Here is a 72,089-nt window from a genome sequence, read left to right as displayed (position 1 = left end):
ACAAGACAAGTGTCTTCATTGATTTGTCTGACATTCGTCTTCTTTGATTCATCTGGATGAATGGTATTAAGAGAGATGATTTTTAAGTTGTTGGAGAGAGAGGGATATCGTCAAGAGGGAAAGAGTGTTAGAAATGTCAATCGTTCATCGAAAAATTGTTTTTGAAAAATTAAAACTCTATAGGAAAAATATAACTTTTTAAAGTTTAATCTTGAGAGGAAATTATTAGTTTTTAGAGGAGAAAATAAGTTTTTTTTAATATTATTAGTTAAATGATAATTTTATTTTTAAAATTAATCGATTTTAATAATTTTAATAGCTTATTAAATTTTTAAAATTTTATAAGTAAAAGTTTGAAAATAGATTAGTGGAATTAAGTCTTTTAGCTTATTTTATACAAAGGATTTCCTCGTTCATAAAGCTAAGTAATAGTTTTATTCTTATTAAACTTAAATGCATGATAGAGAGACATTTTAATATTAAATTATATTTCATAAAAATATATTATTTTTGTGTTTCCTTATGGCCAACCTAGAAATATGTATATAATATATAGTATGTTATACATATAATAAAAGAAATGAGAGCAGAAGAATTTATGATCGAAGAAATATGAGCAGCAGAAGAGTGGATGGACAAATTGGGAAACGTGTATATAAGTTTTTAAGTGAATGTTTGTCGTTTGTACAAAATGAGGGGTATTTATAGGGTGTAAGAGAGATAATTCAAGGCAAGCAATTAATGCTTTGTCTATACTGTCTTAATTGGTTCAACAAGCAATAAAAACTCACGTATTTTTTCACTCCATTAGATGAAGTTTGAATTATTTTATTTTATTTTTAACAATATTTTTTATTAATTATATCAGATTTGATATAGTTTTTTTTTTATAATCTTTTCTTCTAAAACATGTTTTATGTTTGATAAGTTATGATTCGAAAATTTAAAAACTTATTCAGAAGTAAATCAATTTTTAGTGTAATATAAATCAAAATAAAAAAATGAATATAAGTGTGAAGAATGGATGCAAGTGCGTGTGGGTGAATGCGAGTGTATGCGGGTGTGTGTAGATGTGCAAAAAATGCAAGTGCACTAAGAATACATGCACAATGTAAAAGTATTATAATATATTGCACACTCATAAAGCACTGTACACACTTGCATGTATCTGCATGCATTGCACACACCTGCAAGCACCACACATACCCATACGTATCCACACACACTCGCTTGCATTCACACTTGTTCTTGTTCATCTTTTCGTTTCAATCTGTATTACACTAAAAATTGATCTGTTTCTGAATAAGTTTTTGAATCTTTGGATCACTACTTACCAAACATACAATATGATCTAGAAGAAAAAGTTGCCAAAAAAAACTATACCGAATTTGACATAACTAGCAGAGAGAGGTATTATAGGAAACAAAATTAAATTCGCTTAGAAAAGTAAAATCACTCAAAGTTTGCCTAAAAAGTTTCTTCGTGTCTATTTTAATTAATATTATGTTTAGTTGAGAGATTTAAATATTATTTTAATAACCTATATTTTATTATTTACATTTCTTTATTTGGTTTGTACAGTAATAAAAGATTTCAATAATCTTTCATTACCAATGGTGATATGAGAGGTAATATAGGAGATAATCTGATTACCACCTTAACCTTATATATTAAAAATTTAATATGGTAATCTTAATTATTATACTATTTTATCTTTACTTATTAAATTTTTAGTATAAAATTACCCTCAATTTTTAATTAAAATAATAAATAATATAAAAAATATTTTTTATACTTATTAATTTTTCATATAATAAATAAAATAATATATTAGTATTTTTTTATTACTTCTAATTAAACACAATAATTATTTATATATACCAAATTTATTAAACATAATAATAAATTTATACTCAGTAATCTTCAAGGTAATTTATCTTCAAGGTAATATTTCAATTTTAATAATAAAACATTCATCAAACCAAACACCCTCTAAATGCATTCTCATGATCATTAAATACATTCCCATGGTCATTAATTGCATTTTCATGGTAGAAAGCCATTGGCTACATAACACTCCTTTTTTAAGTTTTACCACTCATAGATAATTATATTAATTTTGCTAAAGAAAAATCTAATGAGATAAAAACCAAAATAAAGGAATGTAATTATTTAATGTTCTGTAAAGTAGGGTTAGATATGTTTAAACTACCTCACTAAAAGCCTTATCAGAAAAACTCAATAGGACAAAACTCAGTGAAGGAAAAAAGAGTACAGTAAACATTTTATCCAATATATAACACACTTCAAAATTTGCTCTCCCTGATGGATGTTCTCCTTCTTTGCAGTAGGATTAATTTAGTTGTTTGTTGAGTCGCTGCATACCGATGTTATATACTAACTTTTCAAATATTGATGTTGGTAATGTCTTGGTGAACAAATCAGTAAGATTGTCACTAGATCGTATTTGTTTAACATCAATCTTTTGGCTCTATTGAAGTTTATTAGTGTAAAAGAATTTTGGTGAAATATATTTGGTTTTGTCTCTTTTAATATATCTACCTCTAATATGGGCAATATATATTGTATTGTCTTCATATAATATGGAAGAAGTCTCTATTGTGAAAGGAAGACTACATGTATTTCAAATATAATGGATGACAAAGCGTAACTATATATATTCTCGACTTGCTTAATGGATAACTAGAATCTCTGAATTATTCGAGGATATTGCAACTCAGGTTTGTTTAGTAGAGCGTCATAATATTACTGTGTCATTATAAGTGAAAGCATATCCTGTCTACGAGCAGGCCTTATAAGGGTTAGAAAGATAACATACATTCACATATCCAACCAAACCTAGATTTTTAAAGGATTTGATAGAATAGAATAATTTTAAATCTCTAGTTCCACATAAGTAAAGAAGTATATGCTTAATTTTATTTCAATGGCAATGAGTTGGCTTAGAGCTAAATCGGAGCCAATAAATTCACTATGAAAGATATATCTAGTTTAATGCATTACACCAAATATAATTAGACATCAATGTCACTAAACATGGAACTTCAAGATTGAGTATCTTTTTAGCCTCTTATTTGGGACGAAATAAGTCTTTTTTCAAATCAAGAGACCAAACGACCATTGGGTTTCTCAAAAGGTAAGCCTTATCTATATCAAAGCGTTTTAAGAATTTTTCAATTTATACTAACTGATGGATAAGTATTTCATTTAAATTATGCTCAATTTGTAAGGCGAGACAATATTTTGTTTTTCCTATATTCTTTATCTCAAATTTTTTTTTCAGATATTAAACAGTTTTTGAAAACTCTTTAAGAGTTTTAATTAAATTCATATATTAACATATATTGCTAAAATGACAAATTTGATTCTGAGCTTTTGATAAAGACACATGGGCATATAGAATAATTTGTATAACTCTATTTTTTTTCAAATATTTACATAGGTGATTATACCACATTTTTTCATATTGTTTTAACCAGTATAATAATATTTATAACTTGATTGAGTACATGTCTATTGGATTAACCCTTTTCGCTTCAAACAATTTAAATCTTATAAAAAGTTTCATATAAATTTTAGTATCTAGGTTTTCATACAAATAAGTAATAACTGCATCCATTAGATGCATATCTAGTCCTTCAAAAACTCTTAAACTAATAAAATATATTAATGTAATTATATCCATTACAGGTACATATGTTTTATCAAAGTATATCCCTGACCTTTGGGAAAAACATTAGACATAAGTCTTATTTTGTATCTAGCAATCTCATTTTTTCCTCACAAATACCGATTTATATCCAATGCATTGTACGTCCTTACATGTTATAACGACAAGCCCAAACACTTGACATTTTGCAAGTGAAACTAATTTTGCTTGAATTTTTTCTTCCCATTTAAGCCAATCACACCTTTATCTACACTCGTTCATAGTATATGGTTCAAAATTATCATCATTTATAATTTCAATGATTATTGCAAATAAAAATACATCATCAATATTAACCATTTCATGGTTTCACATCTCTCGTATATAAACATAATTTATAAATATTTCGGTATTCTCATTTTTTCTATTCTTCAAGGGTTTATGCCACTTCAAGGGCTCGAGTCTCTTCAAAGATCATAACTTCTTCTGAAGGAATATTAAAGAGTAGATTTTTCAATCATTTTAGGATATCATGATGTTTGATTCTTTGTTTTTAGTTTTTTATAAACAGTATCCTTTGATCTAACATGTTTATCACACTTTTAGTGTGCAATAGATTAATTAGTCACAACTCGAATAAACTATTTATTAGTCACATTAATTTTTATTGGGGCATTGGTAGTTGGTACATGTGATCTTGTCACTTTTCTTGTATCTACAAATGCATCAGATATTTGATTAGTAATAATTTGTATACACACTATCTTATGCATTTCAGTTTCACTTTAAGATATACAAGGATCTAGATGAGACATGGTAGGTAAATATCAAGTAAGTTTGTGTCTAACTTCATGAGACTTTTTCTTTTTCCTTAAAGGTGGGAATGTTATCTCATCAAAGTGACAATCTACAAATCATATAGTAAAAATATCACATGTTAATGGTTTCAAATACCTAATAATATATGGTGAATTATATCCAACATAAATTCTCAAATGATAGTGAGTTCCCTTTTTATGCATTGAGAAGATGCAATAAGAATATATACAACGCAACCAAGTATCTTCAAATGAGATATGTCAGATCAGTAATCAAGAATTAATTGCGGGGGATATTGATGATAAGAAAAAAGTCACAAACAAATTTATATTGTAGCATGTATTATCCTTACATAGAAGTTGATAATTGAGTTCTTAGTAATAAAGTACATATAATTATTTGAAGCCATTTGATAAGAGACTCAGTTAATCCATTTTGAATGTGGACATACGAGATTGGATGTTTAACATCAATCCCCATATACATACAGTAATAATCAAATGTTTTAAATGTAAATTTACCAGTATTATCTAGTCGTATTGACTTGATCGAATAATCTAAAAAATGTACTTTCAACTTAATAATTTGAGTTAATAGTTCACCAAAGACAACATTTCGAACTGTCAATAAACAAAAATGGAACCATTGTGCAAGTACATTAATTAAAACCATAAAGGTGGATGAATAAATCCACATATATCTCCTTCAATAATTTGTAGGAATAATAAGGGTTCAACTCAACTTTGGATAAAGATAGTCGGATTACTAATTTGTTTTGTGAATAAGCGGTGCAAGATTTTTCACCAGACAAGAAATTTTTGTGATTCTTTAAAAATTGTGTGCGTTGTTGCACTATACATTAAACACATATTTCTATCATCAGCGTATGAAATTAATGCTTCAATTTTGAAGCCCATATCCTTTCATTTAAAAATTAGGTTAGTCATAATATACACAAAATAGTGAAAGAAAGGAGATTATGATAATAAAACGTAAAAAAATATTCATGACTTCAAAATAAGGATATATGATAGATTTTAATTATGAAAATCTTGGACATTCACGCCATCAGTCAAGTGACTTATATTCTTGCTCTTGAAAGAAGTTTTGAAACATTAAGATTCATTAGATCGACAAGATCTAAATCATCAGCAAATTCAATTATATTTTTATGAATGCTTAACATAGATTTACCTAATGTTTGTGCGTACGACAGGTATGAACCAATGACATTTACAACCACACTTATTGTTTTGTATTATACTTTGTATTATTCTTTATTTCGCTTAAGCTTAGTCCACTTTTAGTAGTATAACTGAGATGTTCTATTATAATCATCTTTTGATTGAAATTTATTTCATTCATAACTTTACTCACACCTATAATAATTATCACTGGTAGTCGCATTAAATTCAGGAAACGATGCAGTGCCAATAAGGCAAATTTGATGGTTTTTCATCAACGAGCAAACATATTATTAATTCAAAATTTCTTTTCTTGATATTACTATTACAGGAGCATATTTTAGAGATGAAATGTGATGAATATTTTCTCTCAAATATTTTTAAACCTTAGTCAAGGAAAGATTTTGAATGTAACAGAGTTGTACTAAAAAACATAACCATTGGAAGTATTATTGAATCTGATGTTTAAATTTATCTATTAAATTTCTTCATGAATTTAGTGGATTTATCATTACATTCACATACTCAGTTTGCAATCTTTCACGCATGTGATACCAGTCAAATAATGGCTTGGATTTGTCCTTCTGGGACATTTTATTTATTTACTTTTTCAAGGCTCATAAATTCTAGAGAGATAATCGTGTAAAAAAACAATTTAATTATATCCATCCAATTTTGATAACTTCATATTCAAATATTATTTTATATTCACAAAACTTCTAGTTTCGTAAAGAAAATATTGAAATTAATTTTTGAAATTCAAGTTCACGATTTATACAAACTTCATGTTACAAATAAGATATAATTATTATAAAACAAATAAATATTGTGATAAAATTTGAGACTTCGAGCCTATATATATAAATATATATTTTCACGATTTTGCAAACTTTAGATTGTAAATTGAATATAATTACTATAATACAAATAAATATTATAATGATATTTAAGACTTCGGGTTCATATTTATAATTTTACAAATTTTCAATTGTAAATAAAATATAATTATAATTTGCATTTTCAAATATGAGATAATTATAAAAATTGACATAATTATAATTTACTTTCTACAAAAAAAATATATATAATACAAAAATTTAAATAAAATAATACTTGAAATATTTATAATTTATAATTTATAAATAAAATAATATTATAATTAAAATATTTATATTTATATTATATAAATAAAACAATGGTATAATTTAAATATTAAATTAATCATACTAATACTATATTATAAATATAATTAAAAAAAGACAAACAAAAGAAATTATGACAGAAGAAATACAAGAAGAAAAAGAGTTCAGAAACAAATTGGAAAACGTGTTTATAAGTTTTAATTGAATGTCTTTCGATTGTACAAAATGCGGGGTATCTATAGTGCATGAAAGAGAATTAATGCTTTGTCTATCACATCTTACTTGGCTCCACAAATAATAAGAACTCACGTATTTTTCCACTCTATCTTTAAATGCATTGTCATGATGATTAAATGTATTCCCATAGTCATTGAATATTTCATTTCATATACAAATAGGTGCCTCATTGTAGCTTTTTTTTTTTTTTTTTGAAAATTTCTAGAGATAAAACTAATTTTCCAATGTAGACTGTATAAGAGGTCTAGGTGCCTACCTCAGAGCCAAATAATAATAATTATTAATATTATTTCTTTTAGGCCAAAGCCGAAGGTTTGATTTGATGTATATTTATATTTTATAAATAAAATAATTTAAATATTTTATACCTATTAATTTTTAAAATTTTAAAGTTTTATTTATAGTCTAATTTTTGTTAAAATTTTGAGTTAGAGGTAAGAGTAAAATCATTATTTTTATAATATTATTAAAAAAATATATAATTTATTATATTTTTCCTTAGATTTTAAAAATTAATATCTTCACCCTTTCTCAAATTTTTTTTAAATTTTAAAAAGTTATATTTTCTCCCCATTTAGGGTTTTCATATTTTTCCTGTTTCAACTACCTCTTATAACTTTTAAAAACTTTAGTTTCACCTCTTCTTGAACTTCAATTTCTAACGTCCTCTTCATCTATGTCAACGTCCTCCTTTGCCTGAGTCAATGTCAACCTTGACCCATAAACCATTGCCATCATTTTTATATATGAACGAAAATTTAGATGTCAAAATTAGAAAATGCCTCAACAAGAAGTAGAGGGTGATGGAAGTCTTTATGAAAGAAGATTTGGATGCTGGTATCAGAAAATTCCTCGACAAGAACTTGAGGAAGACGCGTCTTAATGAATGAAGATCTAAACAACTTTCATCAAATGCTTTATGGACAAAGATCTTTGTCACTGATCTAGATAAAGATCTTCGCGTGTTTGTCACCAACTTCGTCTAGATCGGTTTAGACTAATGCAAATCTGGACACATGATTAATAGGTGGCTGAAGAGGTTTAGAGTGGCTAGAGAGGTGAAGATCAGTGATCAAAGAGATGAAAATAAAACCCTAGGTTCAAGGGTAATTGTGATTTTTTAAAATTGAAAAACTTTAGTTAAAGTTGAAATTGTTAGTTTTAAAAACTTATAAGAGAAATTAATGAATTATATATGTTTTAATATTATTATTAAAATAATAATTTTACCCGTAATTTTAATTGAAAATTTTAACAGAAACTGGGTCATAGGTGAGACTTTAAGTTTTTAAAAGTTGGTAGTATAAGTTTGATAGTACATCAAACCTTGGGTGGGAATAAGTCTTTTGGCCTTTCTTTTAAAAGCAATTCGGTGACAAGACTTGGATCATGACATGACTTACTAATTAATTAGAGCGTCTATAACTTTTATATAAAATTAAGGGCGCGTGTAAGCTTTTGAATTTTATATAATGCATGTTACCGTAATAGATTAATTACAAATGTATGCTTTTATGGCATTTCGATAATTTATTAGGCTTTCGGGGATTAATTTATATTATGCTTTAAATATGAACCCCAGGTTGGTAGCTGACATTTACCCCTTTTATTACGAGAATGGGGCAGAAATGTCATTCAACTATGTCGAAGCCATTGATCCCAAGGGCAAATTCGGCATAGAGGAGAAAACAAAATCTGTCGAGATATTTATTGTATTTTATAGTCTTGACATATCAACTCACACAAATATTTATGATGCTTCTGTTGCAAACAAATTCAAATATTGAACCATCAAACAGAGAGCGTGACGCCAACCGCCTCCTCTATTGGATAACATCAAATCGAGGCCTACAATAAGTGGGAAAGACAGATCGCGCGTTATTTGAGATCTTAAAAAGGGCGTGAGTATAGGATAAAAGCAGACAAATTTGGTCTAAGAATGTTCAGCAGGTCACGTGAGATGACATGGGAGCTACCACTCTTGCCAGCGAAGATTTGATCCAGGGTTAGATTTTAAATCTGGTTAATAATATTTAAGTATCTCAGATCTATTTGTGAAATTAATCTTAATTAAAAAAATTAATTAGGAGCTGTTGAATTTATAATAACGGAAGAAATTTTCAAATACTTTACATTGACTTCAGAGATGGTACGAAAGTTGATTGTATAGGGTTTGGCCTGCAAGTTTGGCTAGATTCAGATCGCCGAAAGGCACCCAAGGTTTAATTTATTTTCAAAATCTCATTCTTAATTTTAAAAACTCAAACACTCAATAATTTGCCGTTAAAATTAACAAAATTTTTAAAATTTAATTGTACAGTTTTTATTTAATCAGTAATATTTTTTCTATTAGTTTTAAAAATTTACAACTTTTTACTAAACCAAAGTTTTAAAAAGTTATATTTTCCTTTTTACAATTTATTTTTCTTCCCCTTAGTTTTTGACCATTGGAACCCTCCCCTTCCTCCAACTATCCCCCAGTCTCTCTCCTTTTTGGCATTCTCTCTCTTCTGATGCAGATCGAACGAAGATAGCGTTCTTCAGCCATGAAGACGACCATCTCAGATGCCAACCATCTTTTTTTTTTCCGACAAAGAAGTACAAATCTCTCAAACGCCTTAGGGTCTCTCAAGATGGCCACGAAAAACGTCTTCGTCTTAAGAGATTCAATCGATTCAATCTATCTGTGTCGAGAGGGAGAAAACATTGGAAGAAGAAAGACTAGTGACCAGTTGAAGGTAGTCGGAGATGATTTTGATGACTAAAAAATGTGGGCAAGAAAAATAAACCTAGGGGAAATATAACTTCTTAAAACTTGGGTTTGTGAGTAAATTATTAGTTTTTAAAATTATGCCAGTGGAAATAAGGAAAATTTTTTTATTTTACATGTTAAATGATAATTATACCATTAAATTTAATAAATTTTACTAGCTTTAATAATTAATAAATGAGTATTTAAGTTTCTAAAACTTAATCAATACAAACTTGAGAATATACTAAACCTTCTGTGGGAGTAAGTCTTTTTGCCATTTCTGAAATTAGAACTAGAAGTATCTAAATTTATCTTCATCCTGTTGCATTTAATGAAATTGACATTCTCCTGTTTTTTTTCCCTTTGTTTCTTTATGGAAATTGATCTTTCTTGTTTTGATAATTGAAATAACCATTTTTAAAGACACTCATTTTTAACCTTTGATTTTTACATAATACTTGAATCTACCTTTGTTAAATAGTTAAAACTATTTTTTGAGCTGACTTCTTTTTTAATTACTAACAAAAAATGAACAAAATGGACCCATTAAATTGACAAGACTATTGGATCATTTGGGCTACCATAGGCCCTTTTCCACATATTTCTATACCATCTTTTACATGGACAATGATTTTTTTTCAGGGGATGTTAATTCAAATACCCAAATTTTATGTGCCATAAAAAAATACCTGCATTTTGTGGAGTTAAAAAATTACCCAAAACTCTAAGGAATTAAACAAAAATGCCCAAATATCTAAAATAATATAAAAAATACTCTTCATTTATTCTATATAGACCAAATATCTAATATAATACCAAAAATAACCTTGATTTATTTTATATAAACTATACCCTACAATGCATTCACATGCGCAATCTACTCATTATTGGACATTATTATTTTGATATGATGGAAGAAGACTACAATGCATTTATGTCTATTGTTTATTTGTTTTTGTCAGTTGTTTTGAGTAAAGGGTATTTCAATAATTTTCTTTTTTGCAAAATTTGTTGTATTATTAAATTTTACTTCTAACAATGCGCTTATGATCAATAATAGTAATATTTTCCTCTAAAGGATAATATTTCTAGAGAGGGCATTATAAACTTGTTACAGTGCGAATCTTAACATAACACGACCTGTAGACATAGTAGATTGTGTCAAAGTTGGCTCAACTAGACTCAGCACGACCCACCACCTCTTTTAGGTAGAATAATTCATTATTCTATTATGACCAGTTCACTGATTCAATAGTTTAGTCTATTAACATGACCCAAAATATGAGCTTTTATAGTACAACAATATAAGTATCCAGGGGTTGTTTGGTTTGTTGTAAATGAAGATTATCTTAGTAATTTATCTTTTATTAGTTATATTACCTTGTTTAGTTTGTCATTAACAAAAATTACGATAATCTTCTATTATTAATGGTGATCTGATAAGTAATATAAGTGATAATCTTATTATCATATTCACCTTAGGTATTAAAATATTATTAATATAATCTTGATTTTATTATAATTATATTATTATTTATTATATTTTTAGGATAAAAATAAGCTCATTTTTAATTAATATAGCAAGTAATATAAAAAATATTTAACAATAATTATACTTAAGGGTATTTAAGTAAAATAATATACTAGTATTCTTTTATTACTTATAACCAAATATAATAATTATTTATACCTACTAAATTTTATCAAATTTTATTAAATATAGTAATAATTTATATTTAGTAATCTCTTAAATAATTTATCTTTAAGATAATATTTTAATTTTAATTATAAAATATTACTCAAATCAAACATACCTTTAGGTGATTTATAGCTTTTGATTAATGATATCTGAAAGTCTCGTAAATCATCCAAAGTTTTAAATTTAAGTAATTCTTATATTGGAGATGAATATTAAGATATTTTACTTTTATACGTCTGTTGCCATCTTATTAAATAAAATCTATAAATCACGTAAATACTTACCTGTTGCAAATTTGGCCATCCCTATATGAGCTTCATTATCCAAATTTGGCTATCCCAATGTATTTACGCATGCAAAATGACCTAAACTTTGTATCTCTAAGCCATTTTTTTCCCCATCCCTGTACACTTGTGCATGCAATTACACCATAACCAAATTTGATGCACCAAAAGTGAAATCAAAGTGGTGGGTCTTGGGGTTTTGCATGAAAATAGATGGTAGATGAGAAATATTGACTAGAAAATGCGAAACATGCTAGGCATGGAGCTCAAATTTAGACCCTACCCATGTGCTTGTGTTTAAGATTGTGAACATTTTCATGAATTGACATTACATAAAGCATTCTCCTTAAGGAGGAAAAAAAAAAAACACTGCATCCCAACTGATTTCCGAACCCCATTATTGCTTTTAAGACCATCAAAAGATTAAAATTATATAAAAAAGAAAAACAAATTGAAGACAAGGTCTTCAAGGTGCTAGCAAAGGCCTTAGAAGAGGCATCAGACGATAATTACCTTTTTTTAAAAATCAAATAATATTATTCTTCCCTTGGGGTTCAGAGTAGCCAAGGCCATATTAATAAAAATGAAGAATGTGGATTGACCTAAATAGTAGAAAGCAATGGTTAGGAAAGGATAGCAAGACAGATTGGGATTCCCTTCCATTCCATGGGCCACACAACCAATGAGCTAAAACTCTACTGATTAGGGACCCTTTTCAGTTTAATCCCATTTAACCATTTTTAATTTTTTTCTTACAGTATTTTGTATGAATCTTTAATGACAAATATGAAGAAACATCTCTACATAGAGATGATTTGGGTACACTGTGATGTAATTATCATCTCATTGGTATATAACTTGTTTGGATAATAGAGTCTCCAATTCAAGTTACTGAGATTATAGCTTGTTTGACAATATTACTTAGCCACCTTTATTCTTTTATTTCCATATATAATAGAACACTTTTCATGTTATTTTATTGTGGAGCCTGCCTAGTCCTACCCAAAAGCCGACATTAATCCAGCCCGTTTTGACTTTCAATGCAATTGAAGGAAAAAAAAAAAAAAAGAAAGAAATCCCTGACATTGAAAACCTTTGATGACTTGAGGTTTTTTTTTTTTTTTTTTCAATTATTTGTTTTGACCCTTTTACATTCAATCACTACGAAGCAACCTCAAATGTAAGCAATATACGTATAAATTCATAATTTCAAGTGTTTGCAGTTCTTATTGACTAAATTTAATTATTTAGATTATGAGCAATAGAAATTCAACACTACATGTCAAACATTAGGAATGTAAGGATATTAGTTATTAATAAAATTATGTGAACACACTTTTTATATATAATCTCAGTATATAGATAATATATCATTATATAGTTAGATAATTTTAAATTAAAGATAAAATAATATATGATCACATGATGATATATCATCTGTATGCATAAATTATATACAAAAAAATGTATATACATAATATTACTTTTAATTTATTTGTAACGAAAAAATGACTTCCAAAATATTTATAGATTATTATTTTTTACCAAATAAATAGACAAATGGGTAAGAAAAATATATATTAATTTCAGTGAATAAAATTATTAGTAAAAAGTTGGGACGAATAAAAAAGAGTGAAGAGGACGTGCTTTGTTTGAGTCTCATCTCATGTTCCAACTCCAGCCTCCTTGCAAAAGGCATAACTCCTTCTGCATCTCCACTATTCATTTATTTGGAATACTTCAACCTAATCCTGCGGCTAATGTTTTGAAGTCCTATTTATATATTTTGATAATAAAAATGCATTTTTATTATAGTGTTACTAAGTCAAAACTCTTTTTCAAATCAAATTTTTATAAATACAACATTCATAATGATAATTAGCACTAATAGATAATTATTGTAGTCTACAACTTGAAAAAAAAGTCACAACCATAATACTATCTTTTCTAAAAACTACAAATAAAAAAAAAAAGAGGCGAAATCCACAATAACTTTCATAATCTATTTAACATTAAATAATAGATTATATTTATTTTTGAATCACTTCCCTCAATTTTGATAGTTATAATTAAAATGTAATTACTCTCCTATTTCATCGAATCACGACAACATTTATCAAACCAATAAATTTCATACTTTATAAGATAGTTGTGTATGTAACCATGTTCTCCACTTATACGAATTCCTTACAATAGAGAGATTAAGAGAGAACACTTTTAACATTCAATGACCGATTTACTATTACAACTTCATAATATTGTTTATTATTTTTACTACCTATATAATAACAGTTATATGGACATAGTTTTTTTGTATTTTCAATTGAATCATGTTAAGAATCAACTTTTTATTTTTGTGTCTTTTCTTATTTGTATATGAAATATTAGGTTCGAATTCACTCATGATGGGTTGACTTAATCTAGTTTGTTTAACTGCCAAAGGACAGTTGGTGTGGAAGTTAATGATAGTTAGACTTTTATTTAAAGTCTAAAACTACCTCCCTTTCAAAAAGTGATTAATGTAATTTTTATAGAAGGAGAGTTTCTTCTTCTTCTCCCCACACAGAACAAAGTGCACATAAACTTATATCTCCCAAGGATTACAATACTCGGACAATGAGGTTGTGAAAATGACTCACGTCAAACCCTCGGAATGTAATCGAACAAACCACATGAACAAAAATTGAATCCGGGTATGCGTCTTTGTTTACACTGTTTATAAAATTGAATTTGGCATGAATTAAATGTTTCCAACATTGATATCAGAGATAGGTTGTATATATATCATTTTTTGTGTGAATTAAATTCTATATTTTGTCACTAACATAATATGAATTTTTGATTTGTGATTGAAATTTTGTTTAAATTTATATTTTGGGCACAAATTAAATTCGACCATTATTGCATGAAATTGGTGATTGGAAATGTGTTAAATAGTTGCCTGGAATTGTATTACATGCATTGAATTAAAAATAGCCTAAAAACGATGCTGGAATTGATGAATTTAGAGCCAAAAATCATAACCCATGATGTGACTTTCATGCCACCGTTTCATATGATTTTGATGACATTGGAGCTGGAAGTTGCTATGAGAAGACTCGTTGTTAAAGGAGCTTCAAAAGCCCTATATTCTTGTCGCCGAATAATGGCCAGAAGACAACTAATTGAACCCATTGAGATCTAAGGTTCATGGTGTGATTCAACTTGCAATCGAATTGGGAAAACTCGATTGCTCGATCTGTTTGATCAACGGGTCAACTAGGTTGAAACCAAACTAATCAATGCCCACCCAGGTTAGTTGATTGATCAATGATCAAAGTTTGACCAATCATCAGTCAATATCGATCCTTCAATGTGTGTAAGCGCATGAAGGAGAGTGAGAGACCTTTCTCAACACATGGCAATGCGTTTGGCTCACTCTCGACACATGAAAGCGTGTGCATGCACTGTTTCAGTGCGTACAAGTGTGTGCGACATTGACTTGAAGCGTGAAGGTGCATATGATTGTGTTTTAGTGCGTGAGACACTGTTTTTGATGTGTTTGGGTGCGTGACGCCTATTTTTCAAAATGTGACAGTTGTGTGATGCTCAGATCTACTCGTGGAATATAATCTATGGGTCTTATGGAGCGTAAAGCATGTAATACATTATTCCGACTCCTAAGCACACCAATACATGCAAGCTTGTTGACTAGAGACCATCATATTAAGTAGATGATGTGATCATTTGATAATCTATTGGTGCATGTTGAGACTATATATATATACAATAAAAATTTAGACTAAATGACGTGATCTCTTAATTGGAAAAGAGATGGTATATAGTCTAGCCATATTCATGCATGACCATTAGTCCCATAATCAATGATCTTGTTCAAGGCAAGAATATGAAATTTTTGGGATTGAGTGGATACAATACAATTTGCTAAAGAGCAACACAAAGTAATGTACGTGAGAAAATCCACCGCTTTGTCGTTATTCTCAAATTAACGAAATGCGAGGTCTTTGGCCTATCATAAATGACATTAAAAACTTATCATGGATATAGTGCCTCTATGATTAATACGGGCTAATGAAATGGTCATAATCATAATAAATGATTTATTTGTCGTATCATATATTTTATATATGTTAAATGTGAAAATTTTGAGATTGACAACATTTAGTAAAATTCTCATCTAACATTAATATTGATGCAATTAAATTGAATTTTAAAATGTCAAGTATTTTAGTTATAGAAGATGATTGGAAACATAGTGAACTTTCAATTTTGTACCTTATGTGGGATATTTTAACTTTTAACGTGTAACTACGACAATTGATATATATTTGATTGCATTAATTGAGTTGTATCTGACATATATCTCTATGATCTAATTAATTATAACATCCTAGGACATGATGACCGATTTGAATAAAAATGATACTGAATAGGGATAATTACAATGTATGACATTTAATAATGCACAATATCCTAGAGAACAAAAGACTTTGGAGGTTGTAAATTAGGTTATGATAGAGTCACAACAGACTAAGGGATAAAAACCCAAAAGGTGTCTTACACAAACATGATATGGATGCACATCATATATGTAAGAAGTAAGACTCATTTAGTGTGATATTTTAACCTATTCCATGAATAACGATATAGTATACGAGTACTAGTAATACTTAATTGCATATGTTATAAGTATGGTTTTGATAGAAAAGTTTGGGGGAACTGCAACCCTGAATGAAGACAGTTGATTGTTAATTTTATAAAATGCCAAATATGAGTATAGAACTGAAGTCAGCCACACGTAACCTAACAAATGACCAATAGGTTCATATAGTAAAACGATCTCTTTTCGAAAATAAGAGTCTATAAAGGTGGATATGACCCATACTAAGAATGTAAGGACTTTTGTTGATAGTTTTTGCCACATAGAACTAGAGGACAAACACTCTTGAGACAGTTAGACCAGATACTCATGCATACATTGTAGAGTTAAGTTCCAAAAGTAGTTTATGGTTTTAAAAGTAAATGCTCTGAGTTCAAGTAAAGGAAAGAGGTTGCATAATGCTCAAAGAATAAGAGCAAAGATTTAAAACTAGAGAGTGATGAACACACTGGAAGAAGAGACATAAACAAGATGATTTTGTTATAATTAAATCAATGAGAGTTATTTTGCCCATGAATGCATGGAGTTGAAGATAATATTGTCACATTTTATATAAAGTGATGAAACTTTAGTTTCTAGTACTATGATATTAATTGAGTATTATCCTACATGGATTATGGATTTAGAAGACACCGACCAAGTAGTTTATGACAAAGAAGTTTTAATTGATTTTTGTCAAATTCTGAAGAACATGAGTTTGATTTATGTAGGTAACAACACAAGGGTTAATGTAAGAGAAATATACACGAACAAATAAGTTTTGCAATGTGGTCAAATCCTATACTTGCATGAAATTCAATATGCTCCAAATATTCAATGAATCTTGGTCATAGTACTTGTTCTTCTTAAACTAGAATATAATGTGAATTTCTTTGGATGCTTTATCAAAATATAATAGAATTAATTTCTATGGATTTGGTTTGTTGGTTAAATGGTTATATGGTTATATGGTGTTTGTCACCCTTTATTATGATAATGTTAGTTTTCATTATTTGCTTCTCTTATATGTATGGATGTGAATGCAAATATATGACATGCTAAATTAGGACAAGTTGGCCAAGATGGATTGAATAGATTGGCCTATAAAAGTTTATTAGGAACTTTTTTTATAAATAGAACCGTTTAGCGGGAAAAACTGCTAGAAAACCATTTAACAAAATTGTAAGAGTTTGACCTTTTTTGCAATTTATATATTTAGGTATATATGTTCCTTTGAATGTAAAATTTGAGAAGGTATATCATATTTCATTACTTATGTTGAGAACTATGTTTGATTCAATCTTGTCTACTTGATCTCTCATGAATCAAAAGTAGTAGACTATTTTAGAAACTATATATAATTGATGTTGAAAATCAATTAGATAAAATTGATAAAATTTTTTAAGAACTGACCAAAATCTTGAATATTTGTCTAAAAGTTCAAGGAATTGGGTAATGAAAAAATAATATGACAATTGATAATTCCAAGGACTTCGCAACAAAATAATGTAGTGGAGAAGAGTAATTGAACTATATTAGAATTATTTAACATCACTTTGTGATGATGTAATATTAATTGCTACCTATCTACTTAACCGAGTGCCTACTAAATCAGTTGCTTTCACTCCCTATAAGTTATGGGTAGGTAGACAACCTAAATTAAAAGATTACAACTTTAGTGGTTCGTAGTGTTTATCCATAACTTTTCCTATAAGTTTGAAAAATTAAGATTGAGCAGAAAGGAATGTATCTTTATCAGATACGTTGAATACTTTAAAGGTTATATGTTCATTAGGGAGGATTTTACTGGAAGATGATTGAAACTATATTAAGAGATGTTACATTCATAAATAATATTTTTCCTAATAGGGATGATATTGAAAAAGAATTTTTCATCTGTATGAGATGTGAGAAGAATGAGGATATATATATCTTAACAACCTTTAATTGAGTCCTAAGAGATAATATTTATATTTATTCCAACCAGTGGAAGTAAATGCAATTGAACTCCAACCTGTTTTAGATGGTGGGAGCAATGACGCTTAATTGCTTGGTTCATCCATCTTAACTTAGTAAGAGCAATGAAATTATGCTTTAATCTATTTTCAAATAGTGGGAGCATTGATTCTCAATTGAGTAGAAATAGACATCCAAAGACATTTTAAATTGAAAATAAGGTTTTTATAACCACTCCCAAGAAGTTAAAAAACCTAAAATTTGAGAAGAAGTTGACTCATCTCTTGATAAGGAACAATGGTAAGATGCATTGGAAGAAGAAGAGAAATACATTAAAACAACCAAGTCTAGAGTTTGGTTGACTCACCACCGTGTTGGAAACCCATTGTTCCCAATGGGTTTGACTCAATCATAAGACGAATGATTCAATAAATAAATATAATTTTGTCTTATGGTGAATAACTATATCCAATGAATAAGTATAGATTGTGAAAAAAAATGTTTTCGCCATTTGTAAAATTTACTTCAGCCTATTTTATTCTAGATGTAGTAACATATTTAAATTAGAATTGAATAAGATGAATATCAAGACAACTTTCCTTAGTGGAGAACTTGACAAAGAAATCTGCATGAAAAGAGATATAAATCTTGTTGTTATAGGTCTGAAACGTAAAATGTGCAAGCTTAAAAAATGTTATATAACTTAAAACTGTCATCCAAACAGTGGTACTTGATATTTCATAAGACTTTAAATCTCATGATTTTAAGATGATTAATTAAGACTATTATGCCTATGTGACAAAGTCTGATGACAAATTTGTAATTCTATCTCTGTGTAATAATATGAGATAACTAAAAATGATTTTGAAGTAAGTGATGATCATCAAAGGATGGTTGTCCATGCTTTTGACCTAAAGGATGTGAATAAGTAGATTACATATTGGGAATTAAAATCCAGAGGGATTGTTCAAAGAAGCTTTTGACTTTGTCATATGAGCACAATATTCAAAAGATTTTAGAATGAATCAATATAGTAAACTTCAAACTCATTGACATTGTTCTTGTTGACAGACTGGTTAGTTGATATAAGTTAATACTGAAAAGAGCACTGAAAGGTTATCTATAGAATATTGATATATTTAAAAGACTCAATGAATTATTGCTTATCTAATTAAAGATCGAATTTACGTTTAATTAGCTATTGAGATGCCAGTTGGGGAGGTAATTTAGACCAACACAAATCAATTTATGACTATGTTTTCTTACTCTAAAAGGCTCATATTTTGGAGTGATAAGAAACAAACATGTATAGTCTTATCCATAATGGAGGTAAAGTATATAGCTTATTTAGTGATTGTGCAAAAAACTGTTTAGTTAAAGAAGATTCTTTATGAATATGGGAAAATAGGACAATATTGTCAGAGTAATAGTTATTCATTGAAATAATCAATAAGGGATAACTTTCATAAAAGATCTCGAGTTTTATAGCATAACAAAATATATCGACATTAGACAGAATGTTTTAAGAGACATCATTTTCAAAAAAAAAATGATCGTAATTCTATGCATTGTATGATCACTGATCCTTTGCCAAGATTGTTCCAAGAAATGTATATTTTGCACCTGTTAAATCTCTTGAATTGTGTAGATTGTGATTGATAAGTTGTTGATGACACAAGATTAAAAACCATGAATTTATATTCATTTTATTTCGAACTTGCATCTTAAAATTTTTGGGTTTTTCACTGTATACATGTCATTTTTAGCTCAACAAGATTATAATATCATAAAAGTTAGAGATTGACTCACTCAAACAAACAATTGACTTTGGCGCTGAGAGAGCGAGCAAAGATGAGATATTGTTTTTGAGAAATGTGGTGTTTATAGAGCATGCCAATGAGAGACAAATTTCTCGAAAAAAGATTTGTTGAGGTTAAAATATCACTTTGATGATCAATCAAGATGAGGTTATCAATAAATATATTTGAAAATGACCAATTTAGATTTTTCACGTCCAAATAACTTGTGAATGTTAGATATGAGTTTTTAATATGGATAAATATCTGCATGTGTAAAGATGATTAAAAACTCATGTTAGATATTGAATACAACGATTGAACTAAGATCTGTACAGGGTTGGTAATGATATTTGAGAAAATACACACTGTAACACATGATTAATATCATGTGTGAATAAGTAAGACAACTAGTTGAAATAGTGAAACATGACTAGAAAATCAACATCCCTAAACATCCCTACTCCCTCACTATATGCGTCTTTATGAGGATGTTCTCATATTGGTACCTTTTGACTTTTTGTTGTTGTTTGATGTTTATTCTTAGTATTACTATCTTAGCTTGACATTCATGATCATACATGGTTCGGTTTATGAAACATGACTAGAAAATCAACTAAGTTTAAATTGAACATTTTAAGTAGAAGATGAAGATTTATATATTACATGTGTCCATTGGCCTATCGATTATATCATTCATATGAAAGAATGGACTTGATAATGGATATATAGAAAAATAACACAATGATAATGAAAGATTAAAAGGAGCTAGTGTTATCGAGTAAGTCCGAGGTGTTGCTAGTCTAACGTTTTATTATGTTTTATTTGGGTTGAAGTGATTATGTTATTCCTTACAAATACATAGTATTTAGCTCCTAAGTGCAGGTTGTTAGCGAGGTCGCATGACACATTTATGAGTATGAAACATATTGTAGTATGAGATTATGTGGATAAATATTTGGTTCAGATTTTTTATCATGTGTGAGTGGAAGGTATTGAATCCGAATCTACCCATAATGGGTTAACTTGATCCAATTTGTCTAACTACCAAAGAGCAGTTGGTGTGAAAGTTCTTGACAGTTGGACTCTTATTTAAAATCCAAAACTGCCTCCCTTTCAAAAAGTGGTTAATGTAATTTTTATAGAAGGAGAGTTTCTTCTTCTTCTCCTCACATAGAACCAAGTGCACAAAAACTTATGTTTCCCAAAGATTGCAATACTCGGGTAAATAGAATCGTGGAAATGACTCACGTTAGACCTTCAAAGCATAATTGAATGAGTCGTATGAACAAAAATCGAATTTGGGTATGTGTTTTTGTTTACAGTATTTACAAAATTGAATTTGACATGAATTAAATATTTTCAACGTGAAATTCCAATGAAGTTAAATAAATTTTTTGTTGGTGCAAGCTTCCACACTAACAAATGGCAATAATATTAATAAATTTCATAATAAACAACCATAGATTGGAAGATTTTTAAAATTAATTATTTCAAATGTTAAACAATTTTAATGATAATATTATAATATATTATCTTTGATCATGTCAAATACCCTTATTTAATAATAAAGATGAAATTAGAAAACTAACTTTTTTTATTGAACAGGTGAAAAATGCAAGGATGTTTTTACCTTTATAATTTTATAAAGTTTGAATATTTTCCCAATCACCCAAAATTTATTCCGAGTTTACAATGCTAAAATATGACCTCATTCTTAGATTACCGAAAAAATCTACCCTATTATTTTATTGCCCAAAGACTCCACTTCACTTTTACATTTTTACCCCATCATGACATTTTGCAAAAATGCCATGTCATATATAAATATATATCAATTTTTTTATTATACATAAATAATCTAAAATATAAAATATTTAAAATATCTTTATATTTTGTATTTATTCAGACAAAACTTATTTAGTCAAACATAACTTATCTAGTTAAGATATAAAATTTATTTATTCACTCAACCAAAGTTGAGATATGAGATGAAATAAAGTGAAAATATGAAATTTTTCGACGGCTTTGACGATAGAAAGGTTGGACGTATGGTTGGCCAACTGGTCAAGTATCTAACCAATGTATTTATTTTAAAAAAATTGATAGTTAATTACCTAACAAAATAATTTATTTTTAAAAATTGGTTAGATCGATGGGTTGATTGGCCTAAATTGGTGGGTTAGATGCTTGGGTGGTCGGCCAACCGATCTGACCAATCTATCCAAACAATCCCAAATCTTAAAATTTTATTATTTTAATGACAAAGTCAAATAAAAAAATAATTATATTTGTATAAGGAAAAAAAGATAATTATATATATATTTATGACAAAAAAATGACTATTTTAATTAACATCTATGTCATGATGCAATTGTAAGAATTTTTATGATTCACATGACATTAAGATGTTATTTTATCAAGTATAATAGTATTTATTTGATAAAATAAATTAATATAAGATTTTCAATACCGAAATTCTATCAACTAATATAAAGATGTGACTTTTATGATAAAAAGATATGATTCTTCCTAATGAAAAGAGGTGATTCTTTATGATGAAAAGAAACAACTCTTTGCTAATGAAAATATGTGACTTTTGATGGAAAGTCACCATTAATTCTATAAATAGGAGTTGGTCATCTCTCTACCCCTAACACACATTTAGTTTTCACAACACTTACATTACAACACACTAATAGACAACTTATATATAAAATTATATTAAGTTGTTTTTATCCATCATTAAGTCAAGGGGTTAAGTGAGAGAAATTAACATTCTCTATACTTCTTCATGAATTCTCTTTATGATTGACACGTTATAAAATATGATGAAATCAAGGTATGTTTTTTATCTTCATTTAATGTAAAAAAATGAAGTTTAAGATTTATGGGTATAATAATTGTTTCTGCTTTAAGATAATTATTAATAACTTACAACAATTTCTTATTTATTTATTGAAAAATAATGGTACTGATCACAAATTAAAAAAAAGTCAACAAATATATTGATTTTTTAGGGGGAGGACTAGTTTAATATATTTATACTATTTGATTTTAAATATATCGTAAGGATTTAAAAAAGCTTATATGGGATTTTCTTGTCAATAATAATATATAAAATTACATTTTATTATATAAATTTCATAAAGTATGTTAATTTAATATCAAAATATAAATAAAAATTTTATTTTTTCATATTTTATGTATTTTTTGAAAATTCATTAGTAAAATGTTCTTTTAAACCAAAATCTTGACATATAACTAGTAAGAATAAAATAATATAGGAGAGAAATGCACACCAAAATTTTCATACCAAATAATAATAATATATTATAAATTTCTATAAAAAGAAAAGAATTCGTATAGCAATTCAAAAAATTTATTCAAAATACATCTTTTGTTATAATTCAACACATAAATTTTTTTAAAACTTTAATTAAATAAAAAATAAATAATATTATAAATACCTATTTTAAATATATAAATAAATTATTTATTTTTAATTTAAAATTACTCAATTATATAATAATACACATAAAATATAAATTCATTTATATACTTAAAGTAAATTTACGTAATTTTATTATAAGAAAATAAGTGAATTTCAGTAATATAATTGATTCATCATATATTGAACATGATATGGATATGATCAAACCAAATTTAATAAAATTATGCATAAAGAGAATATAAGGAAGTCTATATTTAATGTGTATTTTAATATAATTAAGTGATTTAAAATTAAATATAAAATAACACTAATCATGTGATAAGATATATATTATATATATATATATGTATGTGTTTATACTTAAAACGAATAAATATAATATCACTAAATTAAATTATAGAATGGCCTGAATCAATACATGGATCAACCGGACCGGCTCACTTGCCGTGATTCTGACCCTTTTACTATAATCACCTGACACCTTTAACGGAGTTGCAGTGATCTGAAAAATTAAGTTAAAAAAAAAAAAATTTAAGCTGTTGAGGCTGAGGCTGGGGCTGTGAGGAGCATTGTCTTTTCTCTCTTTTATTTTCTTTCTTCCTTTGAAAAAAAAAAAGCCTGTCTTAGTTTTTGCTTGTGTACTTCTTCTCCTTAAACAATCTCTCAGCATGTACCTGTTTTAACTTCTCACAATTCCTAGTTTTCCTCACATTCTTTACTGGACACGCATTATTGTGTCTTGTCTTTGTACTGCCCATTTGTAAGTATACAGTTTTCTTTTTCTACTTTTTTTAATTACTCATTTTGGTTGCATTCTGGTTTTTCTTTTTATCTGGCTTTTTAGTTTTCACCAAGTTGGTAATGTTTTATGGCGAAAGTTTCATTCTTTTCGGCGACAAGTTTATATAGGCATTGTTTGTGCTTTTGAGTTCTGGCTTGTTCTTGTTTTACGTGCATGCAGTGGAAGAGTAACAAAGTAGCATGAATGCTTCGGTTAGTTTCGTAAAAAATTGGGTTGATTGATGAAGATTTTCCGTTTAAACATTGAATCCACGTGTCATTACATATAGTTTTCAGTAGAGCATGTCCATCAAATGCATTAGTTGGGTTAATGTTTTTATGAGGTCAGGTCAGTTTGGCTATAATTGATTGGGTTTCTAGGTAAAAGTTGGTCTTTTTTGACTTTAATCAAGTCAATGTTGGTTTGGTTAGTTTGATGGATCGGGTTATTGAGTATTCTTAACCCAGTTTTGAGCTGTTTCTCTAAAACCTAATTGGATTTTTTTTAAACATCAACATTAATGATTCCAGGATTCCATTCAATGATTGGTGGCTCCGACCAATCGGGAGGGGCATGAGCACATGTATCATGTCGTTAGTGGGTTAGGCAATGCCATCACCACAGATTAATGTCACAAAGTCATGACAAAAGCAGTGGTGCAAGTTGTGACAAGTCACACAACCAATGATAGCTTTTCGAGGCTCAATGGAGTCTAGAAGTTTTTTCTGTCGATCAGGAAGAGGAGTGAGCCGGCTCATGCTGACAGTGACTTAGGTGCCTCAAAATTTGCCACAAATTGTGAAAGCCTCCAGCGACGACAATTAAAGGCTTAATTGAGTCGAAAAACTTGGTTAATTACATAATAGATTTTGTGTAGATTGAGATTAAACCTTAAGACTACAAGATTAGGGATTTTCGAACTTTGATTTTAACGTTTAATGAATTAATTAAGAACCTTAAATTAAAATTGAACCAAACCTGATTTTGAAGAATCTTAATTTTGAAATTTTTAATCCCAGTTCTTAGTCCTTAAATTTTAGATTCTATTATCTAATGCGCCTTACTTTAATATCACGTGTAAGATAAAATTTACTTGAATAAATTAAATCAGTATGATCCACAGGATTTCGCATAAGTTATAAAATACTGAATTAAAAATTTGTAGTATCATAAGAATACCTGATTGAGTCATGTCTTTTGAATATGTAGAGTAGCTGAAATTTACATGTATTGAAATGACTGGTCTTGCTACCTTCCTAAGAGATAACTTTTAATGGATAAGACTATTTTGTTAGAGTTTTGATGAGGAAACTTTCCAATATATAATGGGTTATTGGACGTTCATTAAAGGTCCAATAAACCTTGAAGCCCACACTAATGCTGTTTATGTAGATCACAATCTTTAAAGTGTATTGGGCTTAACTTATTCATCCGTAATTGTAATTGGATTATACAATTTCCTTTTGTTTGTGTTAGGTACCTAGGCAGAATCCAGCAACAACTTTCAAGAATAATGAAGATTTTAGTAAATGTATTGCAATTCTAGGAAAATTTAAACAAATTTTTTGCAATAAAGTTTCACTTCTAATATTGTATATCTTTTGCTATTGAACTATTCTTCCATTCTCCACGACTCATTCAAACATTTCCAAGTTTAATCTATAAATTAATAATAAGTACATATCAACAAAAGGCTTCATTCATTCATCATATTCCAAAAGTTACATTTTTTCAAGTTCATACCACTATAGAAGCTAATTACAAAAGTTAAAATTCAACAACTGCACAGTAATTTCCATAACAGATAAAACTATTGTACACCAAAACAACATAGCTCACAACAACAGTTCCTAGGCTCTTCGAGAGGCCTTTTCTCTCTCATCTAACTTGCTATATTTTCTTCTGAGATTCATTCTAACTCTTCAGTTTGCATTTCCTCCTTTTTGTTGGTCTCAACTACCAAACCTCTCACCCAAGTGTCTTATTGCTTCATTGTGGTTGGTTGCACTGATTCTTGTAAACTTGCCACTTGTTTGAGTTTCAAGCTGCCTGATGTACTCATTTCCTTGTCTCCCTTTTTGCTTTTCATTTAGGCCTTTCTCTTGTAGGGAATATAAACCCGAGACCTAATATTACCCTTCCTATCGAGAGACACTTTGTCCTCAAGGTGTAAGCACCGGTTGCCTTGCCCTACTGCTTGCCACCCAAAATTAGAACTTCTTAGAGTTGAGCCCTTGTTTTGATTTTTTATCACACTTGACCTCTCAAAATCCACTCTATTCAGTTCCAATGGGTCATTAGATTTGGTTAAAATCTTTGTTTGAGAGACCTCCAACCATACAAAAATCAACACCATTAAGATGTTGATTCTAAATAATTGAGTTGGAATCAATAAACTTTTTCGGCTGTGCCACAGGGTAACAACCGCAGAGGGCAAAAATGAGGAGCAAGGAGAACATGCTACAATAGCTGCTGCAACTTTCGTAAAAGTTGTTGTAGTTGCTATCATTTCTTGTGCCCCTTTTCTAAGCTGAATACAGTCACCCTCAATGACAAATAACTTTAGGTGATGGCCACAAAGTCATCAAGCTCTTTGTATTGTTTCTTATAATCATGCTAGTGTAAAGGTGTAAGCATTTTGCTAAACCTATCTAGTAGCGTTGAATTGATTTGAATTTTACCACTAACTAGGATTGTGCGTACTATGTATGCCAATAAAAATCTTTCATCAAAGAGACTAGAGTCTGAAGTCTTTCTTGCCATTAGTGTATTTGTATGTGTATTTGAGACCAATGCTTCAGGCATAGTTGCACCATTGCCATTCATGATTATGGTTTCACCAAGATCGATCGATTGATTGTATTATCAGATAGAGGTGCACTTGTTGTAGAACTTTGTTGTTCTACCTTTACAACTTCCTCCTGTAGTCTATTACCAGTTAAATTCACATTATGTTGCACCTTGGAACTGTTTTATTCAATGCTCTTTAGTCTTAAGACATCACAAAATTGGGAAGAAACTTGTGACAAGTTCTGGTAAGTTTGATGAGCAACAAGGTAGCTTCTATTCATTGACTTAAAAACCTGTGCTTTAGCAGTTGATGATGAAGCAGTTGGTATGCCAGGCACACGATCAGTTTGAGTGGATGCATTGCTAAATGAAGCAAAAGAAAAAGCATTATCTGAATTTGAATTTGGGTGAGGCCCATCACTAGAATTCATTGTGCCACCTCCATTTGCATCTAGTTGGCTCTCATTGTTCTCACCAAATTGAGGTACATCCTTGGAAATTTTTTGTGGTACACGTGACTCATTCGTGAAAGTTCCATTCCTTTCTCTTGCCTATAGCATCCTAAAATATTCACATAATGGAGCAATATCATCAAGAATAGTACGAGCTAGATAATTGTTTGACCATGCGTGTCTAAAAAAATGGTGTTTCAAAAGCTTATTTGATGTTGGTTTTTTTTAAATCCTTTACTAAGCAAGCAATTACCATCTCTTTAAAAGACTTTGAGAACCTTTTATCTCTTTCATAATCAAGACATGGAGATGCATTTTTTAAGGTCATCAGCAAAACTTTCATTGGTGGATACTTTGAAAAGGGAGCATGGCCATGAGCAAGTTCGAAAGTGGTTATTCCAAATGACTAGATATTTGCTTTAAAGTCATATCCATGCAATTGCTGCATCACTTGAGGAGCCATCCGACATGGAGTTCTAACAAAAGTAGTTCTAGTAAGAGAGATTTTGATTGGGCTAGGTAGGAATATGTGAGTTTGGGTAAGAGTTTTATTTGTAATTGGGTGGTTGGATTGTGCAAGTGGGCTAATTTTAGTTTTGGTTTAATGAAAAGATGAGTTTGGACTGGGGTAAAAGTGGGCTCATATTTGGTGTGAGCCAATTGGGTTTCAAGTTTGGTCTTGGGCTTGGATTTTTATTAGGTATGATTGGCTAAGTATTGTGGTTTGAATTTATTGGTATAAAGGTTTTTGGGCTGAAATATATAATATATAAGTTTAGTTGAATTTGGGTTGGATTGGGTGTTTAAGAATTGGGTTATAATGGATTTGGTTTTAATTGTAATGGGTTTGGGTTGTGGACTCTTGGGTTATCCCAATTTGGTTTTGGATCAGGCTTAGTAGTTGGATTTGATTTTGAGTTGAATAAAAAATGTTTTGGGTTGGAATCAATTAGTGTGGTGTGATTGGGTATTGGGCTAGGTTTAATAGTGATAGATTTAGGTTTAATGAGTTGCTTTTGGGCTGGGTAAACGGGTTATTGGGTCAGGTAGGGTTATAAACCCTTCTTCCTTTTTCTTTTCCAATCGTAACTTTTTCTTCCTTTCTTTGTTTCCTAGTTTTTGAGTGCCTAATAATTGGTTACATCTCTGTGGATTTCTCATTTTCTTCCTCTTTTTGCTTTTTGTTTTCTTCGACTTTTATTGTCTGCTCTATCCTTATCGCCAGTGGTAGTTGATTCCCATATGAACTAATGGATTCTGATAATTGAAACTTGCCAAAACCCAGCATTTTTTCTTTTTGACGACCTATTTACATCGATGGGTCTTCAGATAACATCAGACTTCCTTTTATAATACCTAAATGTTGCCAATGACTTGCAAGTATACGAGTCAATCAAGTAATATAGAAAGATGTTGGTCCCACAGAGATTGGTTGTCGAATACTAGCTTGTTTTGTAGTTTAAATTAGCTAGAGAAATAGAAATGTTATGGATTGGGTTTGAATTAAAGATAATAAAATAAAGCAACTAACTAAATTAAAATTAACAAAGGAAAATAATTATATAGCAAATTAGAGGTGAAATACCAATTATAGAGAAGCCTAGGGTTTATGATTTTACTATCAATTACTCAAAAATCAGTAACGAATCCAATTAAAATCAATGATAAGATGAATTGTTGATGGTTGATTATCCTATTTTACCCAATTCCTCTCTCAATGTTAATTAGACGTGTTAAGATTAAAAGCTTATCTACTTTCGTGGTATGTTGTTAATCAAAACCCATTAATTTCTATGACAATCAATTTACCCATAAAAAGTTTATATTTATCTCTAAATAAAACCCTAGGGTTAGCAAAAACATGAATTAAATAGGTATGTATTTCTCAATATCACACTCCAATCTACAAACAAGCATGGTATTGGGCCCTAACACCAAGCAAGAAGTTAAAATCACAATTGCTAAATCAAATATTCATCATCATTAATTAAAAATCAAAACCCATTGCATAATCCTTGAGAATTTATAGATTCATCATAAACCCTAGCAAAGGAAATTAGCTATTCATGGTTGTAAAGTTCAAACTACAAGATAAAGTTGGAGAGAAAGACATTTTGAATCAATAAAAGAAGATAATAAGAGAGATAAGAAAAACTCTAAGGTCTTCCAATCTCGATTCTCTTAGGTCTTCTATTTTTAAGCTTGGATCTTCCCTCTTCTACTTGTTTCTTAAAGCTTTCTCTCTCTAAAAATCCTTTGAGCTGCTGTATATTTGGTTCCCCCCTTTGGAGAAGACGTAATTTTCTTTTTATACCTGTCACTTAACCCTATTTTCTGTTTTCTTTTCTTTTTTTTTTTATTTACGCCCAGTAATTATGGGCATCAATTATGACCATAAGACTGCCCATAATTACTCTCTGCCTCTTGATGTAAACCCTTATCATTTGCTTCTTTAAGCTTCCATTTCCACTCTAAAAGGGGCTTGAATGACTCCAAATCATCTACAAATATAATTCAAAGAACAAAATAAGATCAAGCCATCAAGATTAAATAAAACTTAAAGAATTTGACAAAATGGGCCAAAATTCACTTTAAAACTATACTATTATAACCCTATTTGTGTGTATTTCATACACACATCAAACTCCCCCAAACTTAAGAACTTGCTTGTCCTCAAGCAAAAAGGAACAAAAGTGAAACAAAAGTGAAACAAAAGGGAAAATTGAAAGGATCAATAGGGTTTTGGTAATTGAATTCTTAAAGTGACCTTAATGCAATCGAAAGCCAAAACTTGCTCTTCAAAAGCCCTAAGTGCAAGAGACACTCTATCTCGGATCCAAAGAAAACAAGAGTCACAAAAATCAAACTGAAAATGTATGCAGTAATCAGTTTCACCAAAACTGTTGCACTTCAGATAAGCATATACGTACTTAGCAATCTTTATGGTCTCTAAATAAAGTCAACCAAGTCCTATAGGCAAAATCAAACAACCTATCTCTACTAATGAAGTTGCAATGCATTTCAAAAGGATCAATAGGTCTTTATTTAGGTTGTAACGTGGCTAGGGGTATGGGTTCAAGAATAAAGGGATAAGTGAGTTAACAAATGAACATGAGTATACTATTAATGGGGAAGTAAAGATCTACATGATTACAAAATAAAGAATAGAGAAGAAATGTGAATATAAATTGCACTAATAATATGTGAAGAGATTTTTTTTTCTATTTTCTTTTCCTCTCTTTTTTTTTTCTCATATGTTTTTTTTTCTTTTTTTTTTCAGATATCTTTTTTTTTTTGTTTTTACTATGTGTATGAATATATATAATTCTCTCAAAATCCCTCAAACTTATTTCTTTGTACATGGGGCATATAGAATGATAATGCCATGACTTTCTCATTTTTCTTCATTCTTCCTTTTCAATTGATCTAAAAATCACATGCAAATCCACTCATCTCATTAATAATATAACTCATGTAAAGGGTATGTTTAATATATTTATTAGCTATGTGGGTGATTAAGGGTTAAAACAAAGAAAATGCAAAAGGTTGTAAATAAAACACAAATAAAAATGGCTCGATGGGCTAACAAGAGATTAAATATTTATAAAGGTTAGCTAAGAGAATAAGGCAATTTAGGGTGTACAAAGAATCAAAGAAATGCCTATATCATATCCCTTATCAATGCATACAACTTTTATTTCGCCTCGAAAGATTGAGTGACAAGTTCTAGAACTCGTGAGAGACTAGAAAATATGTCTAAGCACGAATAAGCCCTCTCTAAGTAAGCAAAACAATTTCGAAAAAAAATGACCACATGCACAACAAACTCTGAACAACAAATGCAACAATCGTAACTCTATCACCAATCATGAATGTCTCAACACTCTTTGCCTTTTACGAATAAAAAGTGGGTTCGATTGCCAAAGGTGCTCTAATCATTCATATCACCTGAAAACATTTTCACAAATGTGTCTTTTAAGGAACTAAAAGTGAATTTGCAAAATTTAGTCCAAAATCAAAGAAGGGATAAACAAATGTGGGCTTAATTTAAAACTGAAAATAAAAACCGCATAAAAAATATAAAATAAACCTAATCTAAGAATTGAAAATAAAATTGCAAAATTAACATTAAAGACTCCCCCCCACACTTAAGACAAACATTATCCTCAATGTTTATTCAACATGTAATAAAGAAAACATAACTAAACATGGATAAGAGAAGAAGAAAAAGATGAAAACTCCCTAGCTCAGTATAAGCTCATGTGATGAAATTGGATGAAAATGCAAACATTGTCCCTTTTAACTTGAAAATACTCTTCATGTCCATACTTGTACTCCAATTGCTAGACATTCCAAAATCAACCTGAAATAAACAAAAAGAACAATTTTAAACTAAATGTGGGGAAAATTATTTATCAACAAACTAAAAGAAAATTCTTTAAGAGAAGAAAAACTTGGGTTGCCTTCCAAGAGCGCTAATTTATGGTCTTTAGCTTGACCAATTGTGAGACTTAAGTTGGGGGATTGGACAGTGGTTGAGACACCTCCACCTTCACTTGGTCACCAACAAAATATGGCTTCAACCTCTGCCCATTGACCTTAAATGTTCCAGAATTTTCACTCCACACCTTAATAGCCCTATGAGGAAATACCTTTAAGATTTTAAAAGGACCGGACCACCTTTACTTAAGTTTTCCTGGAAAAAGCCTTAGTCTTGAGTTGAAAAACAACACTTGATCACCTTCTTTGAAGTCTTTCTTTAAAATATGCTTATCATGCCACCTTTTGGTTCTTTCTTTGTATATTTTGGCATTCTCATAGGCGTCCAATCTAAACTCTTCTAACTCATTTAATTGGAGGAGACGTTTTTCACCGGCTATCTTTAAATCAAAGTTCAGAAACTTAGTAGCCCAATAAGCTCGATGCTCTAACTCCACTGGAAGATGACAAGACTTATCGTAGACAAGGCGAAAAGGGGATGTACCAATGGGAGTTTTAAAGGCTGTGCGGTATGCCCAAAGCACATCATCCAATCTCAAACTCCAATCTTTCCTTAAAGCACTTACGGTTTTCTCAAGTATGTTCTTGATCTCCTTATTAGAAATCTCAACTTGCCCGCTAGTTTGAGGGTGGTATGGTGTTGCAACTTTATGGGTAACTCCGTATTTCTTTAATAATTGCCCAAATAGGTGATTACAAAAGTGAGAATCACCATCACTAATAATAGCTCATGGAGTCCCAAATCTTGTGAAGATATATTTCTTTAAGAACCTCACCACAACCCTAGCATCATTAGATGGACTTGCTAGTGCCTCAACCCATTTAGAAACATAATCTACAACAACTAAGATATATTTATTCCTATAAGACATAGGAAATGGCCCCATGAAGTCAATGCTCCACACATCAAAAATTTCAATCTCAAGTATACTGTTCAAAGGCATTTCATTCCTCCTTGAAATGTTTCCAGTTCTTTGGCACCTATCACATGTTAAAACAAATTTCCTCGCATCTTGAAAAATAGTTGGCCAATAGAACCCACATTGGAGCACCTTAGCTGCTGTCTTAGTGGCACTAAAATGACCTCCACATTCAAGAGAATGACAATGGGTTAGAACACTTTCCATCTCATCTTATGGTAAGCATCGTTGCACAATCCTATCAAAACATCTTTTGTAAAGCAGTGACTCTTCCCAATAGTAGTTTTTCACCTCCCACAAGAACTTTTTCTTTTGTTGGTGATTCATCTCTGGTGGTAATACACCATACACAAGATAATTCACATAATCTGCATACCATGGTACAACCCAATGAGATATCTCTAAAAGTTGTTCGTTTGGAAAAGAGTCATCAATAAGTAGACTTTTGTCAAAACCTCTATACTTATCTTGCTCCAAATGGGACAAATGATCAGCAACAACATTTTCTATTCTCTTTTTATCCTTGATCTCTAAGTCAAACTCTTGAAGAAGCAATATCTATCTAATCAACCTCGGTTTTGAATCTTTTTTATTTAGGAGATATTTAATGGCTGAATGATCTGTATAGACTATGACCTTAGACCCCACTAAATAAGACCTGAACTTATCAAAAGCAAACACAACTACAAGAAGTTCTTTCTCAGTGGTGGCATAATTAACTTGTGCTTCATTCAAAGTGTGACTAGCGTAGTAAATTGCATAAACCTTTTTGTCTTTCCTTTGCCCCAAAACTGCCCCTACCACGAAGTCACTAGCATCACACATTACTTCAAAAGGTAAACTCCAATCTGGTGGTTGCATAATGGGGGCTGAAATCAATGCGTCTTTTAACCTGAAAAAAGAATCAAGACAATGTTGGTCAAAGTTAAAAGGAACATCTTTAGCAAGTAAATTAGACAAAGGTCTAGCAATTTTTGAAAAATCCTTAATGAAACGCTTATAGAATCCAGCATGGCCAAGAAAACTCCAAACTCCTTTTACTGATATTGGTGGAGGCATCTTCTCAATTACTTCTACTTTTGCTTTGTCTACTTCAATCCCTCTTTGTGAGACTCTATGCCCAAGAACTATCCCTTCTTTCACCATAAAATGGCATTTCTCCCAATTAAGCACTAAATTGACTTCTTCGCACCTCTGTAAAACCTTAGATAAGTTAAGCAAACAATCATCAAAGGATGTTCCATACACAGAAAAATCATCCATAAACACTTCCATAATTCACTCAACAAAATCAGAAAATATAGACATCATACATCTTTAAAAGGTAGCAGGTACATTGCAAAAACCAAAAGGCATACGCCTATAGGCAAATGTGTCATAAGGGCATGCGAATGTGGTCTTTTCTTGGTCTTCCAGGTGAATGGGGATTTGAAAGAATCCCGAATACCCATCTAGATAGCAAAAGTAAGAATAGTTTGCTAGTCTCTCCAAAACTTGATCAATGAAAGGAAGGGGAAAGTGATCTTTACGGGTGGCACTATTAAGCTTTCTATAATCAATACACATCCTCCACCCTGTGACTATCCTAGTTGGTATTAAATCATTATTCTCATTCTTGACAACAGTCATACCCCCTTTCTTTGGTACCACATGTACTGGACTTACCTATGAGCTATTAGAAATGGGATAAATAATCCCTGCATCCAACAATTTAATGACTTCATTTCTCACTACCTCTTTCATGATAAGATTCAATTTTCTTTGATGTTCAATGGTAGGTTTGAAATCATCAAGCATATGGATGCGATGCATGCAAATGGTAGGGCTTATTCCCTTGATATCATAAATGTTATAACCAATGATTTTTCTATATGCTCTAAGTTCCCTAAGCAACTTATCTTCTTGGTCATCATTTAATTCAACATTTATAATCACAGGATAAGTAGAATTAGGGCGAAGAAAAGCATACCTCAAATTAGCAGGAAGTGGTTTAAGATCTATCTTAGTTGCATCTTCCGCTTTAAGAGAAAGAAGAGAACGGTTACCTGTCTCGAGTTCTTCATACTTGAAATTCAAAATGGGAGTAGCCTTAGGATTTGCTTCCATAAGCTGAGCATAAGCTGCAATTTCCATATTTTCATCTTTGATTAAAGTTCCGTGAATAATGCATGACTCGAGTGGATCCTCAGGGTATTTCTTGATAAAGACTTCTTTCACGCAATCATCAATAATGTCAACCCTACAACAAGAATTCACAATATTAGGTTGCTTTGACATTCGAAAAACATTGAACTCTACTTTCTCTTCTGTAATCTCAAAAGTGAGTTTTCCATTTTTAACATCAATGATTGCTCCTGCTGTGGCTAAGAATGGTCTTCCCAGAATAAGAGGAACTTGAATATCCTCTTCTATTTCCAAAACCATAAAGTCTATAGGGATATAAAATTTTCCAACTTTAATTAGCACATTTTCCATTATCGCTGAAGGATACTTTATGGATCTATCTGCCAATTGCAAGGTCACTGTTGTAGGTTTTAATTCTCCGAGCTCCAATCTCCTGCAAATAGATAAAGACAATAGACTTATACTTGCACCAAGATCACATAAAGCTTTTTCAAAAGATTCTTTACCAACTACACAAGGAATAGAAAAACTCCCTGGATCCTTAAGCTTTGGTGGCAACTTATTTTGTAAAATGGCACTGCATTCCTCTGAAAGAGCCACCATTTCAAATTCTTCAAGTTTCCTTTTATTTGAGAGGATATCTTTGAAAACTTAGCATACGCCGACATTTGAGTTATAGCCTCCATAAGAGGAACATTGAGATGTATCTGCTTGAAAACATCCAAAAACTTTCCAAACTGTTGATCAAGCTTTGCCTTTTGGAACCTTTGAGGAAAAGGCAAAGGTGTTGAATATGTTTTTGATGGAACTTGCTTTTCAGGGGCTTCTTGGATATTTCCCTCAACCTTTTTCTCTAATGTATCTTCTTCACTAGACTTTTCAACGTCCTTTTACTCATCAAGCTCATTTTCAACCTTGCTTATAGGTTCACCTAATTGTTTACCACTCCTGGTGACAATTGCCTTACAATGCTCCCTTGGATTTTGAGGTTGGCTAGGTAGCTTTTCCATTTCCCTAGAATTGGAAGTACTTGCTTGTTGCCCCAATTGTACTTCAAGCATCTTATTATGTGTGGCCAATTGATCCACCTTAGCAGTAAGTTGTCTAATTGCTTCATCTTGAGCATTGGCCTTTTGTTTTTGGGCAAGAATGAAATTCGCTATCATCAATTCTAGATTTGATTTTTGCTCTTGAGGAGGCTGAGGATGATGTAAAGGTTGGGGGTTAGTGTTTCTAGCTTGGAACCTTGGAGGTGGCTGCCTAAAATTCTGGTTTGGGTTTGAAGTATTGGCTTGGTTTGACCATGCAAAGTTTGGGTGGTTCCTCCAACCTGGGTTATATGTATTTGAGTAAGGATTACCCTGTCTCCTTTGGTTGTAATTGAGAAAATTAACTTGCTCATTTGTAGGCTCATGTGCATAGTGGGTACCCATTTGGTATTCAAAGTTTGCATGATCCCCTCCACAATTCTCACAACTAGAAGTTCTTACAACCTTCATATCTAATCTCTCAAATTTCTTTGTCAATGCATCCAACTTAGCATTCACCATAGTAATTCCATCCACTTTATGTACTTCCAAATGTCTTCTTTGACTAGCTCTATCATTAGGCCATCAACAACTGTTGGAAGCCATTTCTTCAATCAAGTGCAAAGCCACGTTGGATGTTTTACCCATTAATGACCCATTAGTAGCTGCATCCAAAATACTCTTCAAAGAGTGAGAAAGACCATTATAGAAAGTTTGAACAACTAGCCAGTCAGACAGACCATGATGGGGGCATTGTCTCTGTAGATCTTTGAACCTTTCCCAAGCTTCATATAAAAACTCATCATCCTTTTGGTAAAAAGTTGCAATCTCATTTTTCAATTTAACCGTTTTACCAGGAGGAAAATATTTTGCAAGGAAAGCTTCAGAAAGTGCTTGCCAAGTAGTGAATGTACCAAGTGCCTTAGAATCCAACCAAGATGTTGCCCTATCCTTCAAAGAAAATGGAAATAGCCTCAATTTGATTGCATCTTCAGAAACCCCATTTATTTTGAAGGTGTCACATATTTGAGAGAAACGTGACAAGTGGACATGTGGATCTTCATTTTCTAACCCTCCAAATTGGTTTTGTTACACCATCTGAACAATAGAAGGTTTAATCTCAAAATTGTTAGCACCCACAGTGGGCCTCACTACACTAGAATAACCATCATGTGCAGTAGGTACAACATAATCACGAAGAGCTTGCTGATTGTTGATGTTCTCTTCCATGGCAACTTTTTGTCTTACTCGTCTTTCTCTTCTACGTCTTCTAAAGGTTCTCTCAATTTCTGGGTCAAAATCCAATAATTCTGGATTTTGAGATCTGGTCATAACCCAATAGAGTACCTACAAAGAAAGAACAAAGACAACTAGAAATCAAATGGAACAAAAATAAAATAAAACAAAATAAAACTCTAGTCTAGCCAAACTACAAATTATACTAATATCAACAAAGCACCAATCCCCGACAACGGTGCCAAAAACTTGTTGCCAATGGCTCACAAGTATACGAATCAATCAAGTAATATAGAAAGATGTCGGTCCCACAGAGATTGGTTGTCGAATACTAGCTTGTTTTGTAGTTTAAATTAGCTAGAGAAATAGAAATGTTATGGATTGGGTTTGAATTAAAGATAATAAAATAAAGCAACTAACTAAATTGAAATTAACAAAGGAAAATAATTATTTAGCAAATTAAAGGTGAAATACCAATTATAGAGAAGCCTAGGGTTTATGATTTCACTATCAATTACTCAAAAATCAGTAACGAATCCAATTAAAATCAATGATAAGATGAATTGTTAATGGTTGATTATCCTATTTTACCCAATTCCTCTCTCAAGGTTAATTAGACATGTTAAGATTAAAAGCTTACCTACTTTCGTGGTATGTTGTTAATCAAAACCCATTAATTTCTATGACAATCAATTTACCCACAAAAAGTTTATATTTATCTCTAAATAAAACCCTAGGTTTAGCAAAGGCATGAACTAAATGGGTATGTATTTCTCAATATCACACTCAAATCTACAAGCAAGCATGGTATTGGGCCCTAACACTAAGCAAGAAGTTAAAATCACAATTGCTAAATCAAATATTCATCATCATTAATTAAAAATCAAAACCCATTACATAATCCTTGAGAATTTATAGATTCATCATAAACCCTAGCAAAGGAAATTAGCTATTCATGGTTGTAAAGTTCAAACTACAAGATAAAGTTGGAGAGAGAGACATTTTGAATCAATAAAAGAAGATAATAAGAGAGATAAGAAAAACTCTAAGGTCTTCCAATCTTGATTCTCTTGGGTCTTCTATTTTTAAGCTTGGATCTTCCCTCTTCTACTTGTTTCTTGAAGCTTTCTCTCTCTAAAAATCCTTTGAGCTGCTGTATATTTAGTTCCCCCTTTTGGAGAAGACGTAATTTTCTTTTTATACCTGTCACTTAACCCTATTTTTTGTTTTGTTTTCTTTTTTTTTAATTTACGCCGAATAATTATGGGCACCAATTATGACCATAAGACTGCCCATAATTACTCTCTGCCTCTTGATGTAAACCCTTCTCATTTGCTTCTTTAAGCTTCCATTTCCACTCTAAAAGGGGCTTGAATGACTCCAAATCATCTACAAATATAATTCAAAGAACAAAATAAGATCAAGCCATCAAGATTAAATAAAACTTAAAGAATTTGACAAAATAGACCAAAATTCACTTTAAAACTATACTATTATAACCCTATTTGTATGTATTTCATACACATATCACTAAATCACCAAAGTCAATTTTTTTTCTCTCTGAATGTCCATCGAATGCAATTAGGATGCTTTCATCATCTGGATCATCCTCTTCCACCACTAGAACGACCCATGATTTATATTTACAGTCATGGTTCGACTCTTCGTTACTATCACAACGAGGACAAATTCCATTTGTCGTCAGTTCTTGGATTTCCTATTGGGTTAGTCGTTGGACCATCCACCAATGCCCATTGTCTTTGATGAAGTCGACTTTCTCCATCCCTGGAATCGGTGCTCTGATACCAATTGTTAGATACCTAGGCAGAATTCGGCAATAGCTCCCCAGAATAATGAAGATTTCAGTAAATGTATTGCAATCCCAGGACAATGTAAACAAAATTTCTGCAATAAAGTTTTACTTCTAATATTGTATATCTTCTGTTATTGCACTATTCTTCCATTCTCTATGACTCATTCAAATATTTCCATGTTTAATCTATAAATTAACAATAAGTACATATCAACAAAATGCTTCATTCATTTATCATATTCCAAAAGTTATATCTTTTCAAGTTCATACCATTGTAGAAGCTAATTACAGAAGTTCAAATTCAACAACTGCACAATAATTTCCAAAACAGATAAAACTATTGTACGCCAAAACAACATAGCTCACAACAACAGTTCCTAGGCTCTTTGAGAGACCCTTTCTCTCCCATCTAACCTGCTCTATTTTCTTCTGAAATTCACTTTGACTCTTCAATCTGCGTTTCCTCCTTTTTGTTGCTCTCAACTACCAAACCTGTTAGGGTGAAGGTGTCTATAAAAAAGAAGACTAAGAGAAGGAGAGTGACATGTGGCCGACAAGCTGGAAGAGAAGAAGACAACCAAACAGGTTTGAAGAGTCTCTCAAGTAAAAAACAATAGAGGTCAGAAACAAGGGAATTGTATCTGATCATGGGAAATTCAAGTGATGAGGTGGCAAATCCTGAGTGGCAGAAAAGAGGCAAAGGAGTGGGAGAATAGATATAAACTTGCAGAAGGGAAATATAGAAGAGAGCAGTTTTTGAGGAAAAAGTAATAGGTAGGAAGAGTACAACCTCTTGAAGAGTTGTAGTGGTTTAGCAGTTGGTTTGGTCAAGCTCTTGTAGAAGTGTGTTTTAGAATGTGCAGTTACTGTTTTGTGTCATTTTCTGGAAATCAATATTGTAACATTGAATTAGAGAAATGCTTCTGTAATTGTAACCAAATTTGCTGAATGAAATGAATATATTAATTTTGAAGTTTTTTTATATTGAGTGATTTACATTGCACTGTTACATTGGTAACTATTCTGACTACATTGTACGACATATTGGTTCTGAGAGAGCTATTGTTCTGGAGCTGGTATCTGGTAGGAGTCTGCTTTTCTCTGGGTAGAAACCTCTCACTCTTCAGGTCTGTATCAACCTCTCACACAAGTGTCTTGTTGCTTTACTGTGGTTGGTTGCACTGATTCTTGTAAACTTGCTATCTGTTTGAGTTTCAAGCTGCCAGGTGTACTCATTTCCTTGTCTCCCTTTTTGCTGTTCATTTGGGCCTTCCTCTTGCGTGGAATATAAACCCAAGACCTAACAGTTTGTTTGCATCATTTAAGAAATTTTGATTTATTTTTCTAGTTCAATGAAGAGCAGAATGTGATTTTCATTAAGAATTTTAATTAGAACAATTATCTGGTAGTTTAGTTCACTTAAGAAATAATAGGGTGAGATTTAATGCATCCTTAGATTTCAGTTTTTTTTGTTTCTCTTAAAACCTTAGCTTTTTTGTAGAATCTTGGAGGTCCAGTGAATAATGTTATCTTTTGTGTTTAATTGTGCTGCTTAGAAAATTTGATCTGAAACAATGACAAAGATAAGTCCTGAAATCAAAGAAAATATGTTGACAACATCTGTTATGCCAGTTTCAACTGATGTGAGTTTTACTTCTAATTGGTTCCCAAAATATAAATTAGGCCCAGATAATCAGATTTTGGAAGAGCGAAAGGAGGATAGTAAGGGTTTGTCTTTGAAGGAAGTTGTTGAACAAGAGACTGCACAGTTGACTGAACAGCACAACTGACTGTCAGTTCTTGACCTTGCTAGTAAATTTGACGAGAACTTGACCGCTGCTGCCAAATTGGCTGATGAGGTTCTCTTCTTTTGGCATTGTATTTCCCTTTTCTCCACACATACACTTAACTATTATTTCCTTCTGCATGTTGCAAAGCCTTGTCCTAGTCAGTTAAGATTGGCAAACTATATGGCACATCTTCCATACAGTTTATATGTGACAGGCCTTTGGTGCACTTATAAAGAAAGTATATCTTTTAATAATGCTCTGTCAATGTTCATTGCTTTTGTCCATTAAACTGTCTCACCATTGATTCAATGATGATCAACTTCTGATGAAAATAGATGATCGATTGAATTGTACTCATTTACTTGGATTTAGGCAAAGCTTAGAGATGTGGCTTCTTTGGAGAGACATGTTCTCTTGAAAAAGCTTAGAGATGCATTAGAAGCTTTGAGAGGTCGTATGGTTGGGTGAAACAAGGATGATATGGAGAAAGCTATCTCTATGGTCAGTTGATATATTGTTCTTAATTCTCTGATTAAGTCTTTCTGTTTCAACCTTAACGTTCCAAACCTACAGATGTTTTAAGTCTTTATGTGTTAGAGGCATGAGCTTTCAAATTGAATAAATTTAATTTCTATTTGGAAGACTGTTATTTACTACAATTATTGTGCTTTCATAAAATTTATTAGTGTTCTTGCTATGAGTATCTTCCCTGTGTTCTTTCTTCTTGTGGTTGCTAGATTTGTATTTGTTTGGATTTTAGTCATTTTTTTCATCTATCAGATTTCACTGGGTTTTCTCTTTTGTATATGTGGAGGACGCATTTTTGATAAATATATAGGCAAAACACTTGCTTAACAAAATAGTTAAAAAGAAATAAAAATGCAGACCACCATTGTAGTTTTAAATCTTAAAGTGAGATTTGACCATCAGTGATTACAAGTTACAAATTGAAAAATGATGCACATAGCCCCGCTGATGAATTTCGTTGTCTAAAGATTTTGGTATAATTTATGACTCTCTATTTGTAAAGTATTCCTTGTGTTTGTCTACTATTATCTTTCCAGTATGATAACTGCTTCCATTTGAAATATTTTATTGCAGGTGGAGGCTCTGGCAGTTAAGTTGACCCAAAAGGAAGGAAAACTAATTCAAGAGAAATTTGATGTGAAAAAACTAGCAAACTTTCTGTCAGGACTAATCTATACATATCACGCAGGAAGAAACACACTAAAGAGAAAAAACCAAAAGGTGACAGCAGATGGGGACAGGTGTCACCCCAGCAGACTCCAAGGCCTTCAGAACCAACAAAGCACAGCAGGTCACAGACAACAGCTGCAGAAACGGTTAAAAGAATATAAAAGAGAATGAACATGAGAGAGAAGGGACAGAAGAAAAATATTAGAAGAGTGGAGGGGAATTGAGGAGGGAACATACCTCTTGAAGGCTCTGTAGGCTATTTACTTATTGTTAAGTTTATTTTATGTAATTTGGTTTTTCCAAAGAAGTATTAAGGATTTATTTCTGTAATCAGAAGAGATTGCGTATCTTTATTTGGGAATGTTGACAGACTTTCATATTTTCATTGAACTAAACATACAACCTTCATTATTACACATTTGAGGATAATGGTTCTCCCCTGAATCTTTCTTCTCTATTCTGATTTCTTCTTTTTATTATTTTGTCTTGAGTCTTGAGTTCCGGAGATAGTGCTCACCTCTTACGGACCTTTAGTCTGTGAGACTACTATTGTGAACATCTACCCTCGGAAGTTGAAGGAGGGCTCGTTACTGTTATTAAGCTCCCTTCAGGTACCTAACAAACTTGGTATCAGAACAAATGACTAGGATGAAGGCCAGAGTAGATGGATTGGAAGAAGAATTGACGTCCGTGAAAGGAAGGTTAGAAGGGCTTGATAAAACAGTAGAGAGCGTGAGCGGAAATGCGGAGGAAATTAAAAGGAGAATGCAGGGGGTGGAAACAATAATGGAGACAATGAAAGAATACCTAAGAGAAGTGAGAGAACACTTGGTAAAGAAGGACAATGAACCACCTGACAGAGGCAAGGCACCCATGGAGGCTCCGCCAACTCCTATGCATACATCACCAACGAGGGAGATTACACCCCCACCGATGATGAGGGCAGAAAAATCAGAACAAATTGAAGGAGTTAGAGAGCAGAGGACCGAAGTGAGGGATAATACAGGAGGTGTTTCATGCGAACTAATTCATCAACGACTGGAGCTGTCGGTGTTTGTTAGAGATGACCCGGTGGGATGGGTTTTTCGAGCAGAGCATTATTTGTCTGTTAATCAACTTTTAGAATAGGAGAAATTAACAGCAGCTGGTGTTTGCATGGATGGTAAAGCTCTAAAATGGCTCTAATGGAATGAAACCCGGTAACGGTTCGCTAACTGGATAGAACTGAAGAGGGAAATGCTGTTAAGGTTTCGACTAGTACAAGAGGGATCCTTATATGAGGACTTGATGGCGTTGCGTCAAACGGGATCTGTAGAGGAGTATAAAAGTTGGTTTGAGGCCATTTCTACACCAATAGAGGACGCCGCCAAAGACGTTTTACTATCAGCCTTTATAAACGGATTAAAGAAAGAGATACAGGAAGAAGTGAAACTTTTTCGTCCGACGACGTTGAAGGAGGCAATGCTGAGAGCGTAGAAGATCGAAGAGAAAAATCAAGTAATTGATGCCCGACCCAGAATCTATACGACCCATCTAAACTTCAAGACTCGGACTTCTAACCCAACTTACTCTTACTTCACTAGCCAAAACCCAAGACCACACCAATCACCAACCCATGCACAAACATCCAGTCCATTATCACAACCCAACACTTTAACCGACCGACCCATTTGAAATTATCAGACCACCCCACAGACCAGACCAAACCGACTCCTAAATGTCAAAAGAATTAGCTAGTCATTCAAGGCTAGCAGATTTTATGGCTGATTTTATGCCATTCATTTTATGACAGATTTTATGCTTTATGGCTGATTTTATGTCATTCATTTTATGGCTGATTTTATGCCATTCTATGGTTGATTCTATGTCATTCTATGGCTGATTCTGTGGTAGATTCTATGGCAAACTCTATACCTTGTGCAACTGTGATTATGGTTGTAAATTCTCTATATTTTCCTTATTTAGGATATACTAGCTATAGGCTATTTTTTAGACAAATCTGTATATGGTAGTTTAACTATTTTTTAGAACTAAATTTCAGCTTGTATTCATAATATATAATGGGCATTCTTCTCCAAGAGGAGGACACCCGTTTTTGCTCAAAACTTTCTAAGATTATCATGGTATCAAAGCCTCGGTTTTGAATTCTCCTGTGTCTTTTCGTCTTAAATCCAACTCAGTCCTAGTTCAGTCCTTTGCTCTTAGTTATTTTGATCAAGTTATCTCAGCCTCATGTCTTCAGATAAGTATGATGTCTTCTTGATTCGTTTTAATGGCAAAAACTACTCAGCCTGGGCATTTCACTTCAAGATATTCGTCAAAGGTAAAGATCTATGGGGTTATATTGATGGCAACAAACCTACACCTGACAAAGACAAAGACAAGGATGAGTACTCCAAGTGTGAAGTCAAAGATGCTCAAATCATGGCATGGATTCTAGGATCTATGGAATCCAACATCATCTTAAATCTTCGACCCATCAGAATGCAGCTGAAATATGGAATTATCTAAAAAAACTCTACAGTCAACACAACATTGCTCGTCAATTTCAACTTGAACATGAGCTAGCAAATCTCCAATAAGGTAGTCTCACTATCTCTGATTTTTATTCTAGCTTCACAAATCTTTGGGTTGAATATACTGATATTGTCTATGCTACCTTACTGCCTGAAGGTCTTAGCTCTGTTCAATGTGTACATAAAACTACTAAGAGGGATCAATTTCTTATGAAACTGAGATCTGAATTTGAAAGCACCAGGTCTAATCTTATGAATTAAGAAATAGTCCCATCGTTGGATGCATGTCTCAATGATTTATTTCGCAAGGAGCAACGACTTCTTACTCAAGCCACCATGGAACAACTTAAATCCACTTCTGTTCCTATGGCTTATGCAGCTCAAGACAGGCTAAAAGGTAGGGACATGAGTACTATTTAGTGTTTTTGTTACAAAGGATTTGGCCATTATGCTTCAAATTGTTAAAAAAATTTTTGCAACTATTACAAAAATGATGGCCATATCATTAAAGAATGTCCTATTCGACCCCCCAAGAGATCTGGAATAGCATATACTGTCTCAGTTGGTTTCTTTACTACTGGTAGTTCTGTGGATATAACACATTGACACAAAGTGCTCCTGCTCTTATTCAATCTGTGACACTTGAAATGATTTAACAAATGATCATTTCTGCATTTTCTGCATTAGGACTCTCAGGTAAACCTTTCTCTAAACCTTCTCCTTGGTACTTTGATTCCGGGGCTTCTCATCACATGACAAACAATGCTAAAATTCTTACCAATGTGAGTAAATATCCTGGAAATCTCAAGATTTATACAGCTGATGGCAACTCTTTGCTTATCATTGCCACTGGTGATGTTTCTTCATCTATAACTAATGTCTTTGTCTCTCTTAACCTTACCACTAATCTTGTTTCTGTCAGACAATTAGTTGAAAATGATTGTAAAGTGGAATTTTCTAAATCTGGTTGTGTTGTGCAGGATCAACAATCGGGGAAGATGATCGCAAAGGGGCCTAAAGTAGGATAACTTTTTCCTTTTCAATTTCCTATGTCTCCATGTTCCTTTTTACCTGTCATCACTTGTAATTCTGCTTATGTTGATTACCGAGCATGGCATAAACGTCTTGGACACCCAAACTCTAATATATTTCATGCTTTGCTAAATTCTGGTTTACTTGGGAATAAAGGATCACCATCTCTTAGTACTATTCAATTTGATTGCAATTCTTGTATGCTTGGAAAAAGTAAAGTTTTGCCATTTCCCACTCACACACCTAAGATAGTCCAGCCTTTTGATTTGATACATAGTGATGTATGGGGAATGTCACCAATTACTTTTTATGCTAATTACAAGTATTTTGTCACTTTTATTGATGACTATAGTCGTTTCACATGGATTTATTTTCTGCATTCTAAAGATGAATTGTTTTCAGTTTTTAAGCTTTTTCATGCATATATTCAGACCTAATTTTCTGCCAATATCAAAATTCTTTGTTCTGATAATGGGGGTGAGTACATGTCTCATTTATTTCAAGAATTTCTACAAACCAATGGTATAATTTCTCAAAGGTCTTGTCCTTCAACCCTTCAACAGAATGGGATGGCTGAAAGAAAGAACCGTTACCTTCTAGATGTTGTTCGCACCCTTCTATTAGAGTCATTTGTACCCCCTCGTTTTTGGTGTGAAGTTCTCTCCACTACTGTCCACCTTATTAATAGATTGCCTTCTCCCACCTTAATCCATGTTTCTCCTTTCTTTCAGTTATTTGGTCATACCCCAAATTACTCTAACCTTCATACCTTTAGTTGTGTGTGCTATGTTCATCTTTCTACACATGAACGCATAAAACTAATAGCTCAAGTTGTTCAATGTGCTTTCTAGGATATTCAGTGCACCAAAAAGGTTTTCTTTGTTATGATCCCAACCTACGACGTATTCGGGTTTCTAAAAAATGTGATTTTTTTTGAAAATCAGTATTTTTTTTCAATACACAAGGATGACCTTTCTCCTTCATTCTCTGTTTTGCCAATATTTACTAACTTTTCTGTAGATTTTGTACCTTCTAAGCCTTTCATAGTCTATCAACAACGCAAGATTTCAGCACCTCTTGGGCCTCCTTCAGCTCATTCCCTTAATGCTGATCCTGTTCCAACAACTGCACCAGCACCTTTAAGACAAAGTACTCGAGTTCGTAAACCACCAGATAGGTATGGTTTCACCTCTCCTTTATCTTTGATAGCCACTGTGTCTTCTATTCCTATTCTTTCATCCTATAAACAGGCAATGGCACATGAATGTTGGCGGAGAGCTATTGAAACAGAACTTCTTGCACTTGTAGAAAACCAAACCTGGGATGTTGTTCCATGTCCACTATCTGTGAAATCTCTTGGTAGTAAGTTTGTGTTTTCTATCAAGCTCCGTTCTGATGGATCCATAGAACGTCATAAAGCTCGGTTGGTGGTTCTTGGCAACAAGCAAGGGTATGGCGTAGACTATGATGAGACCTTCGCACCAGTAGCCAAAATGGCCACTGTACGAACAATACTCGCCCTTGCTACATCACAATCATGGTCTTTACATCAAATGGATGTAAAGAACGCTTTCTTACATGTTGATCTCAAGGAGGAAGTTTACATGAAACTCCCCTACGATATGCCTACTTCTTCCTCTACTGATGTTTATAAACTAAAACGCTCTTTATATGGATTGAAGCAGGTACCGCGAGTATGGTTTGAAAAGTTTCGATCGACTCTCCTTGGTTTTTCATTTACTCAAAGTCAGTATGATTCCTCCCTTTTTCTCCAACGAACATCTAAGGGCATAATTGTTCTCCTTGTTTATGTGGATGACATTGTTATCACCGGTTCTGATATAGAGGCTATTTCTAAACTTCAGAATTTGTTGCACTCTACTTTCCACATGAAAGATCTCGACCAACTTACCTATTTTTTGGGGTTAGAGGTACATCATCAACCTTAAGGTATTTTCTTGAATCAGCACAAGTATATTATGGATTTGGTTCAGTTAGTTGGACTCACAAACACTAATTTTGTTGACACCCCAATGGAAATTAATGTGAAATATCGGTGTGATGAAGGGGAACTTCTTGAAGATCCTACTTTGTATCGAAAACTGGTTGGAAGTCTTATTTATCTAACTATCACCCACCCAAACATCTCTTATACTGTCCATATTGTCAGCAAGTTCATACAAGCTCCTCGGCATCTTCATCTATCTGTAGTCTGTCGCATCATTAGATATATCCTTGGCACACCTAATCGTGGCTTATTCTTCCCTACTGGTTCTTCCTTCAAATTACAAGCCTATAGTGATGCAGATTGGGCTGGCTGCCCAGACATAAGAAAATCAACTACAGGATGGTGCATGTTTCTTGGTGATACTCTTATCTCTTGGAAATGCAAGAAGTAAGACTCGGTCTCCAAATCATCCACTGAGGTAGAGTATCGTGCTATGTCTACTGCATGCTCCGAGATCATTTGGTTATGTGGTCTTCTAACAGAGCTTGGTTTCTCCCAAGATCAACCTACTCCCTTACATGCTGACAACACTAGTGCCATCCAAATTGCTGCCAATCCTGTCTACCATGAACGCACAAAGCACATAGAGGTTGATTGCCACTTTATCTGGGAGGCCTATGATCGCCAAGTTATCACTCTCCCACATATCTCCACTACTCTTCAGATTGCAGATATTTTCACGAAATCCATGACACGTTAGCGACATAACTTTCTTGTTAACAAATTGATGCTTGTTGACTTACTAGCATCAATTTAAGGGGGGATGTCAAAGGAATTAGCTGGTCATTCAAGGCTAGCAGATTTTATGGCATTCATTTTATGGCAGATTTTATGCTTTATGGCTGATTTTATGTCATTCATTTTATAATAGATTTTATGTCATTCTATGGGTGATTCTATGCCATTCTGTGGCTGATTCTGTGGCAAATTTTATGTCATTCTATGGCTGATTCTGTGGCAGATTCTATGGCAAACTCTATACCTTGTACAACTGTAATTATGGTTGTAAATTCTCTATATTTTCCTTATTTAGGATATACTAGCTGTAGGCTATTTTTTAGACAAATCTGTATATGGTAGTTTAGCTATTTTTTAGAACTAAATTTCAGCTTGTATTCATAATATATAATGGGCATTCTTCTCCAAGAGGAGGACACCAGTTTTTGCTCAAAACTTTCTAAGATTATCACCAAATAACATGAATTTTGCGTCCAACTCCAAAGTCTCCCCTGTAACAGACATTAGGGCTGATTCGTCAATCAAAGGAGCATCCAGCTCCATCGCATCAGCCAATCAACCATAGCAAGAACGTCGATATCGGAGGCTCTTCGACGAGGAATTTCGTTCAAGGTTAGAGAAGAGACAATGTTTTCGCTGTGATGAGAAGTTTTACCCAAGGCATCGATGCAGATTTAAACAACTCTAGGTCATGGTGGCGTCTGAAGAAGAAGAGGATGAGGAAGAGGAAGAGGAAGAGGCATGACACATAAGAGAGGAGGAGGTGACTGCGTTAGAGGAAAAAGAGTTGGAGTTGTCTTTGAACAGTAGCTCGGTAGTAGGAATAAGTAATCCAAAAACCATGAAATTTTTAGGGACGATTAAAGGATGGAAGGTTGTGATTCTTCTTGACAGTGGGGCAACCCATAATTTTATTTCTTAGAAATTGGTTGTAGAATTACCATTACCTGTGTCGCCTGTGAAGTTTGCAGTCATTTTGGGAGATAAATGAAGGGTCCAAGGATTAGGGAGATGTGATGGAGTTGAAGTCGAATGTCAGGGAATTAAAGTAACTCAGAGTTTCTTTCCTTTTGAGCTGGGGAGTGTAGATGTAATTTAAGGAATAGATTGACTTTGTAGATTAGGGGAAGTGAAAATTAATTGGAAATTACAGACAATGGAATTCGAATGGGAAGGACGACGTGTGGAATTGAAGGGAGATGTCTCATTATGTAGAGTTGAATCTTCCCTGAAGGTCGTAATAAACTCTGTAAAAGAAGGTGGAGAAGGGTATTGGGTGGAGTTCAGGGGTTTGTCAGAAGAAGAATCTAATTCACAACACTTAGAACCAGGTCTGAAGGAACTATTAGAGGAGTACCAACATCTCTTCCGTGAACCCACTAACCTGCCTCCAAGAAGAACCCAAGATCATGCTATTAGACTTTTGCCAAATGCCCCACCTTCAAACATACGTCCGTACAGATACCCACATTTTCAGAAAAATGAGATAGAGAGAATTGTTCAGGAGATGCTTGCAGCAGGAGTAATTAGGCCAAGCGTAAGCCCGTTCTCTAGTCCCGTGTTATTAGTGAAGAAGAAGGATGGAGGTTGGAGATTCTGTGTCGACTACCGCGCTCTCAACAAGGTTACTATTCTAGACAAATTTCTGATTCCCGCCATTGATGTATTGTTTGACGAATTGGCTAGTGCAACAATTTTCAATAAGCTGGATATAAAATCTGGCTACCACCAAATCCGAATCAGAGAAGAAGATATAGAGAATACAACTTTTCGTACGCATGATGGACATTATGAATTTCTCATAATGCCTTTCGGTCTTTTGAATGCACCAACAACCTTTCAGGGAGTGATGAATGAGATCTTTAGACCTTATTTAAGATGGTTTCTTCTCGTTTTTTTGATGACATTCTGATTTATAATAAGGATTCTAGGGAGCATACAAGGCATCTTAGGATAGTGCTGGAGTTATTGAGGGACCACTAATTGGTTTTAAATTTCAAAAAATGTGCATTTGGACAGAGGAAAATAAGCTATTTAGGCCACATAGTTTCGACAGAAGGGGTGGAACCAGACCCACTTAAAATTCAAGCAATGAGGACTTGGCCTATTCCGAAAGATTTACGAGAACTGAAAGGATTCTTGGGCTTAACGGGATATTACCGAAAGTTTGTTCAAGGGTATGGCAAGATCGCTGAACCATTCACGAGATTGTTAAAAAAAGATTCTTTTGTTTGGAGTGAGGAAGCTACCCGAGCATTTGAGAAATTAAAACAGGTGATGTTGTCAGCCTCTGTATTAGCCTTGCCTGACTTTTCTAAAGAATTTGTTATAGAAACTGATGTATCAGGAGTGGGATTGTGTGTTGTTCTTATGCAAGATAAGAGGCTAGTGGCTTATATTAATAAAGCACTTTCAATTCAGAACCGGAGCAAATCTATATATGAGAGGGAGTTGATGGCGATTGTGATGGCGTTCCAAAAATGGCGTCATTACTTGTTGGGAAGGTATTTCAAAGTAAAGATAGACCAACGAAGCCTTCAATTTCTGATAGATCAACGAGTCATTGGAGCTGACCAACAGAAGTGGGTAATGAAAATGCTTGGGTATAATTTTGAAATTCTGTACAAGCCTGGAAGTGAAAATAGAGCAACGGATGCCCTATCTCAGAAGTCAGAGGTGGATGGGGAAATTTGAGCAATCTCCACAATGCAAATAATAGGCTTGGAGGAGGTCGAAAAGGAAATTTCAGAGGATGAGAAGCTCAAGGGTATAGTGCAGGATCTGTTGACGAATTCCGACTCTCATGAAGGTTACAAGTTGGAGAAAGGAAGGTTACTCGAAATTCCACGCCTCTCCGTATGGTGGACACTCTGAATTTTTTTGCACCTACAAGCGAGTTTCCAGTGTGCTTTATTGGGAGGGGATGAAAGCTACTGTGAAAAAATTTGTATCAAAATGCGAAACTTATCAACTAATGAAATACGAAGCAGCATCTCCGGCTGGACTACTGCAACCATTGCCTATCCCTACCAAAGTATGGGATAATATTTCAATTGACTTCATCACAGGCCTTCCAAAAACAACACACGCAGACACCATTCTGGTGGTAGTTGATAGGATGACAAAATATGCACATTTTTTGGTGTTGAAACACCCTTTCACAACTGTTGTAGTCGCCAGGAAATTCATACAAGAAGTTGTAAAATTGCATGGTTTTCCTCGATCAATCGTTTCTGATCGCGATCGACTTTTTTTGAGCCAATTCTGGATGGAAATCTTTAAAGCTGCTGGTACCACTCTCAAGTTTAGTTCGATGTACCACCCCTAATCCGACGGGCAGACGGAAATAGTGAATAGGAGTTTGGAAACCTACTTGCAGTGTTTTTGTTTTCGTCAGCCTAAACAATGTGCTAAATGGCTCTCATGGGCGGAGTATTGGTTCAATACATCTTACAATGCATCCGCCGACATGACACCTTTCAAGGCATTGTATGGTAGAGAACCACTAACGTTGCTAAGATGGGTCGAAGAGATATCGAAGATAGAAGAAGTCAACAAGATGATTGGGGAAAGGAATGCAGTGCTTGATGAACTCAAAGACAACTTGAGTAAAGCTCAAGAAAAAATGAAGAAACAGGCTGACAGAAGAAGAAGAGCAGTTCAATATTCAGTGGGAGATTATGTATTTTTAAAAATCCAACCGTATCGCTTTAGATCACTTGCAAGCCGAGCAAATGAAAAAATCAGCCCAAGATACTACGGTCCTTTCAAAATACTGCAAAAAATTGGATCGGTAGCTTACCGTTTAAATCTACCTCCTACTGCACAGATTCATTTAGTATTCCATGTTTCACAGTTGAAGAAAAGAGTGGGCTTAACAGTAACCTCCCAACCTCTTCGTGCATGCATGACCGACAATGGAGAATTACAAGTGCAGCCATCTAAAATATTACAATACCAATACTCTCAGCGTGGGGAATTGGAAATCTTGGTGAAATGGGAAGGCCTCCCTGAATGTGAGAACTCCTAGGAATTATTCACTACTTTCAAAAATCTCTTTCCACAATTTCGCCTTGAGGACAAGGTGCCTTTGGATGGTAGGGGAAATGTTAGGAGTAATGTATACATATCACGTTGGAAGAAACACACTAAAGAGAGGAAACCAAAAGGTGACAGCAGATGGGGACAGGTGTCACCCCAGCAGACTCTAAGGCCTTTAGAACCAACAAAGCACAACAAGTCACAGACAACAGCTGCAGAAACGGTTAAAGGAATGGTTACAGACAACAGCTGCAGAAACGGTTAAAGGAATATAAAAGAGAATGAGCGTGAGAGAGAGGGGACAGAAGAAAAATATCAAAAGAGTAGAGGGGAATTGAGGAGGGAGCAGACCTCTTGAAGGCTCTGCAGGCTATTTACTTATTGTTAAGTTTATTTTATGTAATTTGGTTTTTCCAGAGAAGTATTAAGGATTTATTTCTGCAATCAGAAGAGATTGCGTATCTTTATTTGGGAATGTTGACAGACTTTCATATTTTCATTGAACTAAACATACAGCATTCATTATTACACATTTGAGGATAATCGTTCTCCCCTGAATTTTTCTTCTCTATTCTGATTTCTTCTTTTTATTATTTTGTCTTGAGTCCTGAGTTCCGGAGATAGTGCTCGCCTCTTGCGGACCTTTAGCCTGTGAGACTGCTGCTGTGAACATCTACCCTCGGAAGTTGAAGGAGGGCTCGTTACTGTTATTAAGCTCCCTTCAGGTACCTAACACTTTCTAAAACAGGTGGTAAATGGTTTGTAATTTGGGTCACATTTTGCATGTGGACATGTACGTGAACTAGCTTGCCAAATCAAAATTTTATTTTCATGTGCTCCAAATTTCTCATCAGTGCACTTAACAGTTTTATCTTAGTTATTGAAATTATGTGATGAATCAATACAGGCTTCTGAAGATGCTAAAAAGTTGGTTAACCAAGAAAAATCTTCTGCTTGTGCTGAAATTGAAAGTGCTAGTACAGAGGTTTGAAGAGGCTCTTGAGGAGGAAGACTGAAATTACTCTAAACCTAAAACTCAGATTCCAACAAGTTCTCTTACCTTAATTTTTTTGTCTACTTGATTAATTGAACTGATGGCATCTGAACTATTTGCTACATCTAAACTATAATGGTGTAAGGGAAAATTGCTTGTACTAGATATTGGATCTGTTCATTTAATTATGTGGATTTAGTAAGGGAAATGGCGCTTTATATGTTATAGTTGTCTCATTTCTATAATTTTGAAGAATTTCAGCAGATTGTTTGAAATGATGTTGATACTGTCAAGACTGTCAGGTGTCACACATCTTGAATATCTGACTCTTGTTTAGAGCTACAACAGAGCTTCTACTCAAGCTAACTTAGTGTCAGGAAGAACTAAATGAAAAATTCTCACAATTCTCTTCTCTTCTCATGGTCATCAAAAGCTATTCTTTGAATTTCCATGAGTGATCCCTCTTGTTATTAACGTTTCACTTACATGTAACATTATGATCAAGTCTGTTGTGTAGATTATAACGTAAAGATGTTCTTGAGTATGGGGGATTCATCTGCCATGAGTATATCTTTTGACACTGAATTCAGTAAATACTCATTACTCCCATGCTTGTATTTCGTGTGGCAGGGTGTGGAGGTTCTGGTAGAGGAGGTTCAAGAGGCTAGAAGTATTAAACAATTGCATCAACCAACCAAGGTGAACAAATATTATCTCCTTTATATTGTTACTGCATGCAGGTTCTTAGTGACAAAACACTTGCTTAATTATAAGTGAAGTTTGGTTATAATTATATCATCAGTGAGGGTTTGCACCAACCTGTAATTTTCAATTAATTAGATTTTTTCATTATATTAGATAAGATCCTGGGTTCAATGAGTTGAGGGTAGCTAGAATATTAGAAAAATAATGAAGTCAGTCTTTTTTTCAAAGTTCATGGGAAGTGTGTTTTCTCTTTTAAAATGATTGATTTGAGTTTAAATAGAGTCTGTTTCATGAGCAAAGCAATTTATCCTGCAAAAGCAGGTGCTTCAATTTTAACAAATAAGTGTTTGTGCTTTGGATACATTGTTTAAGATAGATTTCAGTCATATATCTAATGCAAATCTGTTGAGCTAGTAATCTGAGTTATTGATGCTTCTGTGGACCACTGATACGTGTAACCAGGGATGATATCATAGAAATACATTATGCACTGACTAGACTTGTTTAATTATGTATTTGGTGTTCCATGTTTGGTTATATAATAACATTCCATTTTTTAGAAACTGCATTATTTTTGAAGGTATTGGATATGGAACATGAGCTTCGTGCACTAGGAGCTCAGCTACAAGAGAAATCACTGTTGACGGTTAAGTTTCAAAAACAGGTAATGTTCTATTTGACACATCATTGAGAAGATAGATGGGGTACTTTAAATACGGTTAAATAGAGGACACCCAACGGTATAATTTACCTAATATGAAGATAATAAAATGTTGAGAGCCACTGTATCTAGTCCTGTTGGCAACATTAACCTAAAAAAAAAAAAATTGTTTCTTTAACAAATGGGTGCAGTTCCAACTATCAGCTTTTCAATTGTGAACTGACAACTTGAAATATTAAACTGATACCAAAGGCCCAATAATATTATTTAAAGTCTAATGCTCCTCTTAAGCATTTGAACATGAGCTGAATACAATGATGACTGCTACCACAAATGCATCCATAACCACAAGAGAACAAGGGATATGATCTCAATATCCCTTGGTTAACCTGGATTTGATACCATATTAGATTACCACTTTGCCTAAATCTTAAGCTATAGGAAAAGCCAAGCAATAGAATTTAATGCTCTGACACTCAGTTTAATATATAGTTACATATTAATATTGTTATCAGTTGTTTTGCTTGAATGCTGTTATTAATATTGATATCATAAAAGATGGAGAATTGAAGTCAATGTAGCAATTTCCTTCGTTAATATAAAGCAAAATTTTGATGACTAATATTAGGCAAAATGCATCCAGTGGAACATCAACGTTTAAAAGCATTTGATAAAGGTTTCAGGTTTAGTGAGATTTGCATATATTTGGTATTTCTTATGATGACTGTAACCGTAGACAGTCACATTCATTAATCGAAATGATGGGGCAGCTCTTCACCAAACTGTCAGGTCTTTTTTAGCCTTTGGAACGTCCATATAGGCTTTTGGTTCATAGTCAAAGATCTATTGCCTTCTCATTTTTATTGAGGTTTTTAGTTGTGTCATCATTGTTATTACCTGAAATCTAATTTCCTTGTTCTATTAGTGAATAAGCTATAGATTTGGCTTGAACAATTTTCTTGCACTATCTTATGCCATAGTTCTTTCCAGCTGGCAATGAGCAAGAGGTCCGAGGACAATAAGTGTGACTTGTACTGCTTAGGTGGTTCTGAAACCCTGGGCTCATATCTGCTAATCCAGCCTTGCTCAGATATTTCTCCACAGCTTTCAAAATGTTCAATTCAATGGTATCATGTATCACCTGATGGCAGCCAAAGGGAAGTAATCTCAGGTATTTGTTTGTCGGAGCTTTTTTAACTTGTAATTAACTTGATTACTTGGTTTTAGCTAGATTTCTTGGTTGGTTGATTCAGTTCACAGAATATGATTTTGCAGCATATTAGCATATATTATCTTATTTTTTCTTTTTAATTACTCATATTAGTTTGTTTGCTTCCACCCTTCCATCCTATCAGATGCGGAGTATTCGATGAATTATCTGATTGATTTAATGTATCACCACATGAGAAATTCTGAACATGGGATGCAAACTTTTTAAGTATAGTATTATCCCCAGTTAAATAGCTTAAGCTTTCAGTTGAATCTCTCTGACAGCCACTCACAGCTTCCATCTAAATGTGCTTCTTAAGTACAATTTTATGGATATGGTCATTGGTTCAACGTAAACCTTGATCATTGATTCCTCTTATATAGATATCTGGAATTAGTTTAAGGCCAGCTAATGACTGTAAGAAACATTCACGGCCAGCCCAAACCCACATCGGACCCCTTTTTTAGTTTGCATAATAAATTAAACCCAGGGAGATAAACTGAATAACTTTAGGTTTTAAATTGATTTGACATTTCCTTTTTGTACTAAAACTAATTACAAATTACAATTTTCGCCATCTGAGGAATGTTTATCTTTTTCTTGCTTTTGGGAATCAGGCTTCTACAAAATTGTATAAACATGTTACTTACGATATTGCAGACATTCTAACTGGCCTGATCCTTTGAACATTCATGAATTCAGACCCAGTAATATGGTGTATAAATTAATCAGAGGGGAAGTTACCTAAAGATTAGTGACATATAACATATATTATTGTTTGTGGTGAAACTCTTGTCCCGATTCTGCCCTTTTCCTACTTTTGAGAGATCAGTGCTGTATTATCTTATTTGATTATGTTCTTAGTCTGTTTCGATTGCTCGAATAGAAACTTTACTCAACTATTGAGATTATAAAGATAGTCGATCTCTTCATGGCTTCTTTGTTGTTTCTTATCAATGTAGTTCATTTTTTTTAAATCTGTAACATCACTTCAATGGGTACTGGAAGAATGATTTTATGTTATATAGCCTAGAATTTTGTTATTATTTCATGTTGTTCCATCCTTATTTTTTTTCTGATTTATCAAACTTTAAAGACTGTTGATTTCTGCAGGACTTCTTTGTTATTTCATATCAATGTAGTGAATTTTTTTCTTAACTGTAACATCACTTCAGTGGGTACTGGAAGAATTATTTTACGCTATATAGCCTGAGATTTTGCTATTATATCAAGTTGCCCCATTCTAATTTTTTTAATCTGATTTATCAGGCACTACTAAATCAGCATATGCTCCTGAACCCTTTGATGTTGGACAAGTTTTACAGGTTGATATTCATTTAAATGGCCAAAAAGTCTCAGTTTTCTCTGCTGGTTTTGATAATTAGTACTTAATATGAGCTCTTTGTTAATTGTTATTGATTTTTGACTGCTCTTTGTTTCTCATTTCTTTTCCTTGAAATCATTTCTCTTTTCATGCCTTATCTGGATCCTAATGTGCTCCCCTGAAGGTTTACTACAAGTTGAAAAGATAAGATAATTCTGATGTCTTTTACAGATACTGGATTGGGAAGCAATATGGAGACACTTTTGCAGAAATCTAGCAGTGAATTTATAGTATGTACTTTTGTCTCTTCTAACTACTACTGTCATCTACTTATTGGTGGTTCTCTTGCTGCAACACTAAGATGGTCATCTCTTTCATACAGTGGCAAAAACTAGAGTGCCTATACAACTTTCTGATGACTTTTCCACTTTTAACTTTGTGAACCTTCAAGTCCCACAGTTTGTATGCTACTTATTAAGCCAATGGATAATGTTCTGGTCTCTAAGTCTTGATGAGACACTACTTGACAGAATTCAACCTTAATTTTATTTATGTTTGTATTTAAAGGGAAGAGGATAAAAACATTGACTATTCTGGAATGATGATACATGTGATTATTTTGTCAGATTCATTTGAATTACTGGGATACTTCCAATCAATGTAATAGTTCTGAATTCATAAGCAATTAACATTCTGAAATCGTTGAAATTGAGAAGCCTAATATGGGTGTTAAAGCTAGAACATTGCTTGCATAAGTTTCGAATGATCATATTTTCTTCAATTTTCCATGAACAGGTGATGGTTGGTGGACCGGAGGATTGAGTATGCGAGTAAATGTTAACCAACGAAGGTTTTCACAATGTGAGTACTTAAATAGGTTTTGTTAGTGTGAGTAATGTGTTTGGCTTTGGCATATAATTAAAGCAAGACAACTTTCCACCAATTTTGTTTTGCCTAAGCATGTGTTGTAATGTAATGAGAAAATTTCTGTGGTTTTGTCAATTGGCTGATCTTTAAAATAGTATTAGGCCAGTTTAAAATACTTTTTGACTTAAGTTTGGTTTGAATAAAAAATAGTTTAATTTAAATTTAATTCAAGTTTTATCAAGTTAAAATTGGGATTTTTCAAGTACGATTGGAATAAAAATGAGTTGGTTCATTCCGTTTGAATTTGTGGCTTGAATTAATGATTTAAATTTGTAGTTTAAGTTTATAATTCATTAATAAAATGAGGTTTTACCTAAATAATAGATAAAACCATTGGTTCAAGGTATGAATTCAAATCGAATTGAGCCATTAATTCGAATAACTTATTTGACCTATAAATTTGAGCCAAATTGAATTATGAATTCAAACAATTGATTTAAGTTATGAATTCAAATTGAACTCGAGCATAATATTTCTCCACTTGAATTTGATTTAGTTTAAAAAATAAGCTGAATCGTCTGACTCAAATTCAGTTTGAATATAAATTAAATAAATTTGAGTTGAATTGAACTAAACTGAACTGACTTACAAGATTGAGCTAACTCGGTTCGGATCTAACTGATTGATTATCCATAATTTTATGAATTTATTTATTTAATCTATAAATTTGAATCAAACTAAATTACGAATTCAAACCATTGATTTAAATCATGAATTCAAATTGAACTTGAGCATAATATTTATCCACTTGAATTTGATTTGGTTTAAAAAATAAGTTGAATCTTCTAACTCAAATTCAGTTTGAATACAAATTAAATAAATTTGAATTGAATTAAACTAAATCAAATTAACTTCCAAGATTGAGCTCACTCGGTTCAGGTCTTACCTATGGATTATCCATGATTTTATGAATTTATGTATAATTTTTAAAATATTATTTATAGTTTGACTAATAAAATAAACATATTTTATTTTGGAAAAATATTTTTCCAGGAATTTTATAACATTGCCTAAGAAAATTACAGAAAGACTACGTGTCACTGTGTGAAATAGATAGCACGAAAATTCTACCAAACAGGGGGTCTTGGAACAGCTTCCTCTTGTAACCCGACATTTTAGCACAAAGGTAAACTTTTTATCCAACTCTTCAGTTGGCCAACTTGGCCTCAACAGCTATAATTTTGAAGCGCATCCTTGACCGTTGGATCATAATGAAAGATCCGACGGTCTAAAATAAAAAGAAATTCGACCGTTGTATGTGAAGCGCCTGCTCTTATTATAGCTTCCAAAAGAAATTCATTTCTCACCTTCTCTCTTCGCCGCTTTCTCACAAGTCACAACCCAGTGACAGTAACATTCTCAGAAGAACAAGAAGACAGAAGAATAATGGCTTCAAGACCCATTGTTCCACAACAAATCAGAGGTATATTCTTATTCGAAGATGAAGACCTTTAATTTGGCTGAAGATTTCTCTCTGTTTTTCTTCTTTTTTCTTTCTTTTGAAGTTTTTTTTTGTTTGATATTTCTATTAGATTTTGAGCCGTTTATACGTTTGATTTGAAATTTCTGATCTCTTGATTCTTGTTGACTCCTTTTTGTTTTTTTGTTTTTTTTTTCCCTTCTGTGAATATCTTGATCAAAAGAGAGATTTTGCTTTTCCCTCTTCATATTAATCCTTACCATCTGTTTAATTGACGAAAAAATTTGGTAGAAAGGACTAGAGATGGGCATTCATACTTTTCTCTTCTATTACTCAGAAATCTTGGATACTTGGTTTTCTTTTTGTTCTCTGTTGTTTCTTCACATTTTATTTCTTAAACTCTTTTTCTTTCATTCTCTAAAATTTATATAAAATTTGTCTTGCTTGATTATTATTGTAGATGAGGCAGTCGTAAAAGGGGGAGCAGTTAAACCACAGAGGAAAACCGGTGCGGCTGCTGATGGGAGAAATCGCCGAGCACTTGGTGATATAGGCAATCTCGTGACTGATCCAGGAGTCGATGGCAAGCCGCACCCTCAGGTTACTCGTCCCGTCACCAGGAGCTTTTGTGCCCAATTACTTGCCAAGGCACAAGCTGCAGCAGCTGCGGAGAATAACAAGGTTGGCCTTTTTAACCCACATGTTCAATCTTTAGTTTGATTCTTTCTGTTCTTCTTTGCTAACAGCTGGTTTCTTTTGTTCATTCGAATCCTAGAAACAAGTTTGTGTTAATGTGGACAAAGCGCCTATTCTTGTTGAGGGACTTCCGGTGGGTAAAAAACCAGTGGCCGCAAAGGCCGCTCAAAAGAAAGTCTCTGTCAAACCAAAGCCCCAGGAGGTGATTGAGATTAGTCCGGATACAGAAGAACAGGTTAAGGCTAATAAGAAGCAAGGAAAGGCTCTTGTAAACACCAAAAAGGAGAAAGATGGGTTATCCAAGAAGACTCTGAGTTCGGTACTTACTGCTCGAAGCAAAGCCGCTTGTGGTCTGGCTAACAAGCCAAAGGAAGAGATCATTGATATTGATGCAAAAGATGCTAACAATGATTTGGCTGGAGTTGAATATGTTGAGGACATCTATAAGTTCTACAAACTAGTAGAGGTATCTATTAAATTGTTCATTTTTGCATCTGTACGTTTGTTGTGTATTGGGATAATCTTTTTGCGTCTGATGTGTTAGTGATATTTTTGAATTTGAGATGCAGAATGAAAACAGGCCACACAGTTATATGCATTCACAGACTGAAATTAATGATAAAATGAGAGCCATATTGGTGGATTGGTTGATCGATGTTCATCAAAAGTTTGAGCTTTCTCCTGAGACTCTTTATTTAACCATCAATATAATTGATCGGTTTCTTGCTGTGAAGAATGTCCCTAGAAGGGAACTACAGTTGCTAGGCATGGGGGCCATGCTTATAGCCTCTAAGTATGAAGAAATCTGGGCACCAGAGGTCAATGATTTGGTCTGCATTTCAGATAGAGCCTACTCTCACCAACAGGTTTTGCTTATGGAGAAAACAATATTGGGAAAACTTGAGTGGACTTTGACAGTGCCAACACATTATGTATTTCTCACTCGATTCATCAAGGCATCAATTCCCGATCAGCAAGTGAGTAGTAGTAAGCTTAAGTTGGTTTTAAATAGTTTTTACCAGTTTGGAAGCAGGCTAAATCACTTGTTTTTGAATTGTGTTTAGATGGAGAACATGGTTTATTTTCTTGCTGAGTTGGGGTTAATGAATTATGACACCTTAATCTTCTGCCCATCAATGGTTGCGGCTTCAGCAGTTTATGCTGCTCGTTGGACACTAAACAAGAGTCCTATTTGGACAGAGACACTTAAACTTCATACTGGTTTCTCAAAAGCACAACTTATGTAAGATTTTTTTGCACTTTAGCATTAATAGAAATGTGTGAACTTGCTCATATTTTTTAGGGTTTTTGACACAGGGATTGTGCTAAGCTACTCGTGCATTATCACTCTAAAGCTGCAAAAGACAAACTTCAAGTTGTATACCAAAAGTACTCAAATCCTCAACGAGAGAGTGTTGCACTTCTTCCACCGGCAAAAGATCTCTTAATCGGTGACACTTCAACCATTGTAGCGAAGAACACAGTTTAATTCAGTACTTTACTGGAATTCAGTTTAAGAAGTTTATGTTGGTCACACTTCTTAGTGAATGCTATTGCAACTGTATATAACTACTACAAAGTTGCATGATTGATTTTTTTTTTTGAAAAGAGTTTCGTTGTTCAAAGGATGATTAAATTTAATGATTGAGATATAACAGGTACTGTCAATCTTATGACAAAATATATTAATTGATTTGCAAAATGAAATTAGACAATTCATAATCTTTACTTGCAAAAACCTAAGTAGCACGAAAACTTATAATAGGATGCATTTCCATGTTTCGAAAACGTTTCTGTTTTTGAAACTCTTCGAAACTTGTAGGAAACGTTTCGGGTCATTTAAAAATTTTTGAAAAATTTTGAAACACGTTTATTTTAGAAGAAAAATTGTGAAATCGATTAAATACATATCTTTTATATTTCAAAACGAAAATGTATTTAAATCTCATATTGAATTCATCTCCTCTTTACTTTTTGATGTGTTATTCATCTTTTCCCGATATATCATATAGATTGGTATGTATTGTTGTTTTTTTCTTAAATATCTACATGCGTTTGCTTAAAAACAATTTACATAGATTCTATGATTCTATTTTATAGTATTTTCTCTCTTCATTCTTTTTTATTATTTATTTTTATATTATATAAGTTTATGTATTTTTATTATAAAAAATTAGTATTTATAAAAAAAACCCTTATATTTTTCATATTTATAAGTTTTCCCACGTTTCCTATATTTTTTAAAAAATATGTTTCCACATTTTCGTTTCCGCGTTTCCACATTTCTCTGTTTTCGTTTCCATGCTCCATAGGCAAAAACTAAAGCCTTTTGAAGATATCGAAGTTCTTACACAACTTATCAGGTGGGGGAAGGTTGTTCTTGATTATGGGTCTCGAAGAAAATTGTTAGTCCTCGCATTAAAAGAAGGAAATTCTATAGAATCCATAAAACAACTTCTTCAGAAACTTGTAATCAATATGTTATCCACCTTAGCATTAAATCAGCATTCCCAATTTCTTCTCCTCTAAAGAACCTCTTCCTACCAATCTTTTCATTTAGAAATTTCAGCACCTTACAAATATGGTAGTCAAATGTGTATAATACAAATATGGTAGTGAAAAAATTGGGAAATTCTAAGAAAAATTTGCTTAGTCAAAATCATTTCAAGTGAGAAATTGTAGCTAAATGTGTATAATACAAATATGGCAGTGAAAAAATAAGTTCAAGAAAACATTGTTGTCTGCAAATGAAGTCCAGAAGCGCATATGGGCTTTTTGAAGAGGATCTCGAGAAAGGAAAGGTTAATGCATCCACATTTCATAGATGTATTGAAGAATTATATGTGTTTCACAAATGGGTTTTTCGCCACGAATGATGATGAAAAGCAGTTTATGAAGTGGGTTGTCTAAACGTGAAATAAAAGTCTCCTCAAACATGGTTTGAAGAGTTGCTTGTCAATGAAATGGAGCTCAACACTCTTGAGTTTTAGCGCCCATACAACTCTAAAAGTGAATATACTTTGGCTTAGACTCAAAAGTTTTAATTCCAAATTCATGGTTAGAAGGATCTATACCTAATCATGAAATTAAAGTCTCCTCAAACAATTCATCATTTGAATTAGAGTAATTTCATTTATATACAATTTAGATATATAGATTATGTATATTATGTGATTTGTTATTTTATTTTTAAGGTAAAGGAATTATGACACCCTAATCTTTGCTTCAACACACTTAAGCTTCATACTAGCTTCTCAGAAGCACAACTCATGTAAGTTTATTTTGCATTCTAGTATTAATATATGTTTATTTTTCAGGGTTTTTGACACAAGGATTTTACTAGACTAGTTTTGTACTATCACTCTAAAGTTGCAGAAGGAAAACTTTAAGTTGTATACCTAAAGGAGAGACACTTAAACTTCATACTGGCTTCTCAGAAGCACAACTTATGTAAGTTTACTTTGCACTCCAGTGTTACTAAATGTTTGATCAATGTGTTAACTTGCTTATATTTTTCTTAGTTTTTTGACATAGGGATTGTGTTAGGCTACTCTATACTATCACTCTAAAGTTGCGGAAGACAAACTTCAAATTGTATACCAAAAGTACTCAAATCCTCAGGGAGAGACACTTAGCTTCATACTGGCTTCTCAGAAGCACAACTCATGTAAGTTTACTTTCCCCTTTAGTATCAATAGATGTTTGATAAATGTGTGAACTTGCTCATATTTTTCTTGGTTTTTTAACAAATGGGATTGTATTAAGTTACTCGTGTACTATCACTTTGTCCAAACCGAGCAAAGGAATTATGACACCTTAATCTTCTGCCCATCAATGGTTACGGTTTCAGTAGTTTATGCTGCTCATTGGACACTAAACAAAAGATTTGTTTAGATAGAGATAGTTAGGCTTTATACTGGCTTCTTATAAACGTAACTCATGTAAGTTTAATTTGTACTGTAGTATTAATAAATGTTTGATAAATGTGTGAACTTGCTCATAGTTTTCTCAATTTTTTGACACAGGGAATGTGCTAGGCTACTCATGTACTATCATTTTAAAGTTGCAAGGCAAACTTCAAATTCTATATCGAAAGTACTCAAATCCTCAAGGAGAGACATTTAAGTTTCATATCGGCTTCTCAGAAGCTTATTTTGCACTCTAATATTGATAGATGTTTAATAAATGTGTTAATTTGTTCATATTTTTCTGGGTTTTTTGACACAGGGATTGTGCTACGCTACTCGTGTACTATTACTCTGTCCAAACAGGTCAAAAAAATTGAGACACCTTAATCTTCTGCCCATCAATAGTTGTGGCTTCAGCAGTTTATGTTGTTCGTTGGACACTAAACAAGAGTCTTGTTTGGACAGAGACACTTAAGCTTTATATTGGCTTCACAGATCCATAAACAAGAGTACACTTAAGCTAGTCTACTCGTGTACTATGACTCTAAAGTTACAAAAAGAAAACTTCAGGTTGTTCAACAAGAGTACTCAAATCCTCAGTGAGAGACACATAAGCTTCATATTGGCTTCTCAGAAGCACAACTCATGTAAGTTTATTTTGCACTCAAGTATTAATAAATGTTTGATAAATGTGTAAACTTGCTAATATATTTCTAGGTTTTTGACACAGGGATTGTGCTAGGCTACTCGTGTGCTTTTACTCTATCCAAACAAGCAAAAGGAATTATGACACCTTAATCTTCTGCCTATCAATGGTTACAGCTTCAGTAATTTATGTCATTCGTTGGACACTAAACAAGAGTCCTGTTTAGACAAAGACACTTAAGCTTTATACTAGCCTCTTAGATACATAACTCATGTAAGTTTATTTTGCACGCTCGCATTAATTGATGTTTGATAAATGCATGAACTTACTAATATTTTTCTAGGATTTTTGACACACAGATTTTACAAGACTACTCATCAACCGTCACTCTAAAGTTACAAAAGGCAAACATCAAGTTGTATACTGAAAGTACTCAAATCCTCAACGAAAGGGTGTCACACTTCTTCTTCTAGCAAAAATCTCTTATCCGATGACACCTCATCCATTACAGGGAAGAACATAGAGTTTAATTTTGTACTTTTTTGGAATTCGGTTTAACAAGTTTATGTTGTTATGTTTTTAGAGCCAATGCTTGTGTTGGTCACATTTCCTAGTGAATACCATTGCAACTGTATATAATTGCAAAGTTGCATGGCTGATTTTTTTTTAAAGTTTTTTGTTCAACTGATGATTGAATTTAATGACTGAGATATAATAAACATTGTCTTTCTTATGACAAAATACATTAATTGATTTGCAAAATGAAATTTGATGATTTCTAGTCTTTACTTGAAAAAACTAAATGCCTTTTGAAGAGATAGAAGTTCTTGCGCAACTTATCAGGTGGCGAGAAAGTCATTCTTGATGATGGGTCTTAAAGAAAATTGTTAGTCAATGCATTCAAAAAAGAAAATTTTGTAGAATCCATAATCCACCAACTTCTTCAAAAACTTGTAATCAATATGCTATCCACTCGAACATTAAATCAACATACCTAATTTCTTCCCCTCTAAAGAACTTCTTCCAACCAATCTCTTCATCCAAAAATTTCAATGACTTACACAAGAAAGATTTTCTTAGTCAAAGTCTTTTCAAGTGATAGAAATTGTAGCTAAATGTGTTTAGAATACAAATAGGGTATTATAGGAGTTGTGAGAAAAGAAGCTTAAGAAAATCTTGCCATTTGCATATGAAATCCAAAAGTGAATGTGGGATCTTTAAAGAGGATATCGAGGCAAGATAGGCCAATGTATCCAAGTATCATGGATGCATTGAAGAATTATATGTGATTCACAAATGAGTTTTTTGCCATGAATAAAGACAAGAAGCAGTTTAGGAAGTAAGTTGTCTGAACGTGAAATAAAAGTATCCTCAAACATGGTTTGAAGAGTTGTTTGTCCATAAAGTGGAATTCAATTCCCTTGAGTTTTAGTGCCCACCTAACTCTAAAAGTGAACATACTTTGGTTTAGACCTAAAAGTTTCAATTCTAAATCCATGATGAGAAAGATCCATCTTTGAACATGAAATAAAAGTCTTCTCAAACAATTCATCATTTGAACTAGAACAATTTTATTTATATAGATTTTTTATACACAATTTAGATATACAAACTATGTGTCATTATATGATTAGGTTTTATTTTATTTTTAAGGCCAAATGACTTATTCCCACCCAGCCAGGCCAAAGGAATCATGACATAGAGATTGTGCTAGGGTACTCGTGTATTACCACTTTGTTTAAATAGGCCAAAAGAATTATGACACCTTAATGTTTTGCTCATCAATAGTTACGGTTTTAGCAGTTTATGCCATTCATTGGACACTAAACAAGGGTCTTGCTTGGTTGCCAATGAATTGTGCTAGGGTACTCGTGTATTACCACTTTGTTTAAGAGGCCAAAAGAATTATGACACCTTAATGTTTTGCCCATCAATAGTTACGGCTTCGGCAGTTTATGCCATTCATTGGACACTAAACAAGGGTCTTGCTTGGATATAGACACTTAAACTTCATACTGGCTTCTCAAATGCACAATTCATGTAAGTTTATTTTACACTCTCGTATTAATGGATGTTTGTTAAATGTGTGAACTTACTCATATTTTTCTGGGTTTTTTGACACAGGGATTATCCTAGGCTACTCGTCTATTGTCACTCTAAAGTTGTAGAAAGCAAAAATCAAGTTATATTTTGAAAGTACTAAAATACTTAACGAAAAGGTGTTGCACTTTTTTTTTGAAAAAAATCTCTTAACCGTTGACACTTGAACTATTGTAACGAAGAACATAGTTTAATTGTATACTTTACAAGAATTTAGATTGACAAGTATATGTTTTTATGTTTTTGGAGCCATTGCTTGTGTTGGCCACAATTCTTGGTGAATACCATTGTAATTGCATATAACTAAAAAGTTGCATAGCTAAATTTTTTTAAAGAGTTTTTTTTTGTTCAACTGATGATTGAATTAAATGACTGAGATACAACAAACATTGTCAATTTTGTGACAATACATTAATTGATTTTGCAAAATTAAACTAGATGATTTTTGAAAGAGCTAAAAGCCTTTTGAAAAGATAGAAGCCAAGTGGGGGGAAGGTTGCTCTTGATGATGGGTCTTGAAGAAAATTGTTACTCCAAACATTCAAAGAAGGAAATTTTGTAGAATACATAATCTACCAACTTCTTCAGAAACTTATAACCAATATATTATCCACCCCAGTATTAAATCAGCATATCCAATTTCTTCTCCTCCAAAGAACTTTTTCCCACCAATCTACTCATCCAGAAATTTCAATGCCCTACGCAACTAAGAAAGACTTTCTTAGTCAACTTCTTTTCAAGTGACAGAAATTGCAGCTAAATATGCATACAATACAAATAGGAATTACTATATTTGTGAAAAGAGAAGTTCAAGAAAACCTTTCATCTGCAAATGAAGTCCAGAAGCGTATATAGGCTCTTTGAAAAGGATCTCGAGGCAAGAGAGGTCGGTGCATTATATGTGATTTAAAAATGGGTTTTCCATGAATGAGGACGAGAAGCAGTTTATGAAGTAGGTTGTCTGAATGTAGAATAAAAGTCTCCTAAAAAAGATAACATACTTTGGTTTAGTCTTCTCAATTATTGGAACTCAACTCCCTTTAGTTTTAGCACCCACACAACTCTAAAAGAGAATGTACTTTGGTTTAGACCGAAAAAAGTTTTAATTTCAAATCCATGATGACAAAGATCCATGAATGTGAAATAAAATTCTCAAATAATTTATCATTTGAACTAAAACAATTTTATTTATATACAATTTAGATATATAAATTATGTCTTATCATGTAATTAGATTTTATTTTATTTTTAACGTTAAATGACTTATTCCTGTCCAACCAGCCCAAAGGAATTATGACACTTTAATCTTCTGCCCATTAATGGTTGTAACTTCAGCAATTTATACCACCCGTTGGAAACAAAGCAAGAGTCTTGTTTGGATAGAGACATTTAAGCTTCATACTACCTTATTAGAAGCACAACTCATGTAAGTTTATTTTGCATTATAGTATTAATAGATATTTGACAAATGTGTGAAGTTGCTCATGTTTTTCTATGTTTTTTGACACAGGAATTGTGCTAGGCAACTTGTGTACGATGACTCTAAAGTTGTAGAAGGAAAACTTCAAGTTGTATATCGAAAGTACTCAAATCCTTAGCAAGAGACAATTAAGTTTCATACTAATTTCTCGGAAGCACAACTCATGTAAGTTTATTGCGTACTTAGTATTAATAGATATTTGATAAATGCGTGAATTTGCTCATATATTTCTAAGTTTTTGACACAGGGATTGTGTTAGACTTCTTGTGTATTATCACTCTGTCCAAACAGGCCAAAGGAATTATGACACCTTAATATTCTGCCTATCAATAGTTGCAGCTTCAACAGTTTATGCTATTCATTGGACACTAAACAAGAGTCCTGTTTGGATAGAGACATTTAAGCTTCATATTGGCTTCTTAGATGCATAACTCATGTAAGTTTATTTTGCATTCCTGTATTAAACAAGAGTCCTGTTTGGACAAAGACACTTAAACTTTAATGTGGTAGAAATTGTAGCCAAATGTGTATACAATAAAAATAGAGTATTACTCTATTTGTGAATAAAAAAGTTTAATAAGACCTTATCCTTTGCAAATGAAGTCTAGAAACACAAACAGGCTCTTTAAAGAGGATCTTGAAGCAAAAGAGGTTGGTGCATCCAAGTTTCATGGATGTATTAAAGAATTTTATGTGATTCAAAATGGGATTTCCACCGTGAATGAGGACGAGAAGTAGTTTATGAAATGGGTTGTCTGAACGTGAAATTAAAGTCTTCTCAAACATGGTTTGAAGAGTTGTTTGTCAGTTATTGGAACTTAGTGCCCACACAACTCAAAAGGTGAACATTAGTTTAAACCTAAAAGTTTCAATTCCAATTCCATGATAAGAAAGATCCAAGTTTGAACATGAAATAAAATTCTCTTTAAACAATTCATCATTTGAACTAAACCAATTTTATTGATACACAATTTGGATACACAAATTATGTGTCATCATGTAATTTGGTGTTATTTTATTTTTAATACCAAATGACTTATTCCACCCAACCAGGCCAAAAGAATTATGACACCTTAATCTTCTACCCATCAATAGTTGCAGCTTGAGCAATTTATGTTGCTCGTTGGACACTAAGCAAGAGTCTTGTTTAGACAGAAACAATTAACCTTCATATTGGCTTCTTAGAAGCACAACTCATGTAATATTATTTTGCACTCTAACATTAATATATGTTTGATAAATGTGTGAAGTTGTTCATATTTTTTGGGGATCCTTGACACAGGGATTGTGCTAGGCTACTCATGTAATATCACTTTAAAGTTGTAGAAGGAAAACTTCAAGTTGCATACCAAAAGCACTTAAATCCTCAGAGAAAGACACTTAAGCTTTATATTGGCTTCTTAGAAGCATAACTTATATAAGTTTATTTTGCACTCTAGTATTAATAGATATTTGATAAATGTGAAAACTTGCTCATATTTTTCTGGGTTTTTTGACATAGGGATTGTGTTAGGCTACTTGTGTACTATCACTCTAAAGTTATAGAAGGTAAATGTCAAGTTGCACAGGACAAGTACTCAAATCCTGAGCGAGAGGGTGTTGCACTTTTTGTACCTGCGAAAAATCTCTTTACTGGTGACACTTCAACCATTACAGTGAATAACACAATTTAATTCAGTATTTTACTGGAATTCAATTTGAGAAGTTTATGTTGTTATGTTTTTAGAGCCATTGCTTGTGTTGGCCACACTTCCTACTGAATGCCATTGTAACTATACATAACTACAAAGTTGCATAAATAAATTTTTATTGAAAAAAGTTTTCTTGTTCAAGTGATGATTGAATTTAATGACTGAGATATAAAGGACTTTGTCAATCTTATGGCAAAATACATTAATTGATTTGCAAAATGAAATTTGGTGATTTCTAGTCTTTACTTGAAAAAACTAAAAACCTTTTGAAGACATAGAAGTTCTTGTATAACTCATCAGGTGGGGGGAAGGTTGTTGTTGATGATGGGTCTTGAAGAAAATTGTTAGTCCCCGCATTCAAAGAGGGAAATTTTGTAGATTCCATAATCCATCAACTTCTTTAGAAACTTGCAACCAATATGCTATCCATCCTAACATTAAATCAACATACCTAATTTCTTCTCCTCCAAAGAACTTCTTCCTACCAATCTCTTCATCTAGAAATTTCAACGCCTTACACAACAAAAAAAGATTTTCTTAGTCAAAGTCTTTTAAAGTGATAGAAATTATAGTTAAATGTGTATTCTAGACTTGACGACAGTTCATGAATCGACGGTTTTGCCTCAAAGTTGTCGGTTCACGGTTCAAAAAAATAGAAACCTTGAATCAAAATCATTATAGGACAGTTCGTAACTAGTTCGAAACTGATGGTTCTGGTTCTTGGCCTCAATTTGAAATTTAATTGAATTGTTGGTCAACTGATTCATGACCTCGATTTATTTTTAATTAATAATTAAAAATTAAGAAAATTAAAAAAGGCTTAGACCTCGATTCCATAATCCGCCAACTTCTTTAGAAACTTGCAACCAATATGTTATCCATCCTAGCATTAAATCAGCATACCTAATTTCTTCTCCTCCGAAGAACTTCTTCCCACCAATCTCTTCATCTAGAAATTTCAACGCTTTACACAACAAAAAAAGATTTTCTTAGTCAAAGTCTTTTAAAGTGATAGAAATTGCAGTTAAATGTGTATACTAGACTTGACGACAGTTCATGAACCGACAGTTTTGGCTCAAAATTGTCGGTTTACGGTTCAAAAAAAATAGAAACCTTGAATCGAAATCATTATAGGACAGTTCATAACTAGTTCAAAACCGATGGTTCTGGTTCTTGGCCTCAATTTGAAATTTAATTGAACTGTTGGTTTCGATTCATGCCCTCGATTTATTTTTTAATTAATAATTATAATAATTAAAAATTAAGAAAATTAAAAAAAGGCTTAGACTTAATTTTTTAATTAAACTTTTTAGTATCCTCTTGAGCTTTAAAAAAATCAAAATTTACATAGTTTTCTTACCTTTGCATACCTGATAACTGGTAGTATCCCTTTACCTTATCATTCACCTTCATTTTCTTGACTATTAGTTCTTGTCATTGAATTATCTGTAGTTAAATCAAAGAGTTTTTTTGTTGAAGTCCACTTTCATATCTTGTTGGTGCAATTAGACTCTTGTCCAATCGTCCACACATACTTGGGCTTCAATAGATTTAAAACCAAAATTGATCGACTTTTGTCTAATATATTGTCCCCTTGACTAAAACCTTGTTTCACTACGACAGTTGATACCGATACTGCTAGGACTTATTTAGCAATAGTTGTTAATATTGAAAAGGTTGATGCATGTTGACTCCACTATTCTAGAACTAGAATGTCTTCACCTATATT

General features: G+C 32.6%; 2 protein-coding genes, 1 non-coding gene and 1 pseudogene across 3 annotated transcripts; 3 read left to right on the top strand and 1 right to left on the bottom strand.

Moving 5' to 3' along the window:
• Window positions 1-34,740: 34,740 nt before the first annotated feature.
• On the bottom strand, window positions 34,741-36,749 carry LOC123197479. Its single transcript, XM_044611801.1, has 3 exons — window positions 36,162-36,749; window positions 35,866-36,086; window positions 34,741-35,821 (listed from the first exon to the last, which is right to left on the bottom strand). The coding sequence occupies exons 1-3, from the start codon at window positions 36,747-36,749 to the stop codon at window positions 34,741-34,743; spliced, it is 1,890 nt and encodes a 629-aa protein (XP_044467736.1).
• Window positions 36,750-36,963: 214 nt separating this feature from the next.
• On the top strand, window positions 36,964-37,070 carry LOC123198451. Its single transcript, XR_006498033.1, has one exon. It is a non-coding gene; the product is annotated as a small nucleolar RNA R71 (small nucleolar RNA).
• Window positions 37,071-40,850: 3,780 nt separating this feature from the next.
• Window positions 40,851-58,585, top strand: LOC123197690 (annotated as a pseudogene).
• Window positions 58,586-59,720: 1,135 nt separating this feature from the next.
• On the top strand, window positions 59,721-62,237 carry LOC123197593 (G2/mitotic-specific cyclin S13-7-like). The gene is made up of 6 exons (XM_044611914.1): window positions 59,721-59,842; window positions 60,300-60,520; window positions 60,615-61,001; window positions 61,105-61,512; window positions 61,600-61,778; window positions 61,853-62,237. The coding sequence occupies exons 1-6, from the start codon at window positions 59,806-59,808 to the stop codon at window positions 62,022-62,024; spliced, it is 1,404 nt and encodes a 467-aa protein (XP_044467849.1). The 5' UTR covers window positions 59,721-59,805; the 3' UTR covers window positions 62,025-62,237.
• The last annotated feature ends 9,852 nt before the right edge of the window (window positions 62,238-72,089 follow it).

Source organism: Mangifera indica, chromosome 15 (genome assembly GCF_011075055.1).
Source record: "Mangifera indica cultivar Alphonso chromosome 15, CATAS_Mindica_2.1, whole genome shotgun sequence".
In the NCBI taxonomy this organism is placed as follows: domain Eukaryota; kingdom Viridiplantae; phylum Streptophyta; class Magnoliopsida; order Sapindales; family Anacardiaceae; genus Mangifera; species Mangifera indica.
The sequence above is the reverse complement of the archived record's forward strand: the minus strand, read 5'-3'. Positions and strand labels throughout refer to the sequence as shown.

Excerpts from the sequence above, each read along its gene's own strand:
- LOC123197479 (XM_044611801.1), bottom strand. The coding sequence starts at position 36,749 with ATGGTGAATGCTAAGTTGGATGCATTGACAAAGAAATTTGAGAGATTA. Across the intron at positions 36,087-36,161 it reads ATCCAAGGGAGCATTGTAAG|GACGTTGAAAAGTCTAGTGA; the intron begins GCAATTGTCACC and ends GATGAGTAAAAG. Across the intron at positions 35,822-35,865 it reads ATGGAGGCTATAACTCAAAT|GAAACTTGAAGAATTTGAAA; the intron begins GTCGGCGTATGC and ends CTCAAATAAAAG.
- LOC123197593 (XM_044611914.1), top strand. The coding sequence starts at position 59,806 with ATGGCTTCAAGACCCATTGTTCCACAACAAATCAGAG. Across the intron at positions 60,521-60,614 it reads CAGCTGCGGAGAATAACAAG|AAACAAGTTTGTGTTAATGT; the intron begins GTTGGCCTTTTT and ends TTCGAATCCTAG. Across the intron at positions 61,002-61,104 it reads AGTTCTACAAACTAGTAGAG|AATGAAAACAGGCCACACAG; the intron begins GTATCTATTAAA and ends TTTGAGATGCAG.